This window comes from Prosopis cineraria, unplaced genomic scaffold (assembly GCF_029017545.1).
Source record: "Prosopis cineraria cultivar Desert tree isolate PC_DT_omini unplaced genomic scaffold, ASM2901754v1 PC11, whole genome shotgun sequence".
NCBI classification, from domain to species: Eukaryota; Viridiplantae; Streptophyta; class Magnoliopsida; order Fabales; family Fabaceae; genus Prosopis; species Prosopis cineraria.
This window is the reverse complement of record NW_026555342.1, coordinates 41714858-41786946: the sequence shown is the minus strand read 5'-3', so window position 1 is coordinate 41786946 and position 72089 is coordinate 41714858. Positions and strand designations below refer to the sequence as shown.

Below are 72089 nucleotides of genomic sequence, written 5' to 3'. Positions count from 1 at the left end.
TAGTACTCACTGCTCAGACGTGCAAGTCATAACCGAAAAGATCATCTCCAACCGATCTATCCACCTTTCAGCTACTCTATTCTCCATGGAACCCTCAAATGATGAAGGATTCAATCTTATAAACTTCTTCAAGGCTAAACCGATAGAGCTCTCTTGCTCTCTTCCTCTAGGCCTCACTGGTTCAGGCCTCCTTAGTCCACTCTCTTCATAATAATCCTCTTCTTATCCCTTTTTAAGTCTTTCTCCACCATGACCGCCAACTCTTTCTACAATCTTACTTAACTCTTCTGGTCTTTTCTTTAGAATCTTATCATGCTCATCTATTCTCTATTCAATTCTTTCCATCATGCTTTTCAACTTAAATAATATATTCTTATTGCTCGTTATAGGCCTCGGTTGCTCTCTAGCTTGACTCGAGCCTTGTCCCATCTCAACATGTTTACTGGGGATAATGTTCTTCTCTTGTACTAAAACTTCCTACATTTGTCTTGATATATTCATTGGAATGTTGCCGGCAGTATTTCTTGTTTGCACCATTCTCCCCTTCTAAGAATGGAAGTTATTCCATAAAAGAAAAATAGTTAACACTAGCTCAAAAGGGAAAAACATGTGTATAATGTCAATTGCCAACTTTCTATATGCAAATACAGCATTCACAAAACAAGTTCTCACATAGTTCACAAATCCATGGTCCAATTCTCAGAACCAGAGAAACTGATACCAAACTGTAACCTCCCTAAGGTTAAATCACACTTAACTTCAAATTCTGGTAATCTAGGGCTTAACTCACAAGAATTACCAAACTATTTCAAAAGAATTTCTCAAAATCTATTTCAAGGAATCCCAATTTGCCATTTCAAATCTCAAATATAATTTAAGGACTCCAAATCAGAGTTTTGAAAACAAAGCGAAAGTTTAAAAATCAATTAGGACCCATAAATGAGTTTTAAAACTCAAAACAAATTTTTACACTGATTTTGACACGTATGTCATGGCGTGTCTCCTCTGTGCCATGCGCCGTGGCGCATTGCATGAAATTTGACAGAGCAGTGCTGTCATTTGACAACACAGGGAGCAAACTTCTAACATGTTCCAAATCTCTGTCCGATGTCTGATTAAGGTGGTTTTGGTGTCTACACAGAGCTTTCTCCTAGCTTTAGCTAATAGCATCAGTTTCACACTCAAATTCACTTTCTATCAAAAGTTAGACACTAAAACCCATTTGGATACATTTTCATAAAATTTTCCAAATGGGGTGTCCTAACTCAACTACACGTGCCAATAGCCTACACTAAGCCTCCGACCACACTCAATAGACTCTCGTGAACTTGTGCAACACACCACACACAACCAAAAACACTTGTTTCACAAAATCACCACTCAACCTTAATTTTCATAAAACATAGAGGGAGAGGAAAATTGCACATAACAAACCATTTCATTCATATTTCTAAAAAATACATATGTTCTTACTTGCACAAGTATTTTGGTCCTATCCTCAGGTTCACAATAAAAACTCACTGACTCAGGGCACAAAATACACTAGTTAAACATAAAATCATGCAAGTAGTAAACCAATCATGACAATTTATCCTAGCTGGCAATTACATTGACAATTACACATATAAACAACTAAAGAGAGACAAAAGGAGGATTTACTTCGTAAATCTTAAGTCTCTGTGTGTTTTCCCTAACTTGGATCCGATGAGCTAGTTCTTGAAAATATTGAGAATTGAGGGGTGAGTACAACCACTCAGTAACCAAGTTTCACTTAACCCTTACAGTTACATATTAATTGCAAATAGATGCAAAAAGGCATATAACACATCTGTCACATAGTATTGGGCCACGGTTAACAAAACTAACAACCATGTGATTGGGTTTGCCACAAAACATTATATCATATTGTTTTTAAAACATAACTCAAGGTCACAAAAATAACAACCATGCACCCTTAACATGTGCCGGACTACAATACTAATAACCATATAGTCGGGCTTATATGCATGATCGTGTGCCAACCTTATATCCTCCTGTTACCTCCGACACAAAATCGGTGGCTATCGCGTGGCTATGTCCTTCACAGACTAACCTAGCATTCCACTTGTGAGGAGCTACCAGGCTAGGGTTAACTCTCTCACTTATGTAATTCAGTTTTCCCCAATACTAATAACCATGGGGTGTCGTACCCCTAATCTAGCCTCCTTATGAATCAGTGGAGACTAGTTAGGTTCAAGTCCCTCGTAGAACAAGTGGGACAATCCCAAATCAACTATGGGACAAGGGCTACCTCCTGATTCCAACGGTTGGTGCCAAGGCTAGTTCCCTATTCCAATGGTCACTACCAATACCACGTGGATTTTCAATCAAACTACTCCTCTCCCTAGGAAAACTCTCACTAATGATCATACCATGCACATTTCACACATTTTATGCATTTCAACATTCGTTGCTCAACACATGAATCACACAACATGTATACTTTACATTTTAACACATAATTCATCAAAATTCTCTACCCATAATAATAAATCACAATTAATTTCATAAAACATCAAGGGTGGTAGAATCAAGATTTTCTTTCTCAAAACCAATCATACTCAAACATTTGCCTATATGCATAATCAAATTAACTCACAAATCAACACAATTAACATTTAACTATAAAAATTAAATTTCCTCCAGTTACCTCAAACCTTTAAGAGGTTTAAAGTTTACCCCTTACTATACCAACTTTTAAAGCTTCAACGAGATCGAATGGTGCCAAAATGAACCTCTATTCATCCAAACCATAAGAACATCATCACCAACTAGCTCTTGAAACTTTATCAACATAAACTCTACATACACTAGTATTTTATCACATAATTACTACCCACTCACACCCAAAGGGCTCATTAAGTTCCATTAATGCACATTATCATTAATGACACCTCAAACTATCATTAATGCATATTAACTTCTCTCAACTACCTCATAAAAACTAATTTTTGGATATTAACTACTCCTATGGACCAACCACTTCCAAAATTATCAATGTGGTGTTCTAATACATTAAGTCACTCCCATTAATCTCATTTTAACTAATGGAATCGGACCCATACTCTTATAGACTGAAAATCTATCTCCTAACTCACACCCTACCATAAATAATCATAAATGAGAGAGGGAAGGGAAGAAAGAAGTACCATAATCTTACGTTGGGTGTTTGAGAGCTTCAATCTATCCACAATAGGGCCAAATACCATGCCATAATAGAGCTAAAACTGAGCTCTTCATTTTCCTCCTCTCTTCCTCTTCTATTTTCACGCAACTCACGAGTTGATTTATCAGATTTTTGGCCGTGCGCTGCGGCACACGTCGCCCTTTGCCATGGCACATGGCACAGAGGAGCCCGTTACATTCAAGTTATGTCTGTGCGCCGCGGCAGACCAACTATGCACCGTGGTATATGGCACAGAATACAACTCTTCACTTTTTCGTCCCCTTTCCTTGCCCGGGTGGCTTGCCATCAATCCGAACCCACTTTTAGGGCTGAAATCACAACAATTATGCCAAGTTAAGCCCCTCTGGCCACACACCTCATTAACTCACTAACTATTCTAATTAAGTTAATAATCCAAGGTTAAAATTTTCTAGATGTTATATCATAAATGACGAAGATTTTTAACAATTATGAACAAATAAAGAACATTATCCAAGAACCAACTTAGCACGGGTGCTAGAGAATATAACACAAGTGATAGAGATTCAACACTTAGTCCCTGTGAGAGGAGTTGAGAAGTAGTACCGATGCTATGCTACTAGCATAGTTGTTAAAGGAGTTATAAGAGTCCAACACTGGTGCTATTTGATAGCACATGTGTTAACTTATCTAAGAGAAAAAAGGACTAAGACACAAGATGGGTGCAACACTGATGTTATATAAAAAGTATCAATGCTAATCAAAGATACTCAAATGAGATAAGATAAATTTGAACAAACACCAAGGGTAACACTGTGTTGAAAACTTCCAGTATTGGTATTATTGAGAGCTCGAGTCAAGAATGAAGGGAAGAGATGAAGGAACAGAAGATGTAGCATCGGTGCTAAAGGCACAGTACCGATGCTAATCCAGAAAAAGGTTTTTATTGGGTGCACCTGAAAATCTCTAGCATAAGAATTATAATTAAGTCAAATAGTTAACTAATGTAGAATTTCTTTTAAAGAATAGAATTTCTACTACATGGATAAGCTATTATTTAAGTTAGTTTAGTTCAATGTTTAGCCAATTTGATTTTTAGTTAAGATTAGATAACCTATAAAACACAATCTTTTCTTTATTTTGTAATAATCAATACCAGGGTTTAACAATGAGTTCTGCATGGAAGATGACCAACTAAAGGGCCTGATCCTAAGATGCAATCTCAAAATACAAAAAGTAAAGGGAGAATCACATCTAAGAACCTAGGAAGACAATTATTTGCAGAGAAGGATCAATACAGAATAAATTATTATTAAAATGAGAACATGACTTGTTTTTTCTTGAATGAGACTTGTTATTAGTCCTTATGTGTAGATAATTTTTTTTTTAGATCCATGGATGTGATTCTCCTAGAAGTAAATTCCTTTCAACAAGACTTCTTCCTTGTGAAAATAGCAACCAGACCATAACTATTTACATAAAGGATGAAATCTAAAATTACGTGGGCTAATCGCTAATATGGGTTGATTGTATTATCTTCTGTTATACGCAAATATATATATATATATATATATAACAATTTCAAAATAAATAAAAGAGCAAGTTTAATTTTTATTCATTTTAGACATTATCTCAAATTGAGCATTTCATCAACCAATATTTAATTACTCAGACGTAATATCATTAAACAAGGGGGCCCCCGGCGGGGGAACTGTACACAGATTTCGTGCAAAAATCTCCTAATTTAAGCAGCCAAAACGTGGTGAATATGGGCTGCTAAATCTGCTTACTCTAAAACGGAGCCAGCAGAACAAGAGCTATAGTGCAGAATTGTAGATTATGATAATTAAGGTTAAATGAATGTGCTCAAAGATACATATATATATATATATATATATATAAAGGGAAGAGGAAGTAGTGGGAATTACCCAAAAGATTAACAAAGTTTTAAGAGGCTTTGAAGCTGTCTCAAATAAACCGAAACTAACGCCGTAAGATTCTAGCAGAGTAAGAAGTGCTTCATTCATGTCTTTTTTATAGTATCTGTGTCTGTTGAGGTTCTTCATGTGACGCTGATCTTATTTTCAATTTTTTCTTTTGCAAAATTTGTAGTACTCTAACATTCTATAATTCTTCTATCTCGTCCATTTGGCTTATTGTTGCAAGGGTGGCACTATATTCGATCAGAGGATCCAAAGAACATGCACAGAAAATAATGCACAATTCTTTGTTTCAAGGGTGATGACGAAGAAGAAGGCGAACTAGAAGACTCATGAGTACGTTTATACACTGCAATATTTTTGTTTTATACAACAGTTTAAAATTGTTGCTATAACCATGACAACTATTACCTTTGATTTTTTGCAAAAACTATTGCCTTATAGCATGACAATAGATAATAGTTTTCACTTTAATCTACTGCGACAATTATGAAAGGTTGCTAGAAGTAAAAAATGTTGTAGTGGATTTAAGATCAACAATATAAAAAGATCTTCTCATCGAAAACCAATTTTTCCGAGTTGAATCTCTTCACTAAGTTGTGCATGACCACCAGAATTTCCAGAAACGACCATACTCTTTTGCTTAATATTCTTGGACCTACTCCTAGTGGCATGAATGTGCACCCAATACAACTAAGTGCAAGTACGTACACTCACAAGAATGAAGAGTACATCCCAGAACCAGAGAAGCTCGATCCGACGAGATTCGAAAGAGATGAGCTTGCTTCTTACACATTTGTGCCACTTAGAGGAGGTCCAAGAATATTCATGTGAAAGAGTATGCTCGTTTGGAAGTTCTAGTGTTCATACACAGCTCAGTGAAGACATTTCAACTTGAAAAAATTTGTTGCCCATTGACAAGATTACTATAAAACAATCCTACATCTAAGCCTACCAATAAGGGTCTTCGCCTTCTTCCTCATCAAGCTTAAAACCAAGAATTTGCGTATTTTTATTGCAGACTTAGCGCGCGCGCGCGCGCGCGTGTTGGACAAAGAGCAGTGAAGAGACTATAGGACGCAGAAGTATTTCAACATTGGTAATGCCAATGATGTTGCCAAAATTACCATGTGTAACTAACACATGTGAATTGTAATGAATAAATGCATTGTTGCAGAAGAATTAATAAACTCATTTTGAGTCCACTTCGTCTTATTTTATAAGGTTTTTCCCAATCGTTGTATTATACATATATAGGCATAGCTGAAAATGCATTTTTGGCTCCAGCAAGGTTTTCTGAGAAAACATGATGATAAGGAAAAATTACAGTCTGTAAACCAATAATATCATGTCAGTTGACTACACGTATGCGGAGCACCCCAATTTAAGAATAAAATTTCAGTTATTCATTTGTTCATTCAACATAAAATTTGTAACGAGGTGTAATATATCATATTCAAAATCGATGACATCAAATAATTTTCAATAATTCAAGGTTTCACTTTCACAGTTTCACAACTCGTTACGATTTGCCCATTATCAGATATTCTTACATCGTGTTCCTTCCTTTCAACTAGGTATTCCCTCCATTTTTATTTGTAAAAGAAAAAAAAATTATATCACAAAATTTAAGAAAATCAGTTATATATTAATTGTGTCCAAAAATAAAAGAATTGAAATAAATTTCCTTTTATTTAAGCCTTCATTTATTGTTTCTTATCATTGTGAATGATGAAATTATAAGAGGATAATTTAAAAAATTTGTAATAAATGCCTATTAAAAAAATATGATTTTATTTATAAAAAAATAAATTAAAAATGACAGTTTCTCCTATAAATAAAAATGGAGGGAGTAACAACTAACAAGTCTCCAACTTGCTGACTTTATTGCCATTATTTTCTTTTGTTTTTGTTTTTGGGGACGGAACATGCAGAAAACAGTGACCAACCGAAACTACTCCCAGGGCCGCGTATAGAGGTCTAATTTCATGCACGTAATGCACGTACTGTAACTCATAAATTTGCATATTAGTTTTTATGTTTGTGAGCTGCAAGAATTATTTGTTAATGTTTTATGATAAATAATTCGAACAATTTACTTTTAATAAGAAAGAGGCATAATTCAATTGATATTGTGATATAATTTATCCATAGAATTTAGACAATTTTAAAATTAAAAAGTTATTTAAATGCTAATGATTATTAGTGATACCGTAACTAATTAACATTCAATACCGAAAACATTTTGGAACAAATGTGTGATTTTATAACTAAAATTTTCATTAAAATATCTATATATATTCGTCATTGCCTTTTCATTAAATTATTCTCTACATGTATTTTAATAGTCATTTTGTGAAGAAATAATGTCATTTTTTCTATAATTTACTTTAAATCCTATATTATTATATGCTTTACAATGTGAAATTCAATATTATAACTTAAATGGAGCCTCATCTGAGGTCCTAGGCCATGGTCTTGATAGCCTAAGGCTAGCCACGACCCTGATACTCCTTACTTTGTAGCAACTTAACATCGTTGCTCAGATCATTAATAATACAAATAGAAGGCAAAACAAAAAACATAAGAATGTTTGTAGCTTCTCTCACTTGTCGAACTAATACCTACATAGCCTTGATTTCTCTTCCTAGAACCCCTTTACGGTATTCTAAGACATTCCTTAGGTCCAAAACACATGCTACGTGTAGCTAGATGGTGATCCCAACTCCCCTTCAATTCTAGGGGCAAGCCTTCATTGTAACAATCTTCTTTTTCAAAACAAATTTATTTAACTCTATCATGGTAAAAAATGTTTACTATAGTCACTTGTACAGACAAGTAAATTTACACTAGTTAAAATAGCTTAATTTAACCAGTGTAGATAAAACCAGTATAGATATGATAAAGGCATCAACATCGGTTATTTAACTGGTGTAGTTAATGGACAAATCTACACCAATTCTAAACCCGATGTGGATAACATTAATTATAAATATATTTTCTTTTAAAAAAATTGATATCTACACCGGTGTAGATTATATATTATCTATACTGGTTGTTTTCTAGAACTGGTGTAGATTAAAGCATATCTACATCGGTTATTTTTTAGAACCAGTGTAGATGAGTTATATATCTATACCAGTTCTAAAGGAAATTAGTGTAGATAATTTGTTATCTATATCGGTTATAGTCACAACTAGTGTATATGATTTAGATATCTACACCGGTTATTAGCAAAACTAGCATAGATATTGAATTTTGAAAAAAAAATACTCCCATTTTTTTCATTTACCCCAACCATAGGTTGTAATTTAAATCATGCATTAATCAAACGTATAATAGCCAAATAACAACCAACCAGCCATACAATCATATTGTTCAAATCAAATGAATTTGAAATTATGTACAATTCCAAATGCTGAAAACATAAATTATCAACTAAGTAATCTTACATACAACTATGTATACCATGTTTACAATTACACAACTCACTCTTTTAAAGGATGATTATTATGAAGATCTAACATGAAGAGTCCTTAACATTGCCCAATTTGATGGATCTCTGAATCTAAAAATGGAGATGGATCATTGAATATTTGAAAAGATTAGAGATAAGGAAATTAAATTAGCAATTTGAAGGAAAAAAACACCTAAAATTAGATTTAGCTCCTTAGTGAACTCAATCAAGTTAGCCATGATAATATTGTGTACATGTCTCAATACATAAAAGCTGCACAAATTAGTAAGGGGTTGTTGACAGCTCTGTGGAATAACACAACATTGTCATAATTATATTAAAAGAAAGCCCTATCATCAAAATTATATAAAATAAAAACATGTACAACTTATTACCTTTGGTGTTATCCATGTATGATCCTTAACATTACATGGGGCCTTGCCTAACCTAATTTGCTGACCAATCTTCATAGCCCTATCATCAACATAACATTGTTAGTAACTTGATTACTAACCAAAATGTATTATAAGACTCCTTAAGCATACTTACTGGTCACAAGATTTCTTCATTGCTGGATTGAGTTTATGATGCAGAGAGCATAAAAAGATTATAGAATTTCTCTTCATAAAAAACACTATCAATTGCTAGTGTATACCATAAAATAATAAAGTAACTTAAGCAAATATTCAATACCATTATGAATAAATTCAAACATATTTACTTACAAATTGGAAAATATGAAAAAGTAACACTCCTTTCCACCTTCACTAAGCCTCTGGTTCATATATGCCTCCTTCGCCTCTTTGGTGTTCTCCTTGTTGTTAGTGTAACACGGGAAAAGAAATCCATATTGTTTGTCTTTACCCGAAGAAGCTAGAAATTGATGAAAAAACCTACGAAAATGAAAACAAGTTAGTTTGAAAAGTTGAATTGTTTAATTTCATTTAAATTTATAATAAGACACTTACATTATTCCAATTTGAATGTTCGCCATGGTTAGGTCAGTATCAATGAGAATTCGATAGAGATTGTAATGTACCTTGACATTACCAAAATTCACCACACAATCACAACAAACAATCATAATTAGGAGCAAGGATTGCTCCTAAGCTCATATTACATATATAAAGATTAAAACTAATAATCTTTTAAAAATAATTGTGGAATATTTGAGATCCCATAAAAACCCTTCAAATTTATAGTTTGAGCTCAAACTTAATGATTTATAAAGGTATTGGAAGCATGAAAAAGTTTTAGAAAGCAAAATACTTCAAAACAGGGTCAAAAATGTCATTTTTGAGTGTTTTGGTCCATGCACTGTAGCTCGTGGTCCATGTGCCATGGCATGTGGCATAGAAAGGTAAGTTTTCTTATTGTACCGTGTGCCGCAGCTTGCGTGAAATGTGCCGCAATGCACGTGTTCATGATAATAATGCTGTCATGATAGCTTTTCTGGATGAACTTTGAAAGCGCGCCATTTTCACATTCAATGTCTGATTGGAGTGATTTAAGCACCCATGTGAAGCTTATTCAATAAGCTAACTAATGGTACAAGTTTTGTTATGATTCAACACCGTATGAGAATTTTAGACACTCAAATGTAAAAATTAACTTTTAAAGCAATTTTCAAGTATTCAAGTACCCAAAACTCATAACTTATACCATTAACCTATTGTGAGACTTGAACCATGTCCAATGGACCAAAATACACTTGATTGAGCATTCAAACACATAAAAACATACCAAACACAAAATTTGGCCACTTAATGGTCATTTCGCCCAATATGGTCAAAATACCAAATCAACAACATATACACTATTTGGCCTCTATTGCCACACAATACATTATATATACATTGTCACCATATAGGTAAAACATTTTTTGCACTTGTAATAATATTTTAGCCCATCACTACAAAAATTGTCACAAATTCACATCATATACAATAATGGGTTAAAATACAAAATAACATAGTATGAAATAAGTGCCACCAATCAAAATGATATGCATTCCTAGTTGGCAATATTTAATATCATATAACAAGTTTATGTACACCATTCAAACCAAAATTGGGAATTACTATTTGTGATGTAGAAAATCTTCTAATCCTTACCCGATTCCTTCCCTTGCTCAGTCTCAGCGGTAGAACCTGTAAAATGATAACCACAGGGTGAGATAAAAATCTCAGTAACTAAGATAATCTACATTATTAATTAACATGCTAAGTTATAAACAAGCATTAAAATAAGTAATATAACCACACCATATAAAATCACCATAAGTTACATGCATGATCCCTAACCAATCAGTCCTCCAATACTCTCGATTAAACTGATAGGCTATTTCACGGAATCAAACCACATGTATGGTCCCTAATCTCACCATCCATGGTAAGACTACTCGACCAAGGTGTCCTAAACCACTTCTAGACTACTAGTTCCCTCTATTACAAGTAATTAGGGTGTCGTTACTCTAACACCGCATCTTATAAATGCTAAGGAGCATAGTCTCCAACTCCGCACCCTTTTGGGTACTAAGGAGAGTAAATCTCCAACACCGCACATATTTTCGACCATTAAGGAGAGTAAGTGCTGCACCTGGCGTCCCGAGGTACCAGCAGTGCCATATGGACTTAATCTTCACTAACTCCACTAGGGTGACCTCCCACTCTTTAATATGTCACATTTCACTACATATCTCCACTTGACGATGAATAAACCACTTTCTAAACCAATATAATGAATATTACTACTTACTTTAAAAACTTGACATTTTACAAATCAATATTCCACTCATTTTCTAAAATAGTTAACTTTTACAAAATTCATACATATATGCATAGCAAATCATGCAATAACAACTTGAGAATAACTTATACAAGGTAATAAATAATGTAAATTATCTAGTTATCTCAATCTTTTTGTAACCAAAAGGGTTACTCGTGGTACTAAATCCCTTCTTGTGTCAAGGTAAGTCTTCTTACACCACAATCTACATCAACAAGTATTATATGTTAATTTTCAATTAACATAAGCACTATTAGCTACCAATAACCTCCCAATTTTCCTACTTCTCACTGATATTCTTAACAAAGAGGCTTGTTAAAATTAGAATTTGTTCACACAATCCCTTCAAGCCTCCCTCTAACTATCTCATAATATAATACTTAATATCTCAATTTATCACACTTCAAAACCTTATGATCAAGTTAGGTCTTGATCCAACTTTCACCAAATAACAAAGTAGCTTCATATTACCACATATCCAAGATTAATAAACCTAAATCAAACCTTTAGAGTCAATAGAAACCTTTAAAACATAGACTCATGGCTTAATCTATTCAGAGAAAATTCTCTTACTTTCAAATCCCATGGAAAATAAGATAAAAAGGTAGAGGAAAAAGGTAGAAAACTTACTCAAGAGTTTAAAGGCTCAATTTATCTTCAAAATCTTCCCAAAATAATGTCCTAGCAGTGCCCAAAGTTGTCCTATTTATGTTCTAGGTTTCCCACCACAAAAACTAACTTTTTTTTGATGATTTTTGAAAATTTAATCTGTCTGTTGTGCCGTGCGCCGCAGTGCATGCCACACAAGCTGTGGCTCACTATGCAGCAAGCAAAATGTCAATTTTGCTCCCCTTAATGCCTCCTGACTTGATCCGACTTTCATTCTAACTTAATTTAGAGCCAAATATGACCTAAAAAGTTAATTAGCAACCTAAAAACATAATTAAATTAATTAATCATATTTTTAACTAATTTATCCCTTATTTAGTCAATTTTTCCATATTTGAAGTTTTCAGATGTTATAAAGATCCTCATTCTTAACAAATATTTCATAGCTGTTTACACCAACAAGATCAGGAATCACTTTAAAACATTGAGGTGGAAATGATCCACCATATGCCGTCAACACAAATGGTCCCACGGACTTAGCTCAAACAATTATGGCTTTCGACCTACTTTATGGGACGATGGGGTTTCCTATTAATAAAAAAGTTAATAACATATTCTTAAATATACATAATTCTTAATTAATAAAATTTTTTATTGGATCTTGAGGCTTCCCAACAAGTCTCTTTGGCCATAAGCAAAAAGTTCCCTTAGCATCTTTCACTATCTTGATCTCATCAGTGGGGAACAGGATAGGAGCAAAATCAATTTTCACCTCTTCAATAGTAACCTTGACAATATCTTCTTAAACTTTTTGGAAGTGGCATTTTGACCCCTCATGGATGCTATCGTGTGCTACTAAGAATTTATCCGGATCTTCTACATATAAGTAGCATAATTCACTCTCCAAATCAGGGTCATCATCTAAAAGAAGTGGAACGATGTTGCTATCTTTAGTCCTTGGATGACAAGCAGGGGAATGGGTCTATGGGCTACTTGGCTTCTTGATTAAGCTCATCACGATTGTCATTTCTTCTTTCATCTTTTGCAACCTGGCTTTAAGAGTAGCCATAACCTCGGTCGTTGCCTCAACCCTTGATTGAGCTAAAATGACATCTAACTCCTCTCTAGTTATGAGTCCTAAAGAATGGGGTCGATGAGTGTAACACTTGCCCCGAGTGTTATCTAAAAATCACACAATTCAAATAAACTAAGTGTGGTTAAGGAGTTTATCCTAAAACTAACTTAGGAAACAAATCATTTAAATCAATAATAATTTATGTAATAGAAAAACACATGTATAAAACCTCTTAAAAAAGTATAAAGGATTAATATGTAGTGCACGGGAGCAAATAAGGCAAACAGGGGCAGTTAATTGATATCATGACAGCCCTCCCGGGTAAACATCTGGGAGGTATTGATTCACCATCTAGCCTCCGATTGAAGTAATTTTAAAGCTCACACGTCACATTAAAAAGGTACTATAAGCGTACCAAATTTCAAAAAGATCCAACAGTTGGATTAAAAATTAGATATGTTAAAAGTTTGGTCATTTTTGCTGTCATGACAACTTTTTAACTATCATAATAGCACCTCCGAACTAACTTCCGGAGTGCACCATTTCATCATTTGATCTTCGATCGGAGTAATTTCAAAGCCCACATGTCACTTTTAAATAGTACTATTAGCATACCAAATTCTGAAAAGATCCAATAGACGGATTGAATTTTGTGCATGTTGCAACATTATTAATGTTGCTGTCATGAAAGCAAAAGTGCTGTCATGACAGCTCCTCTGGACCAAATTCCGGAGTGTGCCATTTCTCCGTCCGGTATCCGATCGACATGATTCTAAAGCCCACACGAAGCTTATAAAAGGTTTTACTTGTGATCTAAATTTTAGAGAAATCTAACAGTCGGATTAAGATTTGGACACCCGGATGCAAAAGTGCAGTTTTTTGGTAAAAACCATTTTCAAAATTGTTCAAATCTCATCCTAATGGCCATAAACTTGTGGAAACACTTTGGACACATGAAATAGGACTAAAAATACCTGATAGAACATTTAAATGATAGAAAAACCCTTTATACCAAAATTTGACCACTCCGGTGCCATTTCCCGAAATGGACCCTAAACCCCCAAAATGCACAAATCACATAAGAGTGGCAAAAAACTATTTCAAATATCATATACACATATGAATACACACGTTAAATATTTTCACTTAGCTCAGAGATCTCCGTGGGGCCCACGCACCCACTCTCTCTATCCAAAGTGTATGTTTGCCCATAGCACACCATTTGCAATGTAACTACTTTGCATTTGCTTGTGGAATCACATATATACCAACATAAATATTTGCTTGTAGTGAAAACTTGATCTACTAAATAAATCCATCAAAAACCGTAGCCAAGTTTCTTAGCCACAAGTCTACAAGCAAACAAAAATTCATACACAAGCCATACAATCCACACATACTCACACACATATACATAACCATATCCTACTGGCACCTAATCCTAAATACATTATAATAGATTTGCTTAAAAGAAAGGGGTTGCAGTTTTTTACAATTCACAAACAACCCCTAGCTATGCTCCTTTCCCTATCCTCGACTGGTTCTTTGCCTGGACCTGGAAATATTGAAAAGAAAGGGGTGAGACAACCACAGTCTCAGTAATAGAGAAATTTACATTAATTATTATAAAGTAAGCCATAATCGAATAAACGAATAATAAATTCAAAATAGTATATAATTTAGTCATTTAAAATGTATGAATGCATGACATAGGCCGGTATGGCCTTTCATGACCAACATAATGTGCCTTAGCACTCTTTAACTCACAGGTAAACTTTGTACCCACTTGTATCTCCACAGACACAAAACATAATCTAAGGCATGATCTAATCCACCGAACCGCCTATGCCCCTTTGACGCGAATCCTGAGCAGTTAAAGCTAACTTCCTCCTAGAGCTAGCCTGACTTACTCTCCATGTGAGGGCTACCTTGGTCTAGGCACTCAACCTCACACTTCATATGTCAAATTTCCTCCCCTACTGAGAGGTGTCGAACACTCAATACACTAATTACTTTAGTGCACTGAACCCACAATACGTAAGGCAACACTGAGTACTAGCAGTATATCATAGAATATCAAAAATCCACACCTTCTCATTGGTGAACTTTCACCGAGATCATGCCTTTTATTCATGTCTACCTTTCCTGAGTATTGACCACTTCAACACTCTAAGGTAGTATAACATTTATAAATCTCTCTTAAACGGTTCCTTAGCCTATCTAAGGTACCTTACTTAGTTATACTTCTTTAAGTGCAACTTCTATTCCTTATGATTACAATACATGTAAACAAATCTCGTTTCCATAAAAACATTGTTGTTAAATAATTAGAAAACATATTTGCACTATAATCAAAGTAGTACCCCATAACCCCTTATAAAGCACATTTAATCTTTTAAAACATGTAATGCATGATAGCTAGTAATATTTATTCAAAAATAGTTAAAAAAAAGTAAGAAGAAATATAAAATTTCTTGTTACCTCAACCCTTTGGTACCAAAATAGGACTCGACTTGGTATCAAAGGGTACCAAAGGGTTTCTCTTGTACAAAATAGGACTCGACTTGGTCCTTAACTTTCGAACAAATTTCACCAACAATCCTTACAACATATAAGTGATCCATATCACTTATCATGACACATAGCATTAATGAAGACTATAACTCATACCACACAACTTGGGTCAATGAGTCATAATCCATCCTAATGGTTCATATATTAAACCAACCATTCACATAATATTACTTAACCACCAAAACCATTTATTAGCCATCACTTAGCTAATTTCTAATTTATATAATTTTTAATCAATTAAAAAATTTCACTTAGTGTCACCAACTTTCACCATTAGCCCTTATAATGAAAACCAAACCTTAATTTAAATCTTATTGGGCTCAAATGATAAAATTATAACTAAATCAATAGACTTAAATCATTGAAGAGAAAAACCCAACCTCTTGGATTTGATTTGTGCCTAAAACACCTCTTTTCATCCAATTATCCACTCAAAACATTAGACCATCATATAGAAACTCAAACCATCCTTTCTAGGATCGAAAGAAACAAAACCTTGCAAGAATAAAGCTTTTGGGATCAAAATCTAAAAATTTCCTCTTCCAAAAATTAAAGAAAATCAAGAGGAAGGGTGGAGGATTGAAGTAGGGAGTTTATCTATCGTGTAGCTGAGCTCACAACGGTTGCAAAGCCTTCTAAATCCAAGCCTAACTCCCTCCCTTTCTCTTCTCTTATTCCTCTCTCTCCGTTCGTGTGTTTCTTTCCTTGTTCATTTTCTATGTTTTTTGCGTGTTGTTTCCTCTTAAAAGTGATGTTAAAATATTTTGGGAAAAATTATAAGAAAGGGCCCAACATTTTTTATTATAGCACAAAAGCCCAGGTCAACTTTGGTAATTTTTCTCATAGTTAAAAATAAAATAAAACTCAACTTTTGCTTAATAAAATTTAAACTCTGGACCTCTATCAAATTATTCTAAATTTTAATTTAATTATAGATATTTTATTTTATTTTTTTAAATAAATTTGAGTCTTAAAATTTCTAGATGTTACAATGAGGTGGTCCAAATACATCTCTTATGCTTACCCTTGATTCGAATCCTTGAACACATATAGGATGCTCTCCTTTTCTCATAGCAATGGTTAGGATATCATTTCTTCCCTTTAGGATGAATTATCCCTCAGATTGCTTCTGTTTAAGCTTAACTTGTAACATACAAATAACAATTAATTAGTAATATTTCATATTTAAAATAAGATTCCAAATGAAAATTGTACTTACAGTTTTATGAGCAACCTCACGAGCATGCTCGCTTGAAAAGGAATCATCCTTCTTTTGGTGAGCATAGATCCATCTCACATCGTGACATATTAGAGATGGTGGAGACAGTAGAATAGAAGGATCTGATTGAGCTTGTTCTTCTCTCTTCCTCCTCTTGGCATCTATCAATTCTTATCGGCCAACACATAACTGCCATGAGACTTTATTTAGGGGCAATTATTTTTCCTCCTACCTTCTTGTGCCTTTCTCCTCCTTTCTTGTGAATTAGAATTACAAAATATTTGGTATCTAATAAAGATAATGATATATAACTAAAATATATCAAAATAATATATTAAAATAAACTAACTCATTGGAGCATTTGGCATAGTCTAAAGCCTAACGAATTCTTCAAAAGTAGTTGCATCAAGAAACATGTATTGAGTATGACGACTAGGCCACAGTTGTCCTTCTGGCACCTCAATATGCACAAATCTCTTAGCTAATGATGTCTTGAAACCCTTCCAACGATCACAGGCCCAAGTCATCAACCCATGCTTAAATTCTATACTGGTGGGGACATTGTATGTGACCTATAATACATGCCATTAACATAGTGATATAGTGATAATAATTAGTAATAAATAGTGATAAAAAGTGATAAAAGTAAGTTTTCTATACATTAATGGTTTCCCATATCTGTTCCTTCACTCATTTTGGGACATCGTCCCGTATGGGTGCTAATGTACTTAGCTTGTTGTGAGTTTGGAGGCCTAAATTGGCTTCTAATTGTTATCAAATTGGATCAAAATCTTCTCATATCTACTCTGACTTAGAGCCAAATCTCTTAATCATGTGCCACTTCTAGGTCTCCAGGATTGCATAAATTGGCTCCTACCCACAGTTTGGGAACTAATAGGCATACTGTCATCACTACTGGTAGACACAATCAGAGTAGAAGGGTCAAGTTGGTCTTGATTAACACTCCAATCCTTCATGTTCCTGTTTAGACAATAAGTAAAAATCATTAGTGATATAACTAATAAATAAAGCATGTTCTAGTATAAATAAAACACAAGAAATAACCAATGTAATAAATCATACATATTGTAAATAATAATTAACTTTTAATATATTTTTAAATAGTAATATTCTCCCATATCCCTTTGTGGTGATCATTTCTTATGCCATGTTCATCATCCATTTCAGTGCAAGAAAGCCTATTGAGAAAGAAGGAGTCTAAAAAATGTTGAAATTTGAACAATCCTTCTCATCAATATCAACCTCCTTTTTTCCTTCAAGAACCACTGACCATGTTTTACTTCTTAGATCCATGACATAAAACACCTGTTTTGCTTGATCTACCATAAAAAAGGTTTATCGCCAAAACTTAGAGTATTTAAGTTTACTAATGTAAATTCCATCCTATCCTGATAAAAACCATTTTTAACATTAACCTACTTGCATTTAAAAATAGGAATTTTAAATTTAATATAGTCAACCTCCTATATCTCTTTAATATTCCTATAATAAGGCATGGATACGAACAAAGGATTTGGGTCTTTCGAGTTGGAGAAGTACATGCCTGAGGCCACTAGTGTAACACCACTATTCTACACATTACTCTTATTGTCTAAAGACTTCGTGTAGAACAAATAGCCACTAATATCAAATGTAGTCTAGCATACAACATCACAGTTAGGACCTTGTGTCAACCCTTTAATAATATCAGAAACACAATCTTCCTTCTCAACCTTTTACTTGAACCACTTAGCAAAAGTATTGTTTCTCTTTAATTAGTCTTTACTCAATCATCCTAATTCGATTGTTTTGCTTCCTCAAGTTCTTTATGTGCATCTATATAGTCTTGAACTTGATCAATGTTGTTCAAGATATGTAAGTATGCTTATTGTAATTCATGAGGATTAGCGGTCTTCACAGAAATGCCACGTCTATGATCTTTAGCATCACGTTGTCTCAACCTAATAGGTTATTACATTATTCAAGTAATATTGGCAAAATTTTGTCGCTTCTTTAGAGATATTTTTGAACAATGGATGCTTTAGGATGATGTGGACTCTTTATATATCCTTTTAAAACTTTCATTGTTCTTTCAATTGGGTATATCCATTGTAAATGAATAGGGCCACATGATTTTATCTCTGTTACTAGATGAATAATTGGATGTATCATACTGTAAAAAAACAAATGGAAGAAAGAGCTTCTCAAGTTGGCACAAAATAAGATATGCTTTATTTTCTAATTCATCAAATTCTTTAGGCTCGTGGAATTTATGACATATAGTATTAAAGAAAAAGTAAATTTTGGTTATGACGTCTCTTAATTCATCTTTCCAGAAGCCTCAAATAGCCATTGTTAGTAGTTGTTGCATTAAAATATGACAATCATGAGACTTGAGGCCCATTAATTATAAATCCTTCATCGAAAGAAGCTTCTTAAAATTTGAAGAATACCCTAAGGGAACTTTCATGCTATGTAAGCACTCATAGAAGCTTCTTTTCTCATCCTTTATCATGCCCCAAAAATTAGATTTAATTGGCACGGGATATATGTACAAACACACATCCCTTAAGCCTTAAGTCAGGAAACTTTTCTATTTCTAAAACATAATTAGATTTACAATATAACGAAAGCTTCAATATTTTTACAAAAAATTTTAGCAAAACAGAATCTTGTGAAATTCTACAATGCAATATTTCAAACAAAATATTAATATATAACAAAATAAAAATCCTAACTATAACCTATGTGGAGTGCCTAGAAGTTAATTAAAAAATACAATTTTATAATTCAAATTTACATCAAAAAGTAGCTTAGTCTACAACTCTTCCACTTCCCAGTCAGTGATTAACTCCTCAACAATCAGCAATACGTTCAGTATTAACAAATAAATCTGAGATTAAAATATTTTCTAGTGAATAGCATCCCCAATAATATAGTTTAAAAGAGAAAAATAATAAACTTGTCATTATATAAAATAATTGAAAGGAAAATAATTCAACTTACTAAATCTAGAGAAATCAATTATAATAATAAAATCTGGATGAAATAAAATTACTTGATTTACTATGCTAAAGGAGAACAATTTATGTATATTTGAATAAAAGTAGTACACTTACTAACTGAAACCATTGAAACTTTAAATATATAAGCTGATTAAAATTTAAAATTTTGAGAACTTAACATAATAGGAAATAAATGTGAACATACAGTCCACGAGGATAATTAACCAAACGTGGCATATGCCACAAAGACAAACGTGGACACATGATAGAACACATTTGTTACCCACTTTTATTTATCAATTAGGACTATTTTATTAATGATTTATCACCTTCAAGTGCACAGATTGCATTAGATTTGGAACTTTGCCTAAGTTTCTAGGTTCAGTGCACTAGGGCTATTTTGGTCCAAAAAATAAACTTTTGAGAAAATGTACAAGAAAAATTGACAAAGTGCATTTTATGTCCAGTTGATGAATGGTGAAATTATATTTTTAAAATTCATTTTAGTTTGGGAGTAATTAAATAAAAAAGTCAACACTTTCTTAAGTGTCTTAGTTTGTCCTAGTTTTTAGTTTGCCTTTGTGTGGAAATTTTTATATAATTTTGTGCAGCCTGAAACTTGGTTAATTTAATAAATTATCCCTTCTAATTATGAATTTAATTCTGGACATGAATTAGATTTTATTATATCATATGCTATTTAATTGAATTATGTGATTTATGTGACATAGGTGGCATGTGACTTGTGCATCAATTGGGCAATTGAGGTCAACACTCCTTGAAGTCAATGGCTGATGGTTTGCACGTGAATTATGATTATTTTCAGGGATTAGATCAGCTAAAATGATGTGATGACACATGGGAAATTAGGCACACATTGGAATCATCTACAAACCAATAGGAAGTTGTACCTTGCAAGTGTGACAAGACTCCCATTTACATTTTAATTTCTTTTTCCTTATTTTAATTAAGCTTCAGCTGATGGGAGACACCAAGGAGCACGCCATTTTAAGCCCCAAATGGGATCCAACATATATCTCATTCATCTTCCACATTCTCTCTCTCTTGTTCATAGTGTTCTTCATTTTCTCTCTTTTGTTCTTCATTTTCCAGCACCCTAGCCCCCATTTTCAGCCACCAAACCTCCACAAAACTCATACCATTCTTCTCCTCTCTTCATTTTCGTTCCATCCCTTTCATTTTCACAAGGATTGAAGCTCATTTCCATCATTCAAGAGCTATGGAGTTTGGCCTTCACAAGCAATCACTAGGGTTCTTGAAGATGAAGATTGGCTAAGTTTTTTATGGAATCCTAGAGAGATGAAGATGGAGGATGAGTCTTGAGCTTCAAATTGGCTAAGTTCTTTTGTTTCCTATCCTCTTCTCTTTTTACTAGATGGTTAGATTCCTTAATCTAGGGTTTAATCATCTTAGCTTATAAATTCTAATTTGAATTTGATGTTGATGTAAAGAGAGAGGATTGCTTCATTTAATTTCTTCCTTGGACAGCCATGGCTGAATTTTGCCACTCTTTGTTTGGCACATAATCTTGTGTTTTTCAATTAGTGAATTTCTTGTGTTAATATTGCATAATCTTGTGGTGTTAATGCTTGTGTTGTTGAGTAGCTTGACATAATCTTGTGGTTGCTCAATTTATGTGTTTGACCATGGCTGTTGAGAGAGGATTTTGAGTGAATCACTTGGCTAATGTCTTCACCAATTGGTTAATTGAACTAGGGACTTTAATCTAAGACCTAGGGAGGTTAGCTAATTAGGTTAATTGGCTTAGGATAATTTTCTTAAGTTATGACAGCTTTAGTCAAGAGGAAAGGGAAGCTAAACTTAGCCTAATCATGAGAAGATAATGAGTCCAAAATCAACTAATCTCTAGGGTTCCATTATTGTAAAAAATTACTCGCACATTAAGTAATTAGTTTAAATAATTAGCTAGGTAACTAAATTCCTACAAACTTTGGTTGATTTATTTTACTAGATAACTTTCAATTAGACTTAAAACTATTCCTTGGGAGATGAACTAGGGTTGGCCCTATATTGCATTAGGGTTAGCTTTAGTGTAATTTTGAGGATAAGCGACTAATTTCCTATCAAAATTTTGGCGCCGTTGCCGGGGAATGGTTTAAGTTTAATTCTAAGGTTGTTTAGTACTTAATTTACATTTTTAGTGTTCCTGGAAATTTTTTTGAAAAATTATAAAAATTTGTGTTTTGTGTTTTGTTTAGTGTTTTTTGTGTGTTTTGAGTGTTTTTATTCTGTTTTGAAAAAAAAAAATTTAGTGCAATTTTCGTTGGTTTGGTGTAGAGCTGAAAATACTCTGTTTCTAGTGTCTCTGTCTGAAATTGAAAAATTAACTGGGAATGAGTCTGAGGGAATTTGAACTTGAAATTTATTTCATTGAAAGCTCTATATCTTAGCTTCACTTTAAAATTGGTTTGGTCAATTTTGGACGTGGGAAGTGTCCTGTGGGAATTTTACAATCTAACAAGGTCCAGGGAGCCATTACAGAGGATTCCCAAAACCCTGTTTCAACTTTGAGTTAGCATATCTTCCTCTTTGTGTGTTTAAATTGATTGATTCCAGTTTCATTTTTCTTATCACTGTCTTATCTTTGTTTCTTGTGTTTAGGAATTTCTTCAATTTTTCCATTTTCCTATTTGAAAGTTTGTTAGAAGCTCTGAAGGTCTTCTGGACGAAATCCTGTTTCTCCAGACCTGAGGACCAACTTGTGAAAAATTCTGGGAATGATTGGGAAGGATTTTTAATCTAAAAGTTTTATATAATTTTCCTGTATATCTCTTGTGTTTCTCATAAAAGTTTCAGGGGAATTTATCGTGTGGATTTGCTGATAGAAAATTCACAAGTTCACTATCTCCAGAGAGCCTACTGTGCGAATTCCAGAATTGCCAAAGCTTCTTGATTGAGCATTTCTAACTCTCTTTCTACTTGTTTGGTGTTATTTTTTTTTTCATTTTGTTGCTATTGAGTATATTAAAAAAAAAAAAAAAATTATTTCTCTTGCTTTTGTGTGTTTTGAATTGTTTCGTGTTGATTTGCATTTTAGTTTAGCTTGTTCTTTGTTCTTAATTTTCTTGAGCTTGATTAGTGCATACCCGAAGAAAACATACCTCTTTTGGTGAATTAGATCCAGAAATTGAAAGGACTATTTCTAGATTGAGAAGATCACAACCTATTCTTGATTCTCATTTGGTTTGTAATTCAACAATGGAAGGTATCTTAGGACATGAGCATGTGCATAATGAGGGCCATGGGAATGGGAATGAGAATTTGCATGATGATGGCCATGTTAATAATGAATTTGAAGGCTTGCATAACCCTAGAGAAGAGAGGAGCATTAGGCAATTAACTCAACCTAATTGGCATGATAATCCTTATGGCTTATATGTTCCTCCTACTAATGTTCAATTTGAAATTAAATCCTCTTTGATTAATGCATTGCCTAAATTTTATGGGTTACCGGGAGAGGATTGCCATAGGTTTTTGCATACTCTCCTATTGGTTTGTGATACTATGAAGCCTATGCATGTAAATGTTGATGATGTTCAAGCTAAGGCTTTTGTATTTTCTCTTGAAGGTTTAGCAGAGTGGTATTTCAACTACCCTTCTTATGTGAAAGTAAGCACATGGGCCGAGCTAAGAAGACTCTTCTTAGATAAATTCTTTCCAAATTCCAAGGTCACCAATTTGAGGAAGCAAATCTATGGGGTCCAACAAGGAGAGGATGAGAGTCTCTATGAGTATTGGACTAGATTCCAAGGCCTTTTGGCTAAATGCCCACACCATCAAATTTCTAGTGAGAATTTAGTCCAATATTTCTATGAGGGCTTGATTCCAAGAGACAAAGTTAACATTGATGCCGCTAGTGGTGGATGCTTGATTGACCTCACTTCCTTAAAGGCTTGGGAACTAATTGACAAGATGGCTTCAAGTGGTGCTCAATACTCTACAAGGGAAAAGAGAAATGTGAATATGGTAGGTTCTTCAATTCTTAATGATTCATATGTGGACTTGCTAGCTGCCAAGATTGGGAGAATGTTGGCTCCACAAATATCTCAAGTGAGCAATGTAAGTACTTCTCAAGCACTTGTCCCTTATTCTTGTACTTTTTGTGACTCACCTATGCATGTAGAAAGCAATTGTCCTATTAAGTTTGAACAAGTAAATGCTATCTACAATGGAAAACAATCCTATGGTGGGAGGCAAGGGCAAGGAGCTTATTCTAATACTTACAACCCTTCATGGAGAGACCATCCTAATTTCTCCTATTCAAATCCAAATGTGGCTTTACAAGACAATCAACAAAGAGGATCCTATCAAAACACCTTTGGCCGTGACCCTCCACCTCATTTGTCTCAAGGTAGCTCTTCTCAAAGCTACAATCCAAGTGGTAATTCTCTTGCACCTTCTTCTAATTCTTATAGTGATAGGAGGCTTGTTCCAATTGAGAGTTCTTCTAATTCGAACTCTTCTAATGATGTGAATGTGTTACGTAAGCAGTTGATTGAAATGAACTCTTTGTATAAAAACATGTATGATGGCTTAGGGAACAAGGTAGAGAGTATGGGTAACAAGTGTGAGAACATGAACTCTAAAATTGATGCCCTTACTTCTCAAATGAATATGCTTGCTAACCAATTAAGTGCAGCCAATGCTCAAGCCTCTACATTACCATCCAACACCGTTGCTAATCCTAAAGCTAATCTTAATGCTATCACATTGAGGAGTGGCAAGGAGTTGGGAGAAAGAGTGCAAGAAGACAAAAGACAAGGGAAGGCCGAGAAGCCCTCTTTAAATTCTTCAATTGATGTTAATGTTTCTAGTTCTTCTTTTGCTCCTAATGATGCATCTTTTTGTAGAGATGATGAGGATGAAAACATTGAGGAGATCATATGTGAGCAACCACCATCTAAGGTGAAAAGGGGACTATGGCCGAGTTGTTTAGTAAGGAAAAAGAGGGAGAGGCCGAGCAAAGTGAAACAAAAAAGGAGAGTTCAAGGAAGGAAGAAGGAAAGCAAAGTCAAGAGATTATGAAGAAGCTTCCTTTTCCACAAGCACAAGTGGTCCCTAAGCAAGTAAAGGACAATTTGATCAAGAGGTATATGATTTCTTCCATAAGATTCATGTTAATGTACCCTTGATGGATGTAGTTAAGAACTTTCCTAAGTATGCCAAATTTTTGAAAGATTGTTGTACAAATAAAAGAAAATTTAGGCCTAATGCAAGGGTACAATTACCCTCATCTGTGAGTGCTATCATGAAGCCTCAACTCCCTATAAAATGTGAGGACCCCGGTTCCTTCACAATTCCATGCAAGATTGGCAACACACATTTTTCTCATGCATTGATAGACTTAGGTGCAGCCATTAATGTTATGCCTCTTTCAATTTATCATGCCTTGAGTCTTGATTGCATGCATAAGACACCTATGATATGCCAATTAGCGGATAGAAGTGTTAGAAGACCACATGGAGTAGTAGAAGACTTGTTGGTTTGTGTTAAAGGTCTATTATTTCCTGTGGATTTCTATGTGCTTGATATGTCAAAAGAAGGGAGTGGGGATGATATTTTGATTTTAGGAAGGCCATTTATGAGGACTGCCCGTACATTGATTGACATGGAAAAAGGTAGTTTGATTTTGAAATGTGGAGAGGATCATGTTATTTTTAATATATATGAAGCAATGAAACATCCTTTTGAGGATTATTTTTGTTAGGTGTAAGTTCCATTGAGTTATTGCTTCATGATGCTTGTGAGTCTCACATGCTTGATTCTTTCTCACATGTTGATGATGATTTGTCTCTTGTTACTACTACATGTATTGATGGATGTAGTTGTCCTATTTGTTTAGAGATTGATGCATGCTTGAATGATGCAACTACTTCTTCTCATGATTTGTTTAAAATATCTCCTATGCTTGATCTTGAAATGCTTGAGAAGGGTATATCTTCTTGTGTTGTAGGTACTAAAGCCATTAAGGCCGAATCTATGAGTTTTTCTCCACTCGAGCTTGATGTTCTTAGGATTCCCAAGCTATTGGAGGAAAATTCTACACTTTCACATGTCGAGGCCGTGGCTCAAGTCCAAGCACTTGAGGACAAGTTGCAAGAAAAGGGGAGGCTGTAAAGAAAGAAGAGGAGAAATCAAAAACAAGTGAGAAGCCTAAAAGACAAGATAGTACCATGGAATATTCCACCAAATTAGACTTGAAGAAGCTCATTCCCTCTTGTGTAGAGCCACCTACCTTGGAGTTGAAGCCTTTACCATCCAATCTCAAGTATGCATATCTCATTGAGAATGAGAAGCTTCCGGTAATAATTTCTAACTCTTTATCTCTTGAGGAAGAAAATGCATTACTTGATGTGTTGAGAAAGAACATACATGCTATTGGTTGGACTTTGGCTGACATTCCTGGTATTGACCCTATTGTGTGCACACATAAAATTTTTTTGAGGACAATGCTAAGCCCATTAGGCAACCACAAAGGAGACTTAACCCATTGATTTTAGATGTGGTAAAGAAAGAGGTTGTTAAGCTACTTAGTGCTGGGATCATCTATCCTATAGCTGACAGTGAGTGGGTGTCTCCAACCCAAGTTGTACCTAAGAAAGGGGGGATTACTGTGGTAAAAAATGAGAAAGGAGAGCTTGTTCCAACTAGAGTTCAAAATGCTTGGAGAGTGTGCATAGACTATAGGAAGCTCAATAATGTGACTAGGAAGGACCATTTTCCTTTGCCTTTTATTGATCAAATGCTTGAGAGATTGGCTTCCAAGTCCCATTATTGCTTCCTAGATGGGTTTAGTGGGTATTTTCAGATTCCTATAGCTCCTAGTGACCAAGATAAGACTACCTTTACATGCCCCTTTGGTACATTTGCCTATAGGAGGATGCCTTTTGGTCTTTGCAATGCACCTGGTACTTTTCAAAGATGCATGATGTCCATATTTTGTGATTTTATTGAACATTGCATGGAAGTCTTTATGGATGATTTTACTGTGTATGGTGAGTCCTTTGATTCATGCTTGCATTCTTTAGATAAAGTGCTTGGTAGGTGCATTGAAAAGAAGCTTGTGCTTAACTTTGAAAAATGCCATTTCATGGTAGATAAAGGAATTGTTTTAGGCCATTTGATTTCTTCCAATGGCATAGAGGTGGATAAGGCCAAAGTAGATGTGATTGCTTCTTTGCCATATCCTGTTTGTTTGAAAGATTTGAGATCATTTTTGGGACATGCAGGCTTTTATAGGAGATTTATAAAGGGGTTTAGTGAAATTGCTTTGCCTATGTCTAAACTCTTACAAAAAGATGTTGATTTTGTTTTTGATGATGCTTGCAAAAGGAGTTTTGACACTTTGAAAAGCATGCTCATTTCCCCTCCCATTCTTAAAGCCCCAAATTGGTCTTTGCCTTTTGAGTTGTCATGTGATGCTTCTAATTTTGCTGTGGGAGCTATGCTTGGTCAAAGAGAGGGCAAGTTATCATATGTGATTGCTTATGCATCTAGGACCCTAGATTCAGCTCAGGTTAATTACACCACAACTGAGAAAGAGTTGTTTGCTATTGTTTTTGCACTTGATAAATTTAGATCATATCTTCTTAACTCTAAAGTTGTTGTGTACACTGACCATGCTGCTGTGAGGTACTTGTTTAAGAAGACAGATTCTAAGCCTCGCTTGATTCGATGGGTGATCTTAATGCAAGAATTTGATGTGGAGATAAGGGATAGGAGTGGTTCTACCAATCAAGTAGCAGATCATTTGTCTAGACTACCTCATTTAAAAGCTACTATGGTAAACTCTAACCCTACTATTCCTTGTGATTCATTTCCTGATGAGGCATTGTGTGCCATTTCATCTAAGCCTCCATGGTATGCCTCTTTTGCTAACTATATTGAGTGTGGAGTCTTGCCTCCTTGTGCTTCACGTTTTGCCATTGAAAAATTGAAAAGAGAGTCTAGATTTTACATTTGGGAACCACCTTTGATGTGGAAGATTTGTAGTGATAAAGTGATTAGGAGGTGTGTTGATGATGTTGATGTGCCTTCTGTTCTTGAATTTTGTCACTCTCATGCATGTGGTGGTCATTTTAGCTCAAATAAGACAGCTAGAAGGTTTTAGATTGTGGATTGTATTGGCCTAGCTTGTTTAAAGACTCTTATGAATTTTGTAAAGCATGCTTGAAATGTCAAAAGGTTAGTAGTGGGGTAAGAGACATGAAATGCCTCAACAACCCATTTTATTTTGTGAGATTTTTGATGTTTGGGGCATTGACTTCATGGGTCCCTTTCCACCATCCTTTAGTTTTGAGTACATATTACTTGGTGTTGATTATGTTTCAAAGTGGATTGAAGCCATTCCTACTAGAACTTGTGATGCTAAGATTGTTTTGAAGTTTCTCAAATCTAATATTTTTTGTAGGTATGGAGTTCCTAAGGCCTTGGTAAGTGACCAAGGATCCCACTTTTGCAACAAGATGATGAAGGCTCTCTTGGCTAAATATGAGGTGCATCACAAAATCTCTACACCATATCATCCCCAAACTAATGGCCAAGCCGAAGTATCAAATAGAGAAGTTAAGAAGATCCTAACCAAGGTGGTGAACACAAATAGGAAGGATTGGTCTTTACACTTAGAGGATGCTTTGTGGGCTTATCGGATCGCTTATAAGACTCCCATTGGCATGTCTCCTTTTCGATTGGTATATGGAAAGGCTTGTCACCTCCCTGTGGAGATAGAGCATAGGGCCTATTGGGCCATCAAGAAACTCAACTTGGATTTCCATCTTTCGGCTAAGGAGAGATTTCTTCAAATGCAAGAACTTGAGGAGCTTAGGTTGGATGCCTATGAGTCTTCTAGGATCTATAAGGAAAAAACAAGGATCCTTCATGACAAGCTAATCTTGAGGAAAAAGTTCCAAGAAGGAGATCAAGTCCTCTTGTTCCAAACAAGGTTTATTCATAAGCATGCCAAGTTGAAGTCTAAGTGGGAGGGACCATATCTAGTGACCAAGGTGTTTCCCTATGGGTTTTGCAACTCTTGAATAAAGCCACAGGTTCCACCATGCAAATCAATGGTCACCTATGCAAGCTCTACAAAGATGCCAAATCACTTCAAAAGGAGGAGGACTTCTCTCAACATGTTTTTGAACCACCATGATAAGGTTGTATCTCTCCAACCTTGAGCTTTTACTTTCCTTTAATTGATATATTTAATGATAGGTATAGTTCAAGTGTGGGGGAGATGAACCTAGTAGGAAAATTAAAGTTTATTTGCTTTATTTACTTCTTTGTTTTGTGTTTTAGTTTGAAAAAAAAAAAGAGAATATCTGCACCACACTTTTGTTATGCATTCATTATTGATCTCACCTTATTTTATCACTAGTCTATACATACATTGAGGACAATGCATGATTTAAGTGTGGGGGAGAGAAATAAACATTTTGTTTTGTTTGTTTGGTTTTGCAAAAAAAAAAAGTTTTTTTGTTTTTTGGTTTTGCAAAAAAAAAAAAATAAAAAAAAAAAAAAATTGCTTTGTTTTGTTTTGTTTGAGGTTACTTAATTGCCTAGCTCTTGAATGGATATTTTGATTCTTGAGATGTGGTAATTTTTAGGATTGAATAGGTGTGAAGTGAATATTCTTTTACCTTGAATTAATGGATTAGAGTGGCATATTACCCTTTCATGGAAGAGGCTAAACACTCATGTGTGATTAATTCCTTAGTGATGTTACCCTCTAGAATTTGTTTCACTTCTTAATTAAGACCACATATCTCGCACTTGTTTGATAGGAGATGAGAGATGGCATTCATAAAAAATAGCCAAAAGCCAAATAGCCAACCTATTATCATTTATTATCCTTTGTTAGCCACTTTGAGCCTTTGGTTTGATTCTTAAAATAAAATATATATATATCTCCCCTATTTTTCCCCAGGAATGCATGTTACACTTTTATATGTCTTTTTAATATTCATTGCATGTCCTAGATCAAATGAGTGGATGCCTATTATTATTTTTCTATCATTACTCTTTATCCTTATTGCTACACCATTACATCCATTACTTCCATTGTTTTCAAAGAGTTAGGGGCAACCAAAAAAAAAAAACAAAGATAGATTTGAAAAAAAATATAGTAAAAAGAAAAGAAATAAAGTTGCTAGAAAAAGAAAAAAAGAAGAAGAGATAAAAAAAAAAGAAAGAAAAAAAAGTTGCCTAGCTCATCCATTCCATTTGTTTTATTATTTCTTATCATTTCTTTCCATCCTCATTGTGTTAAGGTGTTCACTCAATTGAGTTAGGTTATGCTTTGCATATTAAGGGGATATATCTTGATTTAGCATTATTTTGATGCTAACCCTATTTTTTATATACATGCATTTCTTAGACATCCTTTCATTACCTATATCACAACCTAATAAAGTCCACTTGATTCTTGATTGCAAGTGCTATTTAGTGATGGAGATGTAGAAGGGTTACAAATTATAGTAGGGTTTATCCTAAGAAATTTTGAGTGAAATTTAATACCTTATACACTTTGAGTGATGAGAGCAAACACTTAACCTAGAGAGGCTTACTCTTTGACATTGATTCTTGGTAAGGGTTTGTTTGTGATGTGCATAATTCTTTCCTAATTATTGCCACATTGATTGATAATTTGTAGAAGTTCATGAGCTAGTATTTTAGTGACTTGAAACAATGTTTTTCTCTTATTTCTTTGTCTTATAGTTTCTTTTGGGACCTTTTTCACTTGATTTTGCCCGGAGTGCAAAAGCTAAGTGTGGGGGAATTGATAGAACACATTTGTTACCCACTTTTATTTGTCAATTAGGACCATTTTATTAATGATTTATCACCTTCAAGTGCACACATTGCATTAGATTTGGAACTTTGCCTAAGTTTCTAGGTTCAGTGCACTAGGGGCATTTTGGTCCAAAAAATGAACTTTTGAGAAAATGTACAAGAAAAATTGACAAAGTGCATTTTATGTCCAGTTGATGAATGGTGAAATTATATTTTTAAAATTCATTTTAGTTTGGGAGTAATTAAATAAAAAAGTCAACACTTTCTTAAGTGTCTTAGTTTGTCCTAGTTTTTGGTTTGCCTTTGTGTGAAAATTTTTATATAATTTTGTGCAGCCTGAAACTTGGTTAATTTAATAAATTCTCCCTTCTAATTATGAATTTAATTCTGGACATGAATTAGATTTTATTATATCATATGCTATTTAATTGAATTATGTGATTTATGTGACATAGGTGGCATGTGACTTGTGCATCAATTGGGCAATTGAGGTCAACACTCCTTGAGGTCAATGGCTGATGGTTTGCACGTGAATTATGATTATTTTGAGGGATTAGATCAGCTAAAATGATGTGGATGACACATGGAAAATTAGGCACACATTGGAATCATCTACAAACCAATAGGAAGTTGCCACCTTGCAAGTGTGACAAGGCTCCCATTTACATTTTAATTTCTTTTTCCTTATTTTAATTAAGCTTCAGCTGATGGGAGACACCAAGGAGCACGCCATTTTAAGCCCCAAATGGGATCCAACACATATCTCATTCATCTTCCACATTCTCTCTCTCTTGTTCATAGTGTTCTTCATTTTCTCTCTTTGTTCTTCATTTTCCAGCACCCTAACCTCCATTTTCAGCCACCAAACCTCCACAAAACTCATACCATTCTTCTCCTCTCTTCATTTTCATTCCATCCCTTCCATTTTCACAAGGATTGAAGCTCATTTCATCATTCAAGAGCTATGGAGTTTGGCCTTCACAAGCAATCACTAGGGTTCTTGAAGATGAAGATTGGCTAAGTTTCTTTGTGGAATCCTAGAGAGATGAAGATGGAGGATGAGTCTTGAGCTTCAAATTGGCTAAGTTCTTTTGTTTCCTATCCTCTTCTCTTTTTACTAGATGGTTAGATTCCTTAATCTAGGGTTTAATCATCTTAGCTTATAAATTCTAATTTGAATTTGATGTTGATGTAAAGAGAGAGGATTGTTTCATTTAATTTCTTCCTTGGACAGCCATGACTGAATTTTGCCACTCTTTGTTTGGCACATAATCTTGTGTTTTTCAATTAGTGAATTTCTTGTGTTAATATTGCATAATCTTGTGGTGTTAATGCTTGTGTTGTTGAGTAGCTTGACATAATCTTGTGGTTGCTCAATTTATGTGTTTGACCATGGCTGTTGAGAGAGGATTTTGAGTGAATCACTTGGCTAATGTCTTCACCAATTGGTTAATTGAACTAGGGACTTTAATCTAAGACCTAGGGAGGTTAGCTAATTAGGTTAATTGGCTTAGGATAATTTTCTTAAGTCATGACAGCTTTAGTCAAGAGGAAAGGGAAGCTAAACTTAGCCTAATCATGAGAAGATAATGAGTCCAAAATCAACTAATCTCTAGGGTTCCATTATTGTAAAAAGGGAAGTTCATTTCACTCACTTTCACTAGCATTTTAATTACTTGCATATTAGGTAATTAGTTTAGATAATTAGCTAGGTAACTAAATTCCTACAAACTTTGGTTGATTTATTTCACTAGATAACTTTCAATTAGACTTAAAACCATTCCTTGGGAGATGACCTAGGGTTGGCCCTATATTGCATTAGGGTTAGCTTTAGTGTAATTTTGAGGATAAGCAACTAATTTCCTATCACACACAGTCCACAAAGATAAGTAACCAAACGTAGCTGAAGCTATGAAACAACGTGGACACACAGTCTATGGGATAATGCTGACTAAACGTGACTTGAAACCATGAAACAAACGTGAGTATATGCTTTGAATAACCATCCCTCTGTTCCACGTGCGTTAGCCATCGCATGGGGCTAGCACCTCCTATAAACCTTGCTAGCTAGGTGTACCATGGTGCGCCAGGGTTAAAAGAACTACCGTTAGCAACCAGTGTTCTGTAGAAAGTCTCCTTTTTAAAAATCATTTTCAAACATGCAAGAAAATATCACTTTCAAGATATAGTTCTCATTCTCAAAATCAAACTCTCATGAATCATTTCAAATCTTAAAGCTTGCCAGAATAATATTTCATAGCTAAGATACAAGCTTGTATTGGTTGAGTAACCAAGAATTTCCAAAGTAAAATAAACAAAGATGCCTTCGTCGATCTTCAAAATATATTTCATAAAAAATATATACATATACCACAATTTAATTAACTTTCATCATCGTTTTATAATTTCCAAAACCAAAATGATTTAATTAACAAAGTGTATGATAATCATCATAGTTGTTAAATGATTTATATGAAAATGTAATATTTTCAAAACCAGAACTACTTTGATTGAAGAAAATAAATGAGGTGCTATTCACTACCTGAAATTTTTTCAAAGTATAAGGTCCTCCTCTTACCACATTAATCAATTTCCTCTCCTTCCTTCCAACTTCCTATAAAATATATTAGGGCCTTAATAAACTTCTAACAATGCTAAAAAAAACTCTTCCAACAATAATACATACTCTCTCCCTCTCTGTCTCTATATATATATATATATATTTATATAATGACTATAAATTTAAAACTTTGGAACTAAGATTTGCACAAAAGTTCCTTCATAGACATAACTAATTTTCCAATCTACTCAAAAGAACCTCATAACATTTAAACCGTTTATTACATTATTTATCAACAATCGTTCATTTTCAAGAATTCACATAACTACAAGTTAATTTCACAATTAAATTTCCTTTGCAACCTTTAAGATAAGTTTATAGATCAATGACACCCATACAAACTGTGCTTGTTGCAATAATCAATGAAATTTTAGAAAGTACCAAAATTAAGTAAACTCTTCTAACATGCATTTCATCAATACCTTGTGGGCATGAACCTTTAAACTAATACCCATATCTCCCTCATCAATTTCACTTTCCAAAAATTATTAGCTTTAACAATCAAATCAAATTCAACTAAAACTCAAATGATATCATCAACATCTTTTGTTACACACGAGTTTCGACTTAAATCAAGCTTTTCCTTTATATCCGAACATATACGGTTAGGGCCAGCAATAACAGAGGAGAAGAAAGCATCATCCATCATAAACTCACACACATATGGAACTGAGGAAGGGAGATGGAAACTTTTTTTTCTTTTCTTTTTTTTACTCACTATAATGGTAGCAGAGGAATGAAGAAAAGAATTCAAAGCCCCCTAACTCTAGATTAGTCGGAACATAATAGGAAAGAGAAAAGATTTAGCCACACAAAAATGAAGGTAAATGAAGTCAGTGACACTAAAGAGGAAAGAAGAATAGCTCACAAAACAACCCTCCAACTCCAGTGGATTTAGTTCCTCACGCATCCACTGGCAACATACCGTCTACAATAAGGGAGGCAGGCAGAGAAACGAAAGAGGAGGAAGATTTGGAGCAACCACACAGCAGCATAGATGAAGCTCTCGCTCTTGTCGATGGAGAGCTAACTAGGGAGGAGGAATGACAAAGGATGTCGGTGAACATGCTAGAACTGGAGAAGAGCAGCAACTGAGGGTTCTCGATTTTTCTTCCTCTTCTCTCTCTGGTATCTGTCACGAATGTGAACAAGAAAAAAGGGAAAAAACTGTGGTGAGCAAAATGATAATTTAAAAGGCTGGAGGTATAAAATAATGCCCCACTAAAATTTAGGATCTGTAGGTGGGCAAGTAACATAACTTTCATTAGAATGAAATTCCTTTCAATATATTTTCCCTAAAAATTAATAACAATAAAATCAAAATATTTAATAATAAAATCAAAATATTTAAAATAAATTTTTAATTTTTAATTTAGATTTCAGGGTTATTACATCCTTGCATGAAGTATGTTCAGCCGGAGGACCAACCAACCTTGGATGTAATCTTCTTTAATTTCATATCCACCAAATCCAATCTTCCCTTCACACCATCTTTAGACTTGCTTGGTATGTCAAGAAGCATTCCAACAATACTATCACACACGTTCTTCTCCATATGCATAACATCAATACAATGTCTTAAATTAAGATGGCACTAATATGAAAAGTCAAAGAAGATAGATCTCTTTTTTCATATACTTTTTTCATTATTCTTTATAGTTTTTACAAAGGTAACATTGATGTCTTTTACCTGTTCATAAACCTACTCCCATGTTAATGGTTTTGGGTCAGTTTTTATGCTCTTGACCACTATAAAAAGCTTTCCTCATTTTATGATAATAGTGATCCTCTTTAAGAAATCTCCTGTGGCCAAGATAGACCATCTTTTTCCTATGATGAAGTTGATGATAGTATGTACCTACTTCACAAATCGGACATGCTTTATGCCCCTTAACACTATAACCTGACAAGTTTCTATATGCAGGAAAGTCATTTATAGTGCAAAAGATCATCGCATATAGCTTGAATACCTCCTTTCAATTTGCATCGAACACATCCACACCTACTTCCCACAACCTTTTCAAGTCTTTGATCAAGGGTCTTAGGTAAACATCAACGTCATTTCTCGGTTTCTTAGGTCCTGAAATGAATATAGACAACATGATATACTTGCGTTGCATGCACAACATGGGAGATAAGTTGTAAATCACCAACAGAACAGGCCAAGAACTATGTATGCTACTAAGGCTGCCATAACGATTTATGCCATCCGTACTAAGTCCAAGCTTAAGGTTCCTTAGATCACTACTAAACTTGGGAAATAAAGTGTCAGTTTTCTTCCACTGCTCTAAGTTAGCTAGATGTCGAATCTTTCCATCTGAAATCCTCTCATCACATGCCATCTCAAATTCTTCACATCCTTTTCATTAGCAAATAATCGTTTAAACCTTAGTATAATTGAAAGATACTATAGAACCTTTGCAGGAGCTTTGTTTTCTTTATACCATGATGTCTCAGATACTGGACACTTTTGCTCCTCTTTATGTTCTTTCCTATTTAGTATGCAATCATTTGGGCATGCATGTATTTTCTTGAACTCTATTCCCAGTAGGCATAGAATTTTCTTCACCTCGTAGTAATAAACTGGTAAACACATTTTCTTTCAGAAGCATTAATTTAAACAACTCAGGCATTTCTATGAAACTCTTATCGCTCCACCCGGATCTAGCTTTCAAGTTTACTAATTCCAACACTGCTTTTAATAGACTAAATTCTTCACACCCTAAATACAAAGGTGTCTTTGCATCACTGCATATATTATTGTATGCTTGAGATTGCTCAAAAGCCTCTTTACCAATATCATGGATCATGTCCTCCAACCAATCAACCATATCATCACTGTCATCAACAACAACATCAACATCCCGCAATTGAGATGTACTTGGCATCGGCATATTCAGCCTTTCATCATGCCATATCCACACTTTACAACTTTTGAAAAACCCCTCACAAATTAAGTGTTTATATATCTTATCTATACTTAGTTGCCTCTTATTTAAACAATCCCTACAAGGACAATAAAACTTTCCATTATTATCTTCATCATTGCTTTGACAAATTTCAGAAATCCCTTAACCCCATTAGCATACTGTAAGCTCGTTCCTTTGGCATCTATCCAACTATAATCCATGTTTAATTTGTCTTCTTAAAACATGACACAATTCATGGATTATCACTAAATCATTAGGATAGGGCCAAACGACAAGTTATATATTAAGAATGAGAAACAAGCATACTAATGCAATAATTTTCAATTTAATTTGAAAATTTTTAATTTTTTTTGAGAATATTTTTTAGAGTTGACTTCCCTCCTATCTAATAAGTATACGCCAGAGGGAAGCTAACTTTATATTTTTTTGGCCCTTTCCATATAAAATAAGGGGTAAAACAATAATTTTTTTAAAATAATTTGGCAAAATTTCTCCTAAAAATTGAACTTTTTACTAAATTTACATTTGAAAATATAAGAAGAAAATAATATTATTAAACTAAATAAACTCGCATGTAATGCCTAATGGCCTTAGGCCTCTATAAGCACTCCACTAGCATACAAACGATAAACTAGTAATGATGTCAGAACAATTTAATTTACATGAAATAAACAACCTAATAGAATTTATATAGGCACAACCCATTTCCTTATAGTAATTTTTAATTCATATTAATTTGTAACAACTTCCAAGCATCCAAATATGACTTCTAAATGATATTATATCTTATAAATTATCAACTACATAACTTGCAAGAATTCAAATTTCACTTAGGATTTCTCAATAACTTTTTAAATAAATTCCTTTACAAAAACTTAGTTTAGATTTACAAATAAATAATATCTAAGGTAGTTCATGCTTCTTGTGGGATTATAAGAGTCACTAGTACATAATCAAGCAAACCTTCCTAATAGGCATTTTATCAAATACCTTGCAAACATGAATTTTCAAATTTTAATATTATAGCCTCTTCTCTTCAAATTTCATGTTTGCAAGAATTTTACAATAATTCACACACATTTGTATATCCTAATAATTTCTCCCAAATAATTTTACAATGCCAATGCTTGAATAAATCCATCTTGCTTATACCTCTACCATCCACACATTCGCACAGCACATAGAAATGAAAAGGAAGGATTAGTTTCATAACAATTAATTCTCACCCACATGCACAAATTAAGCAAAGAGAGGAAAATTTCACAACTTCACCCATTAAAATATTCATGCACAGATTTGAAGGGCATAAGAGCTTGAAGCCCTCAAGCTTAAATCAGCAATGACAATAGAGGAATAGAGAAAGAACTCATTAATGGAAGCAAAAGATGATCTTACCCACGATAGTAGTTACAGTGACACATGGATAGAGGAGGAATGAGGATGAAGATTCTGACCACTCACAACACCAGCAACAGACGAATAGGTGAGCACCTGATAAACTTGAATGCATTTCAATGGATGAGCACATGATGAACAGAGAGGGCACCGTGAGAAGGAGATAATGGTGATGAGGCAAACTGTAAAGAATGAAGCACAGTGAGACTAAGAGAGATAGAGGTAAACAGAGGCAGATAGAGATGATGGGGAAGAGAATAGGCAGATAGAGGAATTTTTGATTTGGCGAGAAGAGGTGGATTGAGACAAGATGAGAGCGAGAAAAGGTGGACTGAGGAAACAAGGGTAGATAGTATTGAAATTTAAAACAATATCTACACTGGTTATAAGAAATAACCGGTTTAGATATGGAATAAATTGATTTAAAAAAAAATATAAAAGCATATCTACACTAGCTACCATAATTAACTAGTGTAGTTACGTCAAAAACAATTTTTTTTACAAAAATCACATCTAAACTGGTTACCCTACATAACTGGTGTAAATATGTTAAAAAGAATTTTTTTAAAAAAAATAAAATGAACATCTATGCCGGGTAGAAATAAACCCAATGTAAATGTTGATATCTACATCAGTTGCATATAAGAACTAGAATAGATATTGAATCAAACAAATTTTTATTTATAAAAATGTCACCACCTCTAATTTCTACACCGTAGGCATTATAACTAGTGTAGATAATAGGGTTTAGATATCTTATTTTTCACTAGTGAGTAATTAAGAACAAAATTATACTTTTATAAACACTGTCATGGTAGAAAAGAAACTATCATGATAAAAAAGGATAAAACCATTCACTTTTAAATCACTATAATGGTAGAAATTAAAATAGTCTATCATGATAAAAAGGAGTCAAACCAATTTTACAAAGATTTACTATCGTAGAAAGGAGTAGTCTACCACTATAGAAAGAAGTTAACAAGATAAATGAGACTTACCATGGTAAGTAGAAGTTTTCTAACTAATAATATGTACCAAAAATGAGATTCCACCAAAAATAGATGTTTATAAATCCAAAATATTAAGGTAAGCCAAAAAGGGTATTTAAATGTCATGCCCCAAAATAAAACATGACTGGCATGGGATATGTGTACTAAATACATATCCCTTAAGCCTTAATTCAAGAAACTTCTAGTTTGATATTTTCAACTCTTTAATAATAGGATTATAAATTCTTATCATGCTTTTCACATAGGTAAAAAGAATCATACACTAAAACAATAAATTTTTATAACAACAAATTTATAATAACTCATCAACAGGACCTCTACTCCTCAACAAAACAATCAATGTATATAAAAAGTCAAAATCCTATCTATTGTTAGTGAATAGGACATGAAGTAGACTGTATAAAAAAATAATAATAATAATACATAAGTTCACGTTTAGATCACATTGAAATTTGTATAAAGAAATTCTGCTACTTCATATCAACGATAAAGTCCTCAATAATTAACAAGAGATACAAGTCTAGTTATTATCTAAGTCCAAAATATTTTTCAATGGATAACATCCCAATTTAAAATTAAACAAAATAAAGAGAATGTGTTAGGATAGGCTGCTACCCAAGAGGAAGGTGAATTGGGTGATACTTAAAAACTGTTGAAAATTTGGGAAGAGTGAGGAGCTAAAGAGTGAAGGAAGAAGATAACACACTCGAGATTTATATTAGTTCAACCACAAACTTTGCCTACGTCTAGTCCTTAAGATCACACTTGAGATTTTCAACTAAAATCACAAGTTTTAATGGGTGCTTGCCACCACAGCATAATTCTAAAGACCAATCTTATCTTGATTCACTTAACAAACACTGTTACAATCCAGCAAGTTGTTGCAAACTCTTAAAAAGTCCCTTTTCAAGATTTTTGAAAAAATAGTATAAACTTTTTACAAAAGACTCTTTTAAAGAGTAGACAAGAATACAAATAAAAGCTTATAAACCTTTGAGAGCTTTTCATAATTCTTTTCCAGAATAATGAGTGAATGCAATAATTAAAAGCACAATTTGAAAGCTCTTTAAATGCATAAATGATAATATGTTTACTTAAAGATTATTAGTTCTTCTAATTCAAAATGAATTACTTATATAATTTTTGAAAGTTGATAGACCGTTGAAATAATGATTCTTTCTGTTAGGGCATTTTCTTGTGAGTGACTGTTATAATCATACATGATTTTTCACTGAAGAAGTTTCATAGAACTGAATGTGATGGATCATGCATGAACACCTTGTCTTCTCACATGTGGTTTTACACTTCTGAATAATCATTTAGTTCTGTGTGCCTAAACATGCGTGGTATCTCATTGCTCTCTCGTGTAGTCTAATACTGAAGAATATACATTCAGTTCTGGGTGCTAAAACTCACGTGGTACCATATTGCTCTCTTGTGCGATTTAGCACTTAAGAATATACTAGCATATCAGAATGATAAAACTTGCGAGTACACTATTTACTCTCACTCGTGGTTTTACATATAATAAACTATCATTAGTTCTGTGTGACAAATCACACTTGGAACCTCTACTCTCTTATGTGTGAAATGGCTAGTAGAATGCCAAAGCCATTTTATGTGATCAAAACTCACGTGGAATCAGAATGATATCACAAGTGAAATTGCAAGCAGTAATGCATAAACTTGCCTGATGCATATTCATATATGAAACAATGCAAAACTCAAGCAAGATTTGCATGACTAAGAGATATAGATTAGTGAATTAATGATCATACATGTGAACAATTTTAGCTTGACTTGAGAAGATTTAAAACTCAATAAAGCAAAGTGTGATTGTGCAACAAGTGACAAATCACATGTGGCTACCATCAGTTTCACATGTGATTTTGCACTTTGTCACAATATAATGAAGCACAGATGCATGGACAATAAAGCCTTTCGTGCTTGATTTTGCATACAGAGACAAAGCTTAAGGCAACATACAACACAAGTGTTTAATCACGTGTGAAGCACTTCTTCACACTCACGTGATATAGCTGTCAGTGTGCCTAACATGCAAAAACTTATGAGTGACTTGTAGAATTACATGTGATTCTGAGTCTCACCATACAAATCTTTTTCATGAGAAACCATACACAAGACATTTTGTGTTTAAGAAAAGTGATTAAGCTTTCTAAATTTTTGCATTGAATCTAAGAGAATTTAAATTACTTAACCTAAATCTTCTCTTGATTCTTCATACTCTTGAGTTTTGTCTTCATCCATGATTCTTAATATCTATAGACATAACAAATACCTCTTCTCTTGATTTTATAATCATCAAAATGCATGATCTAACATCTGTATTAATGATGTAATTAGGAATTTAATAGAAATATCCACTTGAAAATAAATTAGAAACCCATACCTCATAGGCCATAAGATTCTATGTAAATATGTAAATCATAGAGGAATGAATCGAAATAATGATGACATAGCATTAGAATTTCACTTACATGCTACAATATGTGTTTTAAACAATTAATAAATATGCGACTCATTTCAAAATCCATACATATAGAAATATAGCTCAACAAATATCATCTTGAATAAGTGATAAGCTTCAAATTCATTAATTTTTTAATGGAACTTGATCAAAATGATTAACAACTATGAACACAAAGTTCATGAAGATAAAAAACCAAAAATCATAGACACACAATCCATAAAGGTAAGTAACTAACAAGAACATCTTAAAGTCACGAAACAAGTGCAGGCACAAAGCTCATGAATAACAAGCATGGGTATATTGCTCATGAATACTGAGCTACTGTGGCTTAACCATAGCATGTCAAGGGCTAATGAAACTATTGTTAGCAACCAACATTTTGAAATTAGTCCCTCAATAAAAACCATGCATGCATGCATCTAAAAATTAATATTTTTATCTCTTCACATCATAATCATCACAAACAATTCATCTCTATTCTTCCACGCATGAATCATATTAATAAATCATTTCTCAACTTATGAATCAAAATTATCGATGATGTCAAATAATTAAGAATACCTAATCATAAAGCAATTTTATCTTTCCTTTGCAAAGTTTAATAAAATGAAAGTATTTCATTTTAAAATAGTAAAAAACAAAAATGAAGTTATATTAATATGCTAGTGAAAGTTTAACAATATGTAATAAAATCTAATTAGCTTATAAAACAATTGGGATGCTATTTACTTACCTGTAGAGTTCCCAAATCCAAATATGTACTTCTTTCAACTCCTATTAAATTTTTCTTCTTCCCAACACTCTATAAAATCCCTTCTAACATTAACACAATCATAGTCAGCTTAGATACTTTAAAGTTTTCCAAAACACCATCATTTATATCACAATGTTTTTCCATAAATACTTCAGCCATAGCTAATTATTTAATCAAGAGTATGTGTTCACACCACCCTTAATCACTCTATTAATCCATAATTCTTCCGTTATCCATTTTATTGAATAGCTTATGTGCATCCTAAAATTAAGTCATAAAATAGTACCACAGTTTATATATTCACAAATGTACAACTCTCAATAAATTAACTAATTTCACATATAAATATCAATCAAGCCACTTGGAAAATACATAATCAAATAAAACTTCTTCTAACAGGAATTTTATCGAACATCTTGTAGGCATTAACCTTTAAATTTAATTATAAGCTTCTCTTTAAATCTCATTCCAACAATTTTCCAAAAATTTCTTATATTCTTATTTGAATTAATCATCTTCCACATTTTCACTCCTTCAACCAAACATTCAATTGACAAATTGAAAAAAAAAATAAATCTATCAAGCTTCTCATAGATTGAATGAAAGTTTAGAAAATACATACTCAAACAAAAATCCTATTCCAAGACTATAACTTAGATAAACCTCAAATTTTCTCCCCCATCTCAGCAGCCAACAATCATAATCCAAGAAGAGAAGAATAGAGCAAGTCTTTCATACCAAACAATAGTGACATCGAAGGAAGAAGAGAAGAACTCAGTGAAGATGAAAGACGAGCTTTCACTAGTCCAAAATATGAAGTTTATGGGGTACTTTTTACAACAGTTGGAAGGCAAACAATGTAAAAAATAAAGGCGGTGGTATTTTTGTAATTCTGTTGAAGTATTTGACACTTTTTACATCGGGTAGACCTCCACTTGGTGTAAAAAACTAACTTTTTACATCAGGTAGACTTACTCGGTGTAAAAAGTAACATTTTTACACCGGGTGAGTCTACTTGGTGTAAAAAGTGGGTTTTTTACACTAGGTGGCCATGCATTCGGTGTAAAAAAGTTACCATTGAATGGGAAGATTTGGTTTGACTTTTGTCAAATAATCAGCTTACCACATCACACATTGAACTATTTATAATGTAAAGCATATTTTTCTTTAATATAATTGTATTATTGTAAGTAAATTTAATCATCAAGTTTAGTAAACTGATATAATTGCATTGTTGTAGGTACCTTCATCACTTGTGCATTATATCGGGCAAAAGTGATAAGTTTGGGTTTCTTTGCCCTCATATAAATTTTTTTTATTTTCTTGTATATAATTTTCAACATCGGCTTTATAACCGATGTAAAAATTTTTGTTTTTACATCGGGTTTATAACCGATGTAGAAAGATGGACTTTCTACACCCCCTGGAACAATATTGTTTCTTTAACTGCTGTAAAAAGTTATTTTTAATTGCTACAAAAAGTCATTTTTGTACTAGTGTTCACACCAACCCATGGACGATGCCAATGAAGAAAGAAGGAGAAGGTCTTCGACTTGCAAAAACAATTAGAGAGTAGAGGAGCAGAAAGGAAACGAAGAGCTTAGCAAATCCAAATCACAAAGGGGGGGGAAGAAGAGTAGTGGCAAACAGAGTTACCCTTGCCAGGTGATACTGAGGATATATGGAGGATGAAGGGGAGGACAACGCAAAGGGTTGGGTGTTTTTTATTTAGTTGAAGTTCTCTCTCCTTCTAAACTATTGTGGAGCATTGAATTGGATTAAGGAAGAAAAGGAAAAATTATCTTAATGCTGTTGAGGACAGAGTGGTGATTTCTAAAGGTTGAAAAAATAATAAAACTCCTTGCGACACTTCTATGATTCAAACTTAGGACTTGGTAGATGAGTTGTCAACATAATTTCCACTAAGTCAACAATCCTTTTTGATATATCTCATCACAAAATTAATAAAATTATATTCAAAATAATATTTCATTAATTTTAGTCGTTACTATCTCCCCCTCCCCTTAGAGATTCAGTCCTCTAAATTTAAAAAATGCAATCATATGCCTCAGTAACATAACTTTGATCATTATCCAAACTTTATGTTGTGTTATAATGTGAGCGATTAATTTAAGAGAAAATACTCCAATCCCTACCTCATCCAAAGAGCACTTATCACTTTTAAACAACAAACCTAGTCTTGCTTTGTGGAAGTTCAAGTAATCCCCCTCACAAGTTCTTCAACCATTTATGAATAGCATTAGAAGAGTTGAATAGGTAGAAGCTATTACACTTCAATTAATTTCTCAATGATATTTTCTCAAGCCGATATATAGAATAGTAAGTATATCCAATGGAGCAAAATAAACATGTAATTAATTACATGTCTCTAATGCTTTGCTTCTAAAACATTACACCTCATTTGCAGTCACAACAATTCTCAGTCTTTGGATTGGACAATTATAATTATACAATTCATTTAATAACATGAAACTTAATCCTTGAACATGTAACAGCAAGAATAGTACTTTCCTCTAATTTCAAATCAAGTAAAATACCTACTTCTTTAAGATTTAAAAAAAAATTTAAGCATCAAACCATTACCTTATGGAAAACTAAAGTTAAAATGATCAATTTCTTGGGTCAAAGAAAAATTCACATACCTAAAAAAGGAGATATAAGTTTCTCATACAAAATTATAGCCACATGAGCATTTTCTTTTTCTTTTTCGTTTTACGTTGAAAATAAAAAATATACATTACCTTACCCACAAGCCTTCTTTATAAATAACATAATCAAACAATCTTTCAAGCTTACACCAAAACGTAAGTGCAAACAATCAACTAAAACGTTTTTTCAAAAGAAAAAAATTAAGAGGTTCCAGAACAAGTCAAACAATTGATTTTTATATTTTATTGGATACAGAACAAGTCAAACAATCTCTTCAACACATTAAGAGGTTCCAGAAACAGTGAAATGCATCCTTGTAATTGATTTTCTCAATCTAAAATAAAAATCCACATATGCTTTCAGCCAAAGAATATATCTATGATCATTCAGACGTTGCTAAGATACAGATTTAGAGGAAGATATTTATGGAGTGGATTACAAAGAATTCCAGCTGGTGACTCATAGGAAAAAAGTGGATACAAAAATCTACAAAAGACAAAAATAAAAAGAAAAAGCAAGATAGAAACCAGAAAAGAAAAGAAGACAAGCTAAAAGTAAAAAAGTTGCTAGAAGACAAGCCGAAAGCAAAAGGCGAAAGAAGAAAGCAAAAGCAAAAGTCTCGAGAAAACAAACACTCGTGGCAGACAAAAGCAAAAAAAAAAAAAAATCACAGGTGAAAATTAAAAGTAATATAACTATAATTATAAGAAAAATAATTAAAATTTACCAATCAAGAAATTTTGAAGTTCTATAAATTTAAAAGTACTTGATGCTTACAGGCATTGGGTTTTTTTCACCTCTCTCACTCTTGTGCTCCATCCCTCTCACCTCTTACTTGTATTTTCCTTCATCCTTTCTTCCGCCACTTCCTTCATTGTAAGCATCCATTGTACCTCTCCTTTTATATTAATAAAATTTCAAGTTTTTGTACTCTTTGACTTTTATACGCAAGATCCCACTTCTCATCTTGGTATCAAAGAAAATATATGAAGATACAAAATAAGGAAGATTAGAACTAGGAAAATTTTGTGAGCAATATAGATTTAAGAAAATTCAAGCTCCATCTAGAAAAAATAAGAAGAAAAATTATACACAAATACCTTATAGAAAACATAGAAAAAATAAACAATATTTTCCTCAAAAATATAAAAAAACCTTTTAGAAAAGATAAATCTTTCAAGAAAGATAAATATGAAAAAGACAAAAAAGATAGTGTGTTATAGATGCAGTAGATTTGGTCATTATTCTAATAAATGTAAAATAGAAAAGAAAATTAGAGAGTTATAGATAAGCATAGAAAACAAACAAAATTTGTTAAGAATTATGATGGAAAGTGATTCGAAATCTGAAGAAGAAAAAGAAGTGTCATGCCTAAAACATGGGAGTGACCGGTAAAGAATATATATATATATATATATATAACCCATATCCCTCAGCCTTAATTCAATAAACTTCTAAATTAATATTTTGAACTTGTTAATAATGAGATTAGAAAACTTTTACTGCATATATTATAAACAAAAAGAATCATATACTCTGTAAAAATTTAACAGAACCTCCAAATTTTTTACAAAACAACAACAACAACAATTTATAATAGATCAACAACAAGGAACTTCACTCCTTAACAACAATCAACTAACTTATACAAATGGATAGAAAACTTTTACCGCATATATTATAAACAAAAAGAATCATATACTCTGTAAAAATTTAACAGAACCTCCAAATTTTTTCAAAACAACAACAACAATAATTTATAATAGATCAACAACAAGGAACTTCACTCCTTAACAACAATCAACTAACTTATACAAATGGGTTGAGATCCTAGCTATATCAATGAAGAGCACATGACCAAACTATAAAAATAATAATTAAGCTCACAATTAGACCAAGTAATTAGATTTATCCAAAGAAATTCTTCTACTTTAATTCAGCGGTAAAGCTCTCAATGATCAACTGCAGATATAGGTCTAGCTATTGTCTAAAGCCAAAATATTTTTTAATGAATAACATCCCAATTATAGAAATTAAAGAATAATAAAATAAAAACATAATAAAGGAAACATGTGACTACTTCAAAGAAGTAATTTAATATAATGTAAACACCTTGTTTCAAGATAAAATAAAAGAAAAAATTCCGTGACTTGGCCATATAAACAACAATATATATCCATCATTACTCATTTTCAATTTGCATAAACATAAATATAAAATCAACATCAAATCATGAATCATTAGAATAGTAAAATGAAGATTCTAGTAAACTTGTAAATAAGAATCAAATAAAATCATATATATAATATATGACTTAAAAATAAAATTTTGTTTTATTGGGACTTTACCAGAACAGATAACAAACATGGATATACAGTCCACAGAGGTAAATAACTAAATGTGATTTAAGCCACAAAGACAAACGTGGGCACACTGTCCAAGAGGATAACTAACCAAACGTGGCCTAAGCCATAAAATCAAACATAGGTACAAGACCCACAAATAACAAACATGAGATTAGAACTCATGAAAATAGAACTAGCTAGTCATTGATCATGGTGCGCTAAGGGTTAACAAAGCTGCTGTTAGCAACCATTGTTCTGTATATAGTCCTTTTAAAAATAATTTTTGAACATGTGAGAAAGTAATCACTTTCAAAATATAAATCTATTTTTTTAATATCAAACTCGCAAGAATCATTTAAATCATCAATCTTCTAAATATGAAAATTCATAATTGTAATATAATTTTCTTCACCAATTTCCATGATCGTCGATCTTCATCAAATAAAAGATTGCTTGAATGTGTAAAAACATTTTCTTAAATCTAAAATGTACCTTTTACAAGAGGATGTACATACACATAAAAAAATTTGTCTATCTTTCACTGTACATACTATGACTCCACAAGCTAAGGTAATTTCATTAAAAAAAATATGTCCAACACTTGAAATAGTACACATGATCTATTTAAGAAAAATAATACTTTAGTAAAAAGAAATTTATTAGTAAATTAATTGGGATGTTATCCACTTACCTGTCATATTCACAAATCCAAATATTTACTTCTTTTAACTCCTATCAAGTTCCTTTTCTTCTCAACACCCTATAAGATATAAGAGGATTTTCAATATATAGATTTTCTACAAGTTCAATAAATCCCTTCCAACATTAACACAATCATAATCAATTTATACGATTCAAGTTTTCCCGAACACCATCATTTATATTGAAAAATTCCTCTAAAATATTTCAGCCATAGCTAAACATTTGATTGAGATATAATCCTCTCTCAAACCTTTCAACAAACACATGGTGTGCATCAATTCCTAATTTAATCAATTGAGATTCTTAACCCTTGCCCAATAATTTTCAATATCAACATTTAGATTTATCATACTTTCTAAATTCATATCCCATCAAGAATTAATTTAAACTCATAAAATCCAAACCCACAACCATCCTCCTCAAGCAATAGCAAAAACAATGGAATTATTTATCAAAAATATCCTCTTTAAACCTAAATTTCATTTTGTCCGAATCCAATTTACTCTCCCATTTACGCATCAAGCAAGAACAATGAGAGTGCATCAGTTTCCCCCTATCCAAGTAACCCATTCATCACAATTAGTTGTTACCATAAACCAACGTCCATTCATCAAATTTCATTAAACACTTCATGTACATCCAAAAACCAAATTATGAAATAATACCATGGTTTATAAGTTATCAACCATACAACAACCAACATACTCTTTAAATCTCTTTTCAAAAATAATTTTTTGAACATTCAATTAAATTTTCTATGCTTCCAAAATTCATCTCTTTATCTAAAATAAATTTAAATCCACCATATCAGTCCTTAGTATATTGAATATAGTCAATAACTCCACTTCAACTCTTCTAGATACTTTATCAAACATCTAGAGTGCATTAAAAATTCAAAGTATATCATCAAGCTTCCTACTCTAAAAATTTCAAACCACTTACAGCTTCCAAACAACTTCATAAATTTAAATCTATTGAGACCAATACCCAAATCCTTCATACATCATAATAGATCATGATTGAAGAATCAAATGTGCTACAAAACACAGTAGAAAGGGAAGGTTTCTTTGAGCTTACCCACCATGCAAATAGGAAAAAGAAGGAAGAAGCATAAATAGAGATAGCACAGAGACAACACAAACAGGGAAAGACATGGAAGAATCTGGAAACCTCTGGCAGTAAAAGATCTCCTACTTCACACACGCATAGGCAACGTACGGATGAAGAAGAATCCAGAATCTAGCAACACATTGACACCTACAGTAAGACTTGAATGAAAGAGGGATTTTTTTAATGCAAAACAGAGGGAGAAGTGAATCAGGTGACCTCGGATGATGATGTCTAGAAAATTGCTTACCCACTTGCTCTCATTGGTGACGAAGGGAGGAGAATGAAAAATGAAAGCTATGGATGATCGAAGCGCGCGCGCTCTCTCTTTCTTGGTTGCACACACTCCAAATGGTCATAGAAATGGAGAATTTCGAGAATAAAAATTTGAAAGTGGGTTTATGTTTTGTTTTTTTAGGGGAATTTGGGTACTTTCAAGAAAGTGAAGCAAAATAAAATTTCGTCATTTGCATTATATGGATTCCAACCCATAACTTAAAGGAAAAGTTACCATCCAACTTTCCACTAGACTATCGATGTTTTTTGTGATTTTTGTTCCAAAATTATAAAATAAGATCAAAATATGCTATTAATTAATTAATTTTTTTCAAGTCATTACAAGAAGAAGAAGAAATAGAAAAAATTTTGAACATTAAAGAATTAGAAAATGATAGTGAATCATCATCTTTAGAAGAATCTGAAGAAGATTGCATAGGAAAAGGAATTTGTGGCTATACAGAAAAATTGATAATAAACATTTTGGATAGAGAAAATTTAGAATTTTGAATAGAAATTATAGACAAAATCCAAGATGAAGAAATTAAAGACAATATTTGCTTAAAAAAAACATTATAGACATAGAAGAAAAACCTCAAACCTCTAAAGATTCAATAAGCATAAAGGATATATTAAAAAGATTTGAGCCAGATCAAGTTAATCCAGTAGGAATAAAATAATTACAACAAGAAATAGAGCAAATAAAGCAAGAAATAAAAGAATTAAAGGAAAATTAATCTCAAAGAGAAATAGAATTATTACAAATAAAAGCTTTAATAGAAACAAATAAATCTTTTAATAGACAAATTGATAAAGATGAATAAGACATAAGTGAAATCCCAACAGACATAGACCAAAATAGATATATGAATATAATCTCACAATGAACTTATAGAAAATAAGTATTGTCAAGTGAATTTAGTAATAAACCAAGAATTCTCTAGAAATATAGTTGTCTTGATAGATTCAAGAACTCCGCCTATGTTTATAGCCGGTCCCAAGCCCGGGTAAAAGAGGAGGGTTGTGTTAGGCCATCAACAGCCAATGTAAAACTTTATTGAATCTATCATGAACATGGACAATAGACGTTATAATATTAATGCTAGGTCGTTGCCCGTAAGTAACGCGCTGCATGGCTCGAGTACAGTGATAAGTGAGTTAGAGCCGCTGCATCAGCGCCCGGATGTAGTGTTAAATGAGCAAGGGCTACCGTGTCATTCTGGACGTGCGCGGCTAAAGAGGTTAGTCCATGAGAGCAAAATTAGATTTGGTACTTGGAATGTTGGGTCATTAAATTGTAAATTTGTAAAGGTTGTAGGGGTTATGATTCAAAGGAAAATCAATATTCTTTGCCTGCAAGAAACAAAATGGCGTGGAGAAGAAGCTAAAGATATTCAAGGTTTCAAACTTTGGTATACAGGAAAAGTAAGCACATGCAATGGAGTAGGCATCATTACGGATAAGGAGTGGAAGAAGAACGTTGTAGAAGTTAGCAGAATTGGAGATAGAATTATTTCATTAAAAATGATAATTGGACGTGAGACTGTTAATATTGTTAGCGCTTATGCGCCGCAAGTCGGGACAGAAGCCAGTCTTAAGGAATTATTTTGGGAGGATCTGGAGGGGTTGATTTGACACATACCACAGAGTAAAAAGATTTTTATTGGAGGAGACTTTAATGGGCATGTCGGGAGGGAGGCTGGTCAGTATGCGAGGGTGCATAGTGGTTTTAGTTTGGGAGAGCGAAATAATGAAGGACAAACTCTTGATTTCTCATTGGCATATGATTTTAAGATTGCCAACACTTGTTTCAAGAAGAGAGATGAGTATCTCATCACTTACAAAAGTGGAGCCTCAAAGTCACAAATTGATTTTCTTTTGGTTAGGAACACAGATAGAAGACTTTGTAAAAATTATAAGGTGATCCCCGGAGATGCTCTACGACACAACATAGGGTCCTATTCCTTGATGTGTGTATTATGAGTAAAATTCAAAAACGTCGACAAATAGTAGCACCAAGGATTAGGTGATGGCAATTAAAAGGTGAGAAGCAAGATATTTTCAAGCGAAATCTTTTGGATAAAGGAATTTGGGAATCTCAAGGAAGTGCTAACATCATGTGGGAGGATATGGCTAAAAAGATACGGGAGGTTGCAAAAGTAGTTTTGGGAGAATCAAAAGGTTCTGGTCCGAGAGATAAGGAGACTTGGTGGTGGAATAATAGTGTACAGGACAAAATTAAGTATAAGAAGAATTGTTTTAAAGCCATACATTTGTGTATCAATGAGGAAAATTGGGAGAGGTACCGTATGGCTGAGAAGGAAACTAAGAGAGCTGTAGGTGAAGCTCGTTCTAAAGCTTTGAAGAATTTTATAAGAGCCTTGAGACGAAGGAAGGAGAACGAAACATTTATAAGATTGGCAAGAGTAGGGAAAGAAAATCAAGAGATCTAGAACAGGTAAGGTGTATTAAGGATGAAGAGGAAAGAGTTTTACTTACAGATGATGAAATTAAAAATAGATGGGAGACTTACTTTTCCAAACTTTTCAATGATGGAGAGGGTTCATCTAGTAACTTGGAGGATTTAGTAACTGGTGAAGGAGAACAAAATTTGTCTTTCTATCGAATAATACGTGATAAGGAAGTAAGGGAAGCTCTTAAAAAAATGACAAATGGTAGAGCCAATGGACCTGATTGTATATCTATCGAAGCGTGGAAATGTTTAGGTGAAGAAGGGGTGAGATGGTTAACTAAGTTATTTAATATGATTTTACGGTCCAAGAAAATGCCTGATGAGTGGAGGAGAAGTACATTAATTCCTATTTATAAAAATAAAGGAGATATTCAGAATTATACTAACTATAGAGGGATCAAACTCATCAGCCACACCATGAAATTGTGGGAGAAAGTAATTGAGCATAGGTTGAGATTGGAGACAAGTATTTCTGAGAATCGATTTGGTTTTATGCCAGGTAGATCAACTACAGAAGCAATTTATCTATTAAGGGGATTAATGGAAAAGTATCGTTGTAAAAATAAAGATTTACACATGGTTTTTATTGATTTGAAAAAAGCTTATGACCGTATACCAAGAGAAGTGCTTTGGAAAGCGTTGAAAAAAAAAGGAGTACGGATTGCTTATATTAAAGCCATACAAGATATGTATGAGGGGGTAAACACTAGTATAAGAACGCCTAGTGGTCAAACAAAGGATTTTCCTATAAAGATTGGACTTCATCAGGGATCATCTCTGAGTCCTTATCTGTTCAACTTGATCCTAAATGTTTTGACGAAACATATTCAAGGAGAAATTCCCAAATGTATGCTCTTTACGGATGATATAGTTCTTATAGCAGAGACAAGAGAAGAGGTTAATTGCAAACTTGAGTTATGGAGGAGGACATTGGAGTCGAAAGGTTTCCGTCTGAGTAGGAGTAAGATGGAATATTTATATTGTAAATTTGGTAAGAGACTATTTGACAATAATTTAAAAGTGAAATTGGGAGATCAAATTATACCTCAAGTGAAAAAGTTTAGATATTTGGGAGCCATTATTCAAAATGATAGCGAAATCAGTGGAGATATTTCACATAGGATTCAAGCTGGGTGGTTTAATTGGAGAAAAGCTAAAGGAGTTATTTGCGACTGTAAGGTGCCTAATAAACTTAAAGGAAAGTTTTATCGCACTGCTATCAGACCGGCAATGTTATATAGTAGTGAATGTTGGGCTCTAACAGGACAATAAGAGCATAAAGTTGGAGTAGCAGAGATGAGAATGTTACGATGGATGTGCGGACATACACGTAAAGATAAATTTCGAAATGAGCACATACGCGAAAAAGTGAGGGTAGCACCTATTGAGGAAAAAATGGTAGAAAATCGGTTGAGATGGTTTGGGCATGTACAAAGAAGACCAAGGGAAGCACCAGTGAGAAGAGTGGAACATATAACTTTGAGTCCGATTAAGAGGGGTAGAGGAAGGCCTAAGAGAACACTCTTAGAAGTTGTTGAACGCGATCTCTTAATTAATAATATTCCTAAAAGCTTGATAAATGATAGAGCACAATGGCGTCTTGCAATCCATGTAGCCGACCCCACCTAGTAGGATAAAGGCTTGTTGTTGTTGTTGTTGTAAGGATTAATTCCAACAAAATATTATGATAAAACCTATGAGAAAATAGAAACAACCAATAATTCCAAGTTAGACATATATTATAAATTAACAAATTCCCATGTTTGTAACTAAGGAATATGTTTCAAAAAATATTCATGTTGGTTAAAACTTTAAGTGAACCCGCCATTTTATGCACACCTTTTTTAGAACAGATTTTACCCTTTAAAGCCAGTTATGAAGGAATACTAACAAAAATAGTAGGAAAGAAAATAATTTTTGAATTGGTAAAACCACATATAGTCAAAGAAATAAAAATTCTAAAATAAGAATATATACTTAAAGTAAATGCTACATATAGAAAAAGAAAACAAATAAATTTTCTTAATAAAGAAATCCATTATAAACGAATAGAAGAGCAAATAGAAAATGAACAAATAAAAAGAGAATAAATAGTTTAAAAGAAAAATTTGAAAAAGACATATGTGTTGAACATTTGAATGCTTTTTGGAATAGGAAAAAATATATAGTTGAATTACCCTATGAAGATAATTTTAATGATAAACAAATCCCAATAAAAGCTAGACCTATATAGATGGATTAAGAATTGTTAGAATATTATAAGAAAGAACTCCAACAATTACTTGAAAAGAAATTAATAAGATCCAGTAAGTCTTCTTGAAGTTGTTTAGCTTTCTATGTACAAAATAGTGTAGAAATAGAAAGAGGCACTCCTAGAGCAGTCATAGGCCACTGAATAAAGTTTTAAGATGGATTATATATCCAATTCTTAATAAAAAAGATTTACTAAGATTATCAAATACTTCAATATTTTCAAAATTTGATATGAAATCTGGATATTATTAGATCTAGATTGCAAAAAAAGATAAATATAAAATAGCATCATAGCCCCTTTTGGCCATTACGAATGGAATGTAATGTCATTTAGATTAAAGAATGCACCATCAGAATGTCAATAGATAATGAATGATATTGTCACACCTCGATATTAAGAATATGACTGATACAGAATGTGACATAAACTCACATTCCATAAGTCTTAATTAACTAGATATTAAGATAAAATATCAATAAATAATCCCTACTAATCAACAAGTTTCATATATATATATATATATATATAATTAAAGTTGGTAAAGTTTTAAATATTTTGTAGAAATTTTAGCAGAGCCTCCTCTATAATTAGGACCTTCCAAAATTTAGCAAAACCTTTTAGCTAAACCAAAAAGGAGCTTTGCTCCACAATGGCAGATTTCACATCAATAAAATAAGACTAGGACCTAACTACGGTATACGTGGAGCACTAACTTTCATTGTATAATATAATGAATATTTACATTAAAATAAATTACTAAAGCATGCTTCCACTGCCCAAAAAGTAATAGAGCCCCTCAATAATTAACAGCAGTTGCGGGTTTAATTGCATTATCTAAGACCAAAGAAATTTTTCGATAAGCAGCATCCTAATAAATTTTTTAGATAAAATGTAAAGGGTATTCTAAATTAGGACTTAATTATCGAACTAATTATTGTAAATCAAGGACTAACCCAAAAGGATTATCCTATAAGAGATTAACCTAAATAAATTCTTAACATGTACTTTCACAAACAATTCAATATAAAGGGATCCCAAATCTTTAAAATTTTTCAAGAACTAATATCATTCAATTAAACATATGTGAAAGCATGATAAAGGAAACACATCAACATGGGAGAAGAGCTTCCCCCTTTATTTTCTCTCTATGCCTTACTCCACTATACATATATACATATTTATAACATAACACTTGGCCACTCAAACCCTTTCATAACTGGCAGTGGGGGACCAATGTCTCAATTACATTTATCACAATGACTATTACCTAATCATCATACTTTATATATCATCTATTCATCAATAACCCATCATATACATGAATTTTTCTTTTCATTCATATATAATTAATATCAATTGCTCACCCTTGGACATCAAAAACACAAGGGAAGACCATAATAACATTCAGTTATCTAATTAGGCAAATATTAACTATTTCCACTTGTACAAATATTTTAGCCCATTAATATAGCACAAGCATCAACCACATTCCCTAAGGTGTAAAATACATTTCTACCTAACATAAAACCTAGTTGACAATATCATAAATTAAATACACATATCAAAATAAAAAGAGAAAGGCTTACAGAAGTGATTACTATCACTTGGCCTATTGCTCCTTTCCTCTATTCTTCTGAGATGAGCTAGCTTTTGTAATATGTTAAAAGAGATGGGTGAGTACAACCACTCAGTAACTAAGGTACATCTAGGTTATATAAATGCATGATAATTAATCATGAATGCAAGTGGCCAATAAATTTATCAAGGTGACCATTCAAACAATCATTTTAATAACATGTTAATCATATTAACATTTAACTCATATGAATAATTTTAAGAATAAAGTCAAGTACAAAATTTACACAAATAGCCACATATACATTATTCGCATAATTACTACATTTTCTTATTTCTACAATTATAATCATATTCTTAACATAGCCATCAATCACTCAAATAGCATGATAGTAATAATATGCATGATCAATCTCTTCCTTATATCCCCCCTTATTTCCTCTAACATGAAATCCGTGGGCCAACAACCGAAAGGGATCGTCCATGTGGTGAGACTACCCAAGGCCTTAATCATATCATAAGGGGCTACCGGGTCAGGGTTATCTTACTCACTTATGAACACGGTTTCTCCCAAATCACATACTATGGGGTGTCATACCCAAAACTAGCTCTACCCAAAACTCCAGGTAGGCCAGTAGGGTCAAGTCCCTTAATAGGAACAATGCTACAGTACCTTACAAGGTAAGTAGCTACTATAACCCTTAGGATTATTGGTTAATAGCTAAGTACCATATGGATTTTGCATAACCGCTAACTCCTTCACTAAGGCAAACTCCCGCCATATGATAATGCTCATGAGAAAATGCATTTCAAAAACTCACATATATCATTCACAATTATCCCACATGCTCATCAACTTTCTTGCTCAACAAACATCAAGAATCATTATATTTCAATCATGCCTTTTGCATCAATTTTTATATTATCATATAAAACCATATTAACATCATACAACACTCAATATGCTCATATACAATTCATCACTATGCATAATCCATGATTTATAATCAAAGATGTATACATAATCATCAACCATCAATCTCATTACTCACACCAAGTCACAATTAACTTGGTCATAAATCATAGAGTCTTAACCAAGCCACATGCATTACAAACAACCATTTCAAAATTTAGACATATACATATATATATTCTTTTGTTTCACCAACATAATTAATTAAGGAATATACAAATGCATAAAATAGTTTTTCCCCGGTTACCTCAACCTTTGAGAGGTAAAAGGTTACTCCTCAAGTTACAACACTTCCAAAGCTTTCCAAAGCTTGAATGGTGTCAAAAGGAAATTAATCTACAATTGATCATATCTCAATGTATCAATAATATTATTAATACAATTTTCACTCATACTCTAACACCTAAGTATTTATTTTATTTTATTTTATTTTATTTTTAAGACCTTAGTCTTAGCCTCTTGAGTTCTAAAATTTAATTTCATGTATTTGAACCTATCTACTTGGTTCAATAGTCTCCTTCACAATAATTTCATTCAAATAATTTTATAATATCAAAATTTCTCTTTTTATTCCAAAAATTCGCACATAAAAATACCCAAAAATTACAAACTTGATTTTAAGCCTAGAATTATTATTCTATAGCCATAATAATTTATTTTTCATTTCAAATAATCATCTAAATATCAACAAATCAATTTATATTTTTAGATTTAACCAAAAATCTACCCATAGGGATCTAGGGATAAACTTAAATGCCTCAAATTCTAATTCTATCAATAAAATTATACTCTAGAATATTTATTACACTACTAACAACTTCAACAATCAGATTTACTCATCAAAAATTCATCTCTCTTTCAAACCCTAGATTTTCCAAAATCTCAGAATTTGCAGTGTCAGGGAAAAAATGACTAAAAAATATATTTAGAACACTTACCTAATTTTAGAATACTTAAAATCTCATCTGAAGTATCCTATTATAAAGCATCACCCTCTAAATCAGCTCCTACTATTGTAGTGTCGCTCGCTCTCTCCGTGTGGAAGCAGAAATGAAAAGGAAGAGGAAGGAAATGAAAAGCCAAAAAGGTTTGTTGGCTTTTAAAAGTTATGTGGGTCCCGCGCTCTCTCTCTTTTGTCTTTTGTTATTACATACGCCGAATTATCTGCCTGTCTCTTCATTTCATGTTTCTTTTTTTTTTTTAGCATTATTTATACCTCAAAACCCAAAGCAAAAATTACTTCCATTCTCCTTCTTCAATTTTCAATTTTTTTATGTTCCTTTTCCTTCTTCTTTCTTTCTTTTTTTTATAATAATATTATTATTACTATTTCTATTTACTATAAAATCATAACTTAGGATTTAATCTAAATTAAATCCAATAATAATCTTCTAACTAAAATTATTTATATCTAAATATTCCTCCAAAATTTTTCATTTGCTCTAAATTAACTTAATTAACCTTAGGTTAATTTTTGGGATGTTACATAAAACATGTAAAAGTAATAATTAATCAAATTTAGTTTACAACAAATCAAGGGAATATTAAAACCCATATTTTGACTCACAATAAAAGACAAGTTGCTCAACAATATAACCTTGAAATAAATCAATAATTTTGAAGTTTTATAGGTTATCAAGAATCGTACAACTCATAAAAATATGTAAAAAAAGAATTCAAATGATATAAAAAATGTTTGTGAATAACTAATATAAAACAATAATTTTTTAAAACTAATATAGGAGGGAATTTACCATATAAAATCATATACGATCAAACATTTGTTTAATAGAATAAATTTAAAAATAATAAGTTCCCAAAAATTCACTTTTAGTGAGACTTTACCAAAACAATTAAAAAGCATGGACACACAGTTCACGAAGGTAAATAAACAATAAGCGTGACTTAAAGGCATGAAATAATCAAGCACAGTTAGAAGCCATGAGACAAGCGCAAGCACGAAACCCATGAAACAAGTGTAGGCACAAAGCTCACTAATATACATCCATCCATTTCACCTGTGTTGGCTTGTGCATAGGGCTAACACCTTTTACAAGCACCACGCTAGTTAGGTGTACCATCATGCACCAAGGGCTAATAAAATTACTGTTAGCATCCGACATTCTGAACTCAGTTTTCCTAATTAAAATTGAGTGTGCATGGAATTAAAACATTGATTGAAAATCATTCTTTTCAAAATATATAATTCAACTATCAAATTTTCTTTTCAAATTTTTTTCCATGCATGAATCACTATGTTAACCACTCTCATATAAATTATAAAATTTAAACAATAGAAATGCATATAATAAATAATTAGTTAATAATGTACTAGATCCAAATATTCCTTAACAATAGCATAATTTTTAATGAAAATAAATTAGATCCTATAATGAACTAATTAATATAAAAGTGAGGTAAGTAAGAAGAATTATACAAATCATAAAAATAGAATTAACAAGAATATTTATACAATTTATGGAGGAATAATACACAAGTTTAAATAAAGAAATTTTATTAATACTCTGCAAGAAATTATTTGGGACACTGTCCACTCACTTGAGAAACTCTCCAATAATTCTAAAGCTTACTCCTCTTCAACTTCATTCTCACTTATATCTCAAATGATTCTATAAATTTTCTAATAAATAAATCATGATTCTAACATCACTTATCAAAGAATTTTTAAGCACTTGGTAGGCATTTAAATTCAATTCAAAATAACATCACAACCTAAAATGTACAATCAATAAATTTATTATCAATTTAGTAATTTATTAACAACCCAACTAAAGCAAGAGAAGACATTTCCATCCTTCTTGTACCTTCTTAAAGTTTAATGAAATGCCACAATCATCACTTAATTCAACATAATCTACCTTAGGTACTATAAGATTTTAATTTAATGACTCAAATCATCACCACTTACGCATGTTATTTCAAAACTGATAATATGAAAATTGAACAATTTACATTCTACCAAATTACTCTTTTAAGCATTTTAACAATCCAAATATACTTTAGTCAAATAAGCTATTTAACATATCTTATTTCAATCATAAATCATATCAACTATTATTTTACTTCATTTAAACTCAATAAAATACTATACAAGTATCCTATATAATTTTTTTTCCTATTTAAGAATTTTTTTTTAAATTTTAATCAATAGCCCAAGCCACTTCTTACATGTATATTTCTCCAAGGTAAACTATACCAATTTAGCAACGTCATTTCTAAAAAAATTTATTCAAGCATTTCTATAAATATATTGTGTGCACCCAAATTTAGTTCACAATAATCACCCAACATTAATTTTAAAATCAACATTCAGTTTATCACCAACTAAAATCATGCACAGCCTTAACCGAAATTACAACTCAATTTCAAAAAAATAGTATGACAGCAATGAGAGGAGCAGGGATGCGTCTTCGGTGAGGGAAGAAGAGAGCAGTTCATGTTGCTATGACTAGCAACTTACCTCAACCAAATTTATCGTCGCTTGAGCCACACCGCAATTGACGGATATCATTGAAGGAAAGGAAAATAACTTCGACTCTGTTGCTTGAACGAGGAGAGGAAAAGAAACAGAAATCACAGACTAACAAGAAGGGGGGGGGGTGGAAAAACCCGAGCTTACTCGATACACACGCTAAGTTGTCAGCTGAGAAGGAGAGAAAGTTGAAGCTTACTCATAAACACGGGCCCTGCACACCTCGAATGAAGTAAAAAGATTAGAAGTGAAACAAGGGTGGCAGACAAGGAAGAAATCCGACGATGGCAACACCCCTAACGGCAGAACGTGATGGGGAGAAAAGACACAGCTGACGGCAAGGAACAGGTCGACGGTGAAGCAAGGAAAATGATGAGAAGAGTTCGAGAAGTAGACCAATAGTGAAGAGCCAGGGGAGAACTATGGCGGTGAAGACAAGGAACGACTAAGAGACTGTTTCACGCGCGGGAATGAGAAAAATCTGAACTAAGAAAATTTAGGAAAATTACAGGAAAGGCACTAAGAAAATTATAAGAAAGGGCACAAGAAAAATTATAAGAAAGGACACAATTGTTTTATAATTTAAACAAAATTAAATTAAATTTTTGCCAATAGAATTCAAACTTTGAACCTATAAGAAAGTACTAATACGAGTTTCACTTAAACTCCTATTCTCTACTTGTTATAAAATTAATTTAAATAAAATATTAATTGAAAGAAAAATTAATTTAATTTAATATAATTTAAAATTTAGGGTCATTATATTATATTCAATCCTTATCATAAATTCACCGTAGTTTATATTGATGATGTTTTAATATTTTCCAATTCCATTGAAGAACACTTTAAACATTTAAATTAATTTTATGAAATAATAAAAGCCAATGGTTTGGTAGTTTCAGCTAGAAAAATGAAACTATTTTAAGTTAAAGTCAGATTTTTAGGAATGGTAATATATCAAGGAAATATTAAGCCAAGTAGTCAAGTAATTGAGTTTGCCGACAAGTTTTCAAATAAAATTACATATAAAAATTATAGATAAAAAACAATTACAAAGATTTCTAGAATGTTTGAACTATGTGGTAAATTTCCTTCCAAAAGTAAGGATAAAAATAGCTTTACTTTTTAAAAGACTATAGAAAAATCCACCATAATAGTCTAATAAAATGATAAACATAGTAAAAGAAATAAAATATGGAGGTAACCTAAAACAATTAGAAGGAAATAAAGAAAAAATAGTGAGATTCCATTCAAGAGTATGGACAAAGGCTCAACAACAATATTTCACCATAAAAAAAAAATTTATCTATCATTTTGTGTGTTACAAAATTTCAAGATAATTTGATAAATCAATTTTTTTTATTAAAGTAGATTGTAAAGTAGCAAAAGATGTTTTATAAAAAAATGGTAAAAATATGGTGTCAAAATAGATTTTGGCCAGATAATAAGCTATTTTATCTTGTTTTGATTTTGAAATAGAGTTTATAAAGGGAAAAGAAAATTTTTTACCATATTTTCTAGCAAGAGAATTTTTACATGAAAAAAGTAAAGGTTTTCAAAATGAGTAAGAAGATCAAGCAAAAGGTATAGCTATATAGCCATTCACCCCTCTAAAGCCAAATAGACCTATGACTATAGACGATTATGTATCAGACAAGTCCTGAAAGCCACAAATATATGAACAAGCCACATCATCAAAAGCCAATAAACAGTTTGAACAACATGTATATAGTCAATATATTCCTAAAGACTATATCATGACAATTTACCCTATAGAACCTAAATTTAAATGGAATTCTATTGTTGAAACTATATAGGCAATATTTCCTCCTCATCGAAAAAAAAGAAATGTGGAATTTTATTCCAAACAATTTGAAAAAAGATAGAGAGTATTATGAATTCATTCTAGTGGCATCAGGAGCCATTAGAATTGAACATAAAGTTGAAGACGGCAATCCTTATAGTCAGATAAAGATATTTAAAGTATTAATTCTCACCACTTGGGGTACTCTCCTTTTACAGGAAAAAGGTTTTTAAAAATTATAAAGACAAGTCTATAATTATTATGATTATAAAAAGGCTTGGTACAATGTTTTATATTACAGAAATTATAATCATTCTTAGTTTTTTTGGTTTGACTAGAAGTGTCCCAACAAATTTTCAAAATGGTTTCTGGAGTGGGTTCCATATTTTTGAACTAGTAAAAAAAATTCTACCTCCAGTTACTGCAGAGGGGTATGAATATTTTAAAGAAAAAACTGATTTTAAAGAAACAGAAAAATCTTTTCGGTACTTTTATCATATGCAAGTACTATGGGAAATGAGCTGGTGCTTCGCAATGGTATATGAAAGACAGCCGTGTCCTACAATTTTTTACTTAGTCATAAGATTTAAAATAAAATGGTGGGACAAATATATAGAAAGATTTTCCATTAAAGAAGCAGTCACTAGGTGGATTACTAGAATTCAAAATGATATTCCACAACAAATAAAGCAAAAGGTGATGTAATTTACATCCTTCCTAACAAAAAAAAATAAAATAATGACACAACTGACAATAGTTAAAATAAAAGAAGAATAGGCCTCTCTTTTAAATGAGCTGGCATCACAAGCTTCACAAGGGCCTCAAATGTAGGGTCATCAACACAAAAAAAAGAAGATATAGATTTAGAAGAAGACATTTAATGAGCAGATTACGAAAAATTTTAGCTCGTGACTCATAGAAAAAAGTAGATACAAAAATTTATAAAAGACAAAAATAGAAAGAAAAAGCAAGATGGAAACCAGAAAAGAAAAGAAGAGTAAAAAGGCTGCAAGAAGACAACCCGAAAGCAAAAGGCAAAAGAAGAAAGGAAAAGCAGAAGTCATGGGAAAGCTGACACTTATGGCAGAAAAAAGCAAAAAAGAAAAGAAATCACATGTAAAACTTAAAATTAACCCAACACAATTGTAAGAAAAGTAACTCGAGTTTAGTAACTAAGGAATTTTGAAGTTCTATAAATCTAAAGCATTTGACGCTTATAGGCATCAAGTTCTTTTTACCTCTCTCACTCTTGTACTTAATCCCTCTTACCTCTCACTTGTATTTTCCTTCATCCTTTCTTGTGCCACTTCCTTCATTGTAAGCATCCCCCGTGCCTCTCTTTTTATATTAATAAAATTTCAAGTTTTTGTACTGTGATTTTTATGTGCAAGATCCCACTTCCTATCTTGGTATTAGAGCCATATTTAATATTTTATATTGTTAAACTGTTTCAAAATTTGTTTTGTTCAAATATATTAAAGATAATAATTAATAATTTTTTTAATTTTAAAATGTGTTGCTCCCATGATGGAGTTAAGAATTCAACACTTACATTTGTGCTCTTTTGATGGAGAAAATATACACATATGCTTTCTCTTATGTTAAAACCCCTCTATAATGGAGAACTCAATCAAAATAGTCATTACTTTTCATTGGAAATAAAATACACGCATTTTCTACAGGAGAATATGTCGTCATCAATATCGACGTCAAAATTTTTATGTTTTTTGGGAAAACAGATCGCAATCTGGAAATAAAATACATCTCAAAGCATCATATCTCTTAATTTTATGGCAAATGACTCCTAATAACCTTGGAACAACCTATAATACTTCGTCCATAGCTGAACTGTCAATAAAAACAATTGCATTAAAAAGCTGGCAAAAAAAAAAAAACTGTACAAGGATGTTATAAAAGGATCTATGGTTCAAAGCATTAATTAAATATGTTCAAAAGATCATACTCCTTATTTATTTCGTGTTATAGCAAGTTTTTAATTTCATCTATCTATTTGATCTCCTCCATGTTTTCTCTTTATTTATTTATTGGATACAGAACAAGTCAAACAATCTCTTCAACACATTAAGAGGCGCCAGAAACAGTGAAATACATCCTTGTAATTGATTTTCTCAATCTAAAATAAAATGCACATATGCTTTCAGCCAAGAATATATCTATAATAATTCATGATGATATGATTACTTTCAGGCTTAGTTACAGACAATATTTTCTAGGAAAAATGACAGTAAATCCATTTGAATTTATATCAATGACAATATTTTAATCTTTGGCATATACAATCATAATCATGCAATGATCATTTTGTCACATGAAATTGAAAGCCATGTGTTTATGATACAGCAAGAACAATATTTTCAATTAACTTGTAAGTCAAGCCAAATAACTACTTGCTTAAGCTCAAACCAAACTTAAGCATCAAAGTGTTATCTCAAGCAAAATGAGGCCAAAAATCAAATTCGTACACTAAAAATATAATCTACACATTTAAGATTTTACATATAAATTTATCATGCAAAATCATTCCTAACTGATCAATTTTTTTCAAGTTGAAACATGAACCTTTATGTACAACCAGATTATTAGAAATCTTCTTTAGGAAAATATTATTGAATAGCCATTCTCCATGCTCAAACCAAATCATAACATATACAACAATCAAACTAAAACTTTTCACTAGTAAATCATGGTCTATACACCACCTTTAAAGTCCATATATATATATATATTATCACTACAACCCTGTGCAAAAAGCCAAAGTACTATTCTAATTGGCGTGAGAGTTTATGGCCATATGGTCTAGTTAGAAGCTTATAATCAAATTAATGTGTGTAATAATAGTTCCAGACTTTAGATATATAAAATGAATAATGAAATTTCTGAAATTACATAAATGAGTCAATCACATACTTTGTTTCATGTTCAAACTAACTTGAAAAGACAGTTCTTTAAGCTTATAACAAGGTTTATGCATTCACAATGGCAAAAATCATTTTATAATGCAAGACTATATTAAAATGTCGTCATTATTTTTAATTGAACTAAAATCTCATGCAATTATAATGAGAGAATTTGTCTTAATCATGCTACAATTAACAGTTATTATTTCTATAGCTTGACACAACATGTACCTACAACAGACGATAAAACAATTTCCTCAAGCAAAATTAAGACTAAATGATTATTTCCTTAAATCTAATCATAACTTGCATCACCATAAGACGACTCTTTCTTTTCTTTCGTTTCAGCCAAAACACAAGTCAATTTTATTAATCATAAAAATGTGCCGCACACGCTAATAGTCGAAGCCAGTAAAGAGAAGAAACCACTCGAAATCCTATACGGTAAAACTAAACACACAAACCTAAACCATAACAAAACAGTAATAACAATCAAATGAGCAATAGATAAAAACCATCTGTCACGTCTTCAAAATAAGGCGTGATTGGCATGAAATGCAGGAATGAAACCCATATTCTAAATGCCTTAACTTAATAAACTCTAATTTCTAATAACCCATGAAGATATCTGACAACAAAATCAATTATTTTCAACATGAATAACAAGAACAAAGATTTAATATTTTTGTAAAACTTTCCATAAAACCTCCCCTGAAAATATGACTTCCTGAAAATGCTATAATAGCATTTCCAAATATAGAATAGCATCAACAAGAAGCTCTACTCCTTCTAACAGACAAATCATTCATAATAAATATTAGGGTTCTAATTATGGCTATGTGGAACACTTAGAATAAATTTACAAAATACCAATGTGTAATTTAAATTTTTACAATAATAACTTCTTTGAAGTCAAAAGAAAATATGCACACATTTCTATGATAATTAAAATAATTAATTATGTGTTATTAGCTCAAAGAGCATTCATATTGCTTTAGGATTTGAAATTTGCCTAAATGTCTAGGTTTTTGTGTACTAGGAGTATTTTGGTCCAAAATGAACTTTTGAGAAAATGTACAAGAAAAATTGATAAAAGATATTTCAAGTGTAGAAGAAGAGTGGTCAAATTATTTTTACAAATTTTTTTTTTTGGGAGTAATTAAATAAAAGTCAACACTTTTATTGACTTTTTCAATTGTGTTCATTTGACCTAATTTTGAGTTTGTATTTGTACATGAGCTTCGGATAAATTTTTTTCACCAAATACTTTAATTTTTTACTAAATTTTCCCTACTAAATATTAATATAATTCTACATTTTAATTATATTTTATGATGTGACATTTTATTAAATTAAATTATGTGTATTTTGAGACATAGATGAAATGTGCACGTTTATCAATTGGACAAAGGTGGTCAAAGCTTTTAGGAGTAAAATTTGGTCATTTATGTGTGATTTGCTGCCGTTCAATGGGGTAGATCTAATTAAATTGTAGATGAAGCATGGAATTAAATTAACACACTTTGAAATCATATACAAGCCAAAAGGATGCCACCTTACAAGCCTCTTCCATGTAATTTGGATCCACTTACATTTTCACTTTTTTGTTTTAATTAATTAAGATTTGATTCCAATTTGAATAAGGAGAGAATTTTATATCAAACATTACACTTCACTTCATCCATACACATTTCACATTTTCTCTCACTAGTTCTTCATTGTTTTTCATCTCCTTCAATTCGGCCAGCTTCAATTCTCTATCCTTCTTCACTCAAAGCACCACAAGACACACCATTCTTCTTCTTCTCTCCACTCGCTCATCCCTTCCTTACCAATTTCACAAGGTCCAAGCTTTAAATTTTCATCCAAGTTGCAATATGGTTCAGCCATGCTAAGAGCTCCCAAGATTTCATGGAGTTGAAGATGAATGACTACACTCTTTAGTAGAATCCTGGAGAGAAGAAGATGAAGGATGAATTAGGAGATATGGCTAAGCTTTCCTTGTTTTCCATTCTCTTCTATTTTCAGTTGATGATTAGATACATTCAGGGTCTGATTATCATTTCCTAGTAATTCCAATGTGAATTCAATTTTTTTGGTAAAGAGAATAGGATTGTGACATTATTTTCTTTTTTGTTTGCTCATGGACAATTTTGGCCACTAAGTGTTAAATGCATAAACCTACGTTTTTCATTTAGTGAATTGTTTGCGTTGATGTTGCATAATTTTATGATGTTGATACTTGCGAAATTGAGTAACTTGACATAGTTTTATGGTTGCTCATAAGTGGTTAAGGCCATGGCATACAAAGGGGGATTTAATTGATACATTTGACTAATTCTTATACCAATTAGTGAAATGAAACTAAAGGCTTTAGCCTACGACTTAGGGAGTTGAGATAATTAGGTTAATTGGCTTAGGATAGCTGTCTGAACTCCACAGTAATTTTAGTCAAGGGGAGTTGGAGCCATAATTTGGTTAATCATTAAGAAGATAATGATTTCAATATCAACTAATCTTTAGAGTTCCAATTTCTCAAAAAAGGGATTTTCAAATCACTCATTTTAGGCTAGAGTTTAGTTCTTTATTTAGTGGACAATTAGGTAATTCACCTTCAATATGTGTACTAATACACCCGGGAAGGCTTCTTTGTACCATCCATTATGGCACATAGCCAATTTTCTTAAGAGTGAGTTAAAAGAAACTAATGAAATTCATGTGAGTTAGAAGAAATTGAGAAACCTTATTAGTACTTTTATATGAGCAAATAATGAATCTTAGGAGTGAAGAAATGTTTGAGTTAATAGTAGAAACAAATAATCCAAAAATGGATATTGATAAATTATATTGTAAATGATTGTAGAGAGATCTTTTAGCATCATTCAAAATTCGTGGAAGCTTTAAGAGTGAGTATTTCAGGGGTAAAACCTTTGACCTTTCAAAGGTTTGAGGTAACTGGAGAAATTCTTCCTTATACTTTTGTGTGTGAATTAATTTATTGAATTATACTTAATAATTAAAATGTATGAAATTTAATAAAAATGCAAGTGTGGCATGGTCTTCTTGAAAATCCACTATGTGGTTTGTTAATGAAGTTCAATGATTTTGTGTTAAGTAGGTTTAATGACTTGATGTGTAAAAAGTGCTAATTATGTTTGTGAAGTCATATGATGTGATGTTTGAGGAGTTCAGCAAATGTGTATGTTATTAGGAGTTCAATGATTGAGTGATATGTGGAGTTCTATGACTACTTGTTAATGGAGTTCAATGATTTGAGAAGTGAAAAGTTTAATGAAATTGTGTTCTATGGGAGTTCCATGAGTAATTGTGATGTGAAGTTTAATTATGTCATTAAATGTTAAGTAGAGTTCAATGATTGTGTGATATAGGAGTTTAATGACATATGTGTTGTGGAGTTAGATGATGTGTATTAAATGTGAGTACAATGAGATGGTTGAGCATGTTTGAGTAGTGAATACTTGCATGCCATGAGCTATTACATATCTATGCATTGCATGATCATAAGGGGTGAGACTTTACTTAAGAAGGAGTAGATAATTAAATCTATATGGTAAGGCTTCCATCAAAGCTTGATGGTCAGCCTAGATTCATTATGTATCTTGTCCTACTTGTTTAAAGAGAGACTGTCCTACTAGTTCAATGAAAGACTTGAACCTAGCTAGTTTTTCACTTGTTCAATGAGGAAACTATTCTAGAGTGAATGACACCTCATAGTGTGATAAATGGAAAAAAAACCGTGACCTATAAGTGAGTTAGGAAACCTTGGCTAGATAACCTCCCACACATGTTTAGGCTAGGGTAGTCTCAGAGTTTAGACGATCTAAAGTGTTATAGCCCATGGTTTCGTGTCTAAGGAATAAGAAAGATATAAGGGATGTATGATCATGCATATAGTGAAAAGGGGCACTTGGTTATTTAGATTATGACCTTAATGGAATAAAACATGTGATAGTTTTGTTTCTATATGAAGTGGCATTATCTTGATCACATCTCATGAGTATGTATTATTGTGAATGAGAATATGAAATTATGCTTTGAAATATGTTTCACAATGAAATTACATAATAACTTGCCACTTACATTTAAATCAATTGACACACATTAGTAAGTTAGATAGACTTTAGTTATTGAGTGGTTATATTCACCCTACTATCTTCAATATTATAGGAAATAGCTCTACAGGTCAAGACAGAGGAAAACAATTGGAGCCATAGGATTATCAACCTATTAATAGGCCTCCTTTTCTTTTGAGTAATTATGTGTATATGTTGAATGATATTGCCAACTATGATGAATCCATTTGTAACTTCCTTACACTACGTGTTTTGTTAAATTATAAAGTATATTTTAGGCTCTAGGATATATGTATGTAAAATGTGATATCTATACTAAGACCAAAATACTAGTGCAAGTAAGAATTGAGTATGTCATGTGTTTTATGTGGATTATTTGATGAAATGTGAGATTGAGAGGTTGAGCTTTGACAACGTGATTTATAAGTATTGTGAGTGTTGTGGTGTGTTGCATAGGTTCATTTTAGTCTATTGATTGTGGTTTAGGTGGTGTTTATGGCTTATGGCTTTTAGTTTGAGTTTTGGGCACTCATGTATTATAAAAATGGTGAAAAAGAGGGAATTTTGAAATGAGTTTCTAACTCTTGTATGAGGAATAATTTGAGTATGAAAATAAAGCTAATAGCTAGAGCTAGGAAAAAGCTTTTTATAGACACTTAGATCACATCAATCGAACATTGGATGAAGAAATGGGGCTCGTCAGAAGTTGCCTTAGATGCTATCAAATGATAGTAGAATTCTGCTATCATAAAGCATGTAATGTGCCATGGTATATTATACAACGATCTATGGCCAACACCTCTGTTTCTACACAAATACACTACTTTCTAATTTTATTCAAATGTAATGACTTCTTCTGTGATCCTATGCTTCTGCGTATAAAATAAACTTTGATTTTCAATACTAAACATTATTTCAGATGTTTTAAATCTTGAAAACTTGGGATCCCATCTTTATAACCCATTTATGAACTTGGTAAACTTATCTTTTACCTTGAGCTAATCTCTTAATTACTCTGAGTTGGAATTAATTGGGTAATAATTAAGGAGATTTTACATAAATCTATTTTCTTCCTCTTTTAGTAGCCAAGCTAATCAAGAAAAATTAACTATCAAAGACATTCTCTTAAAACATAAATCTCAACTAGGTTAGATCCCTACCTCTACAAATTCACACACACAAAGAATTGATGAGGAAAAGAAGAGAGGTTAGATTCAACTCACCAATTGAACATTTAACAACCAAGAAAATGAGGAGAGTCGAGGCTTCGCACAATCACAATAGAACTTTGTCGACATAACACCAGGGAGAAGAGCATATTAGTAATGACAAAGGGGGAGAGGAATTACTAGCAAATAATACGTTCCTATAGAAGCAAATTAACTCCTATAGCATGCATGAGCTTGAAGCAACCAGCATGATACTAATAGAGGAGAAAGAAGAGCAGTCAATGAATGAAGTAGAAGAAGGCCCTTTGTACTCCTCTGTTATGGCAGGAGCAAAGGAGGAAGGAGCTGGGTGATCGATGGGACTCCTACAGCAGTGAACTACATTGATGTAACACAAAAGAGGAAGAGATCTGAGTGCATACTCATAGCTTCTTGAACGGAGGAGAAAGGAAGGAAAATCGGAGAATATGTAGGGCTCTTTCACTCTCGATCTCCAAGTACATCAATAAAAAAATGGTGGAGGAGAGGAGAAGAAACGCTTCCAAATCATGGTCGCCGGCATTAGACACGGTGGTGGTAGAAGGCAAAGGAAGAAGAGTAGTGGTTTGAAGCTTCTTGAACTCCCTCTTAACTGCATTTCTGTCTCTACCAGAAAGAAGGGGGAACAAATGGGGAAAGAAGAAATTGAGAGTGTATGGGTTTTTAAATGATTGGAGGCGCATAATGGTAATTTTGTGTAGATTAGGCATAAGTATGGTTGTGAACTCACCGAGTCAATGTTTTTAGCCTAGAAAAAGTAAGTTAACTTAGTTATAAACTTAGTTGTAATCTTGACTCGGCCAAACTCATTTTCAACTCGTACCAAAATGGTAAACTCATTGAGTTTAAACTGAGTCAAGCAAGTTGGACTCTACATCAAAATCTTAAAAAAAAATAGCCCAAAGCCCAAATAATAAATGAAAACAAAATATAAAAGTTAACTTGCCCAAGAAAAACATTGTTGGCCATCTTCCCTTATTTGTGCCTTCTTGATTCATCTTCCATTGTTCAAACCTTTAAGATTTTGTGTTGGCTTGGCTTGACTCACTCGCTGGCAAAAAGTAACCAGAAGAGAAGGACAAGGAAGGAAGAAGAGAGAGTGGAAGGAAGGAGTGGTTTTTTAATTAAAGAGGAGTGCAACAGTGACTTGACAAAGCAAAGCACACAACATGATACCAATACTCCTTTTAAGGTATGTTTAGCTTTTTATATTTGAGGTTTTTTAAATATTTAAAAAAGGATATCAACTTTTGTTGCAGCCTACGCAAGTCAAGGTTTCAAAAGTAATCAAATAAATGTTTAAATCAATTCAAAGTTTTATTTGGATTTTTATGAAGATTAGATGCTTAGCTAATATATAATATAAAAATGATATGTTAAATAAAATATTATATTTTATATATCTAATTTTGTTTAATTTTTTTAGAATTTTGGTTGACTACTTGGTTTGTAGTCAATATAATAAATTAAATATGTAGTTTTATTTTGGTTGTGATATAATGGCCATGCATCATGGCGGATGCTTTATGACCACAATGCTTGACACAGAGAGTCTAGTCCACCCTTTGTGTCATGCATCACAACCAACAATGAATGCATCTTGGTGTACAATGCCATATCAATTGAAAAGATAGTATGAACAATGAAGTTGAATTTTAAAATGCCATAACTTCTTCTACACATATCCAAGATATGTGATTCATAGTGTCTACAAAAAGCTTGTGATAAGAACTAGCTATTGGCTTTAGTTTGACGCAAAAATACCATAAATTGATACAAAACAAGTTTGTGGTCACAAAATAACTCTTTTATCGAAACAACTCTCATTAATCAACCCCAAAGCCAATGCTAGACATAGGACCACTTGACCACAACCAAAATGCAATATGTGATTCATACAAATATAATCAAGTACTTAACATAATTTATTATAAATCATACTTAATCCCCATACAAAGTTCAAAATATTAAATATTTTACTTAATGCAACTATTAGTATCAAAAACCAAAACTCATATTACCATGACAAATTAGTTCAAAATCTAGAGTTATAATGCTCAATTATAATGAAAAATTCCCTAAGTTGGTAATATACATTCCCTTAACAAAATAAAACAAGCCTAACAAAAAGGGTGTGGTGTCACCCGCACCACCTAGGCTTTAGGTTCTCATTTGATTGGACCTTCTTTTGTAAAAATGTTAACCACAGGAAATGAGAATTGAAAGTTTCAACCAATACTAAAATTCCATCATGTATGCAATGCAACTAATAATGAGATTGCTAAGTAAGGCATACCAAAAAAATTTCCAAACAAGT

The 72089-nt window shown here is 32.5% G+C and overlaps 1 long non-coding RNA gene and 1 other non-coding gene across 6 annotated transcripts; both read right to left on the bottom strand.

Annotated features, from left to right (window-relative positions):
• Positions 1-23567: 23567 nt before the first annotated feature.
• On the bottom strand, positions 23568-23674 carry LOC129287366 (small nucleolar RNA R71). Its single transcript, XR_008587686.1, has one exon. It is a non-coding gene; the product is annotated as a small nucleolar RNA R71 (small nucleolar RNA).
• Positions 23675-33769: 10095 nt separating this feature from the next.
• LOC129285536 (uncharacterized) lies at positions 33770-49145 on the bottom strand. 5 transcript variants are annotated; one of them, XR_008587241.1, is made up of 6 exons: positions 48955-49145; positions 48768-48854; positions 47587-47655; positions 45328-45516; positions 37626-37807; positions 33770-34423 (listed from the first exon to the last, which is right to left on the bottom strand). It is a non-coding gene; the product is annotated as an uncharacterized LOC129285536 (long non-coding RNA). The 5 variants fall into 5 exon arrangements; XR_008587242.1 differs by lacking the exons at positions 45328-45516; positions 47587-47655 and having other exon boundaries at positions 48924-49143; XR_008587240.1 differs by lacking the exons at positions 45328-45516; positions 47587-47655 and having other exon boundaries at positions 48768-48865; positions 48955-49143.
• Positions 49146-72089: the final 22944 nt, after the last annotated feature.